This window comes from Vitis vinifera, chromosome 13 (assembly GCF_030704535.1).
Source record: "Vitis vinifera cultivar Pinot Noir 40024 chromosome 13, ASM3070453v1".
Classification (NCBI taxonomy): Eukaryota; Viridiplantae; Streptophyta; class Magnoliopsida; order Vitales; family Vitaceae; genus Vitis; species Vitis vinifera.
The window spans coordinates 6223162-6295250 of record NC_081817.1 but is presented as its reverse complement, the minus strand read 5'-3'; the positions used below and the strand labels follow the sequence as shown (position 1 = coordinate 6295250).

Sequence of the window (72089 nt, the reverse complement as noted above, 5' to 3'; positions counted from 1 at the left end):
GGGAGGAATTTTAATGGTAAATTAGCAAGGTATGTCGGGAGTGGAGGAGTCAAATCATTAAACACATAATGTGAATTTAAAATACATCTATAAGCTTTATTCCTTATTGGAAATGACAAATATCTTTTCTCGCGTGTGAGTGAAAAAATCAATCAAAGTTTGGTGGGAGGGGGGGAGAGGAATTTTAATGGTAAATTAGGAAGGTATGCCCGGGAGTGGAGGAGTCAAATCATTAAACACACAATGTGAGTCTACTTAAACGGTGGATTGAATTCAATTTTTCCATCAATATTTTTTGGGTCAAATCAATTTCCTCGAACATATTAGAACATGGACTTAACTTGCCAGCTGGGTTTATTTTTATTCTGAGTCAAATCACACTCATTGCAAGGGTAATCATTTTTTTTTTGTCCTTCTTTCTTATGCCTAAAAGAGGTACTTGATACCACTTTTATCTTTTAACCCAAACTTTATAATATTTTAAAAAAGATTTAAATAAGTTTAAATTTTAAATACAACTGTATTTTTAGTTAAATAATGTCCGGTTTTATTTGCTTGAATAATAAATATTTAGATTATGGGCTTCACTTCTAAATATCATCCATTAATAATTTAATAAAATTAAAAATATTATTTTTTTTTTATAATAATTTATTATTATTATTGAATCATGTGGATTGAAAAACTCATTGTCCTTAATCACCATTTTTTTAAATTATATTTCCCAATATCTATAAATGTCTTATTTAGATACTGCTTGTAACTATTTTTATAATTCGATTCTTATTTGGTGCATAGGAATAAAGAATGGAAATATATATGGTTATTCGATTAAAATGATTATTGAAAACCCAATTTTAGACATCTAATTATTTGTTTTTTATTTATTTATCATATTTTGATTAAAATGCCCTTATTCTTTTCTTATAAAAATAGTCTTTTCTTTTAAAACCTACATATAAATACTAAAAATAATTAGATGTATTTATGTCAAAAATTGGTTACTCTTTAAGAAAAAAACACTAAAGAAATTGAAATCACAAATATAGAGATTATTTCATCCATTTTAACCAATTAATTCAAATATATATTTCATTCATTTCTCTGTCCATTATCATATTTGGATATATCAAGCGATGGTGAGAATGAAATATGAAATATTTCGATTCTTTGGTGAGATATTTTAAAAGATATTTTTTAAAAAAAAAATAAAAAAAATTGCTTGGATTAGTTGATTTATTTTATTAAAAATAAATAACAATAATTTAAAAATAATAATTACTAATACCATTTTATTTTAAATGAATTTAAAAACAATAAAGTTTAACTTTTTATTATATAAATGAGCTAAGTTTTTCAATACATATAGGCTATGTTTGATCCCTGAAAATAAAAAGTGAAGAAAAAATATAAAAAATTAAAAGTCAATAAAATATTTTTGTTTGTTATTTCAAACTTATTTCACTTATTTTGAGTCATGGATATAAAAATTAAATAATTTAAAAATATATAAATTTCTAACTAATTTTAATTATACTTGATTTTTGTTAGTATTTTTTATAGGACAACCAAATATGAGAAAATCATTTTCCTTTACATTTTTTTCTTTCCTTAATATTTTCCCATAACCAAACATAACCATGTAGATTTAGTAATCAATTCCAAGTAGAGTATGTACGCACAAATTTCGTAAAAGTCCTGCGCAATTAGCAAAACAATAGCAAAAAAAAAATATTTTTTGATCACAAATTGGAAGACGACAATGATGTTTTCTTGATTTCAATTATCGACTTATTCCCGAATGAACTTGTTGAATAGTGAAAAATACGTGTAACGGTTCCGTCGTTTACCAAACTTGCAGGGAAATTTGATGAAGCTTTTTTTTTTTTTTTTTTAATGAAGTTATTATTATTATTATTATTGAAAAACCTCTTTTCAAGTGGCCTTTGGATTTTCTACTTAGGATTTTCTTTTTTGGATTTTTGAATTTCTCTTCTCTTTCTTGAAAGAAGTCACCTTAGGTGAAGGTATAGAATTCAAAATTTTGCCTTTATGTCTACAAAGTATTTTAAAATTTTTTATTTAGTATATAATTAATTAACTAATTTTTAAATTCCAAATTATTCAAAGCATTAAGCATGTCTCACTTAATTTAAAATTTATTTACCTAGTTGGAAAATTCAGAAAAAATAGTTGTGTGTGTATATTAAGAAATAGTAAAGTCAAGACTCATGAATTAGTTTTGGTCTATTAATTTTTGTCGTGATTACATATGTTTTTTTGGGTTTCAAATAATTTTAAAAATTATTAAACTTATTAATTAATTCAATATATTATGTTATACTTTATTTACTTCTTATATCGATATTGGGTGATGGAAAAAGAATGAAAGAAGAAAGATATCATGTTCTACTTATTTATTTATTTATTTTCTTATTTCTCTATATTTTCCTTAAAAAAAAACCGATGGAAACAACATCTACTTGTTTTCTAAAAAACACTCTATTTTAAAAGTAAAAATTGTTATTAGATAACAACATCAAACATGCAATAATTTATTTTTATTTTTTAAAAAAAATAGAACATTGTTTTTAAACCACATTGTCAAACAATATTTTATCATTTATCAAAAAAAAAAAAAAAAACTCTAAATATGTTTTTAAATAAAAATTATATTTTAAACTATATGTAATTCAAAAGTTTTTTAAAATGAAAATAAAAAATTATTTTAAACCATATGTATGAATACTATTGTCAATTTATTTACTATTTTTCATTGTTTCTAACATTGAAATGAAAACAAATAATCATTCCAACCATATATTTCTAGGTGCATCCAAATATAATGTGAAGGAAAGCTAATTTAATTAAGGGAAACACCCAAGTTGAGGAGGTAAATTGGGTGATCAAAACTTTTTCAAAAGCTACTTAAACAAAACAACAATTTAATACAATAAATGTAAATACAAGGAAAAAACGATGCAAACTCGTTTTTATAGTGGTTCAACAAATTTACCTATGTTCACTCTCCTCAGACACCTTTTCAAATGAGGGTTCCACTAGTTCAAATCTTTCAATACAAGCCTTCAAGCATTGCATTTGAATTTAATGGCTTCAATGGACTCTACAAACTTTTTGAAGTCTAATGCCAACTTGAAGCCTCACACACTCAAACTTTCACAAATTATGAATGTTTAATCCCACTCAACCTAGCTCAATAAAGGCTCAAATACAATAGAAGATAGAATGAAAGCAAGTAGGTGCACTAAGACAGATTTACAAGCAAATAAGTAAATACGCTAGAGTTTGAGAGCTTTAAACAAGAGAAATGAGTAAGTAGACAAATTAATACAAGTGTTTTATTATTAACTAATGCATAGGAGCTCTCAATTTATAGGAAACCAACCTTAGACACCTTTTTTTTTTTTCCAGAGATAGTCATTGATTGGTTGAACTTTAGTTCCACCAATTGAGTTATTGTTAGGCATTAAATGCACTATAGGTGACCATTGGTCCTATTAAGCTAACCCTTAAATGACGCTCAATTGGGAAAGGTAATACCTTTATTGGGAACACAAAGGTTTTGGAATAAAGATATTTTTGGTGTTATAATTAGACCTAAATTTGGAAAGCGTAGCCAATCAAAACCCGATTCCTAATTAGCCAAAACCCGATTCCCAATTGGTTGAAACCTAGTTTCCAATTGGTTGAAACCCAGTTTCCAATTGGTCAAAACTTAATTCCCAATTGGTTGAACTAGTTCTGAGATACCCTTAGTTGGTTAAGCTAAAACTAGCCTAAAAACCTCTTTTTTTTAGCCTAATTTTTCCTAGAAACACATTTATAAATCTTTGTATGTCAAATTGAACCCATTTTGCCTAAGGTTTATGAAGATTAACTCACTTTCAAATATTTTATAAATGTTTAAACTCATTTTTATGAAAACCGAGTATTCATGAAAAATATTTTGATCCTAAGTGCATTCAAAGGATTCATCTTACATGATTATCCTAAACTTGACAAGTTTTCAAGCATATAAGTCTTCCTTGACACCCATTAAAACTAACTTGAGTTTCCTTTTTATTTTCACATTAAAGCTTGAAACTTTACTTGATTTAAAATCATTAGTTCACTTAACCATGTTTTTTATCATCAAAACTTACTTAGGAGAACCCTTGGGTTAACATATAAGAATTAGAATCACCAAATTCATTTATACTGAAGGAAAAATAAGAATTGAAACAAAATGTTTGTTCTCATTCCCCATTCCCATGTACCAAACGTGCTCTTAGAGTCTCTGATTAGCCATCTTGAAGCAAATTTATTACCTACCTTAATCCATCAAATCCATTAAAATTTGGTTTAAATCTTCCTTTGATCAAAGGAATCCATCAAATTCATTTTTCAACTACTTAAGCCCTTCATTTTGAATAAAGGAATCAATCACATATTTCTAAAGATTTTAAACTTTTAGGGTGACTTTCTAAATAATGAAAAAGGAGTTCAAATGATTCTTCCTCAACACTATCTGATTTCTATGAACCCATACATTATATATGATAATGGCAATTTTTCCGTAAGATAGGTGAAAATTTTTCCATTAATGTGGTAGTTTTTGCATACCATTTCAAGCTAAGAGGAAAAAAATCGTCTTCACATGGACAATTGAACTTGGCGCGATCCCAAATTCCTTGGACAAAAATACATTTTCTAAAAATAAGATCAATATTTTCCATACTTTGATTGCATAGATGACACGTATTTGTGATTTCAATTTTCCTAACTATCAAATACTTGTAGGGAGGACATCTCCAATGACCAACTATAAGAAAAATTTTACTTTTAGTATAAGATTTAACTTCCAAATCTAATGCAAAATTTTGAATCTAACACGTGTCGAAAGGCTTTCTCACTATCTATGTTATTGATTTAAGGGTCACTTTACTAGGAGAATCCCAAAAAGAATCCCATCAGAGGTGACCTTACCTCTTTATTTATTTATTTTTGTATATATTAGTTTGTTTTGTTTGCAATTCTTTTTGTATATATTAGTTTTTGTTTCTCATTTTTTGATTGTTGTGTAAATATAGCAATAAACTGTTAGCCCAAGGGTTCTCCTAATCGCGTTTTGGTGATAACAAACCATGGTTAATTAGTTAATTGGTTTAAATTATAAAAAAATTTAGTTGTTAATTTGGAACTTCATCAAATGACCCAATGAATGCAAGATTAAGACATTTGGAAGATCTTTAATCATAGAAAACATATGCAAGATGAATGCATGAATGCACTTAAAATTTTCATATCTTTTCATACATCTTTAAAGACTTGGTTTATGCATTAAAGTTACATTTTCATCAAAACCCGAGTCTTATCAAATGAACCTTAGGCAAATCGTTTCAAAATTGACATATTAATTTACCTAAAAACCTTGCCTAAGTGTTAGAAAAGAAAAGAACAAAAAAAAAAAAAAAAAAAAAAAAGGTTTTCGAGTAAAAAATGGTGAACCAATCGAGGCATTGACCAACCGGCTCAACCGACTAGGGTACCAGTCGATCGGTCACACCTTCCCGATTAAGGTCCGATCGAGAGATGCAAAAAATCTTCTCTTTCTTTTAGTAGCCTTGCATTACCGATCGAAGGATATGCCTTCTCGGTTGAGGGCTAACGATCACCTACCATGCATTTATTGCCTAATGGCTAGTCAACCAATCAACCCCCAGCTTGACTAGTCAAGAATGTTTTTTGGCATTTTTGGCTTTCGAGACTAGAAACCTATAAATTGAGTGCTCAATTTCATTTATGAAGAAGAGAACACCTGTATTTATTTGTCTACCTACTTTGCTTGACTCAAAAGTTCTCATTTTTTCCTTCATGTATTAAATCTCCATTTGTATATTCCTTAGTACACCTTTGTAATTCTTCATAACATTTAAGTTGTATTTGAGCCCTTGTTGAGATAGGTTGAGAGATTCAAACTTGTTATTTGAGTGTTAAAACCTTTAAGTGAGTAGAGACTTGAAGATATTGTGTAAGAGTCTATAAGAGTCGGAATCCAAATGCAAAGGTGTTAGAAGCTTGATTGAAAGTTCAAGTATAGTGAAACTCTCACTTAGTTTGGAGCTTTAGGAAAGTGGACGTAGGCAAAAGGTGTCGAACCATTATAAAATTTGAATTTGCTTCCTCTGACCTTATCTTTTTATATTTGCATTTCTTTTGCTTTAATTTGTTGTGTTTGAAAAAGATTTTTTAGAACTTAATTCACCCTTCTCTTGGCAGTTTTCTTTATTTTCTCATAAACAAATAATAATTTTTTTGTTTGTAAGATATGTTAATCAACATTTTTTAAATTTTAATTATTTATTTAATAATAATAATAAAACTTAAACCTTTTCTTAAAGATCTGATTGTTTATAAAAAAAAATTGAATATTTTTTTAAATCCATAGTTATTTTCTTAAATTATAAAATAATTTTTATAATAAATGAACTGAAATCAAGTTCTCCAAAAACAAACAAACTACCAATCTTTACAACAAAAAAAAAACCCGGGAAAATCGTTTTTTTAGTAAAATTGAAAACCTTTTTCTTTGTCATAGTGATTTTTTTTTTTTAAAAAAAAAGAAAACTAAAAGAAAAGAAAAACCCTTTTAAAAAAAAGGAAAAAGAAAAATAAAAAAAAAAATTCCTTTTTTAGAATATGGTATCATGCTTTTAATAAATTTAAAAACTATTTTCAATAATAAGTTTGAAATAAGATTATTTTTTAATAAAATTGGGATAACTTCTTTTAAAATAAATTGCAAATCTTTTCTAAATAAAATTGAAAGTTTTTTTCTTAAATAAAATAAATTAAAATCATTTTTTTCTATAAATCTTTTCTAATTCAAATAGAAATTGCTTTCTGTATAAAAATAAAAAAATAAAAAGCATTGAAAGATTTTAGTAAATAATTAAAAACAAAATCATTTTCAAGTTAAAAATTATTTTGAATTAGAATTGTTTTGTAAATTATATTGAAAAAGTCATTTTTAAATAAGACACAAGCAAAATTCCTTTTAAATAAACTTGTAATTTTTTTTTTTTAAGGAAAAGCAAAATTCTTTTTTTTTTTTCCAAGTAAAATTGTAAAAAGATATATTTTTAATAAAATTAAACAAATTTTTTTTTATATAAATTTGTAAAAAAAAATTCTTTTTATTTATTTTTTAAAAATAAAATTATTTATTCCAAGTAAAATTTATAAAGGATTTATATATATATATAAAATTCTTTTTAGATAAACTTGTAAATAAAGTCTTTTTTTTAAGAAAGACAAAATTATTTTTTTCTAAGTAAAATAGTAAAAGGATTTTTTTTTTAATAGAGGTTGAGTAAAATTCCTTTTTTAGATAAATTTGTAAAAACCTTTTTTGAAAGGGTAAAATTATTTTATTTTAGAAGTAAAATTATAAAAGATTTTTTTTTTAAATAAAGGTTAAGTAAAATTCTTTTTTAAATAAACTTGTAAAAAAAAATATCTTTTCTTTTAAAGATAAGCAAAATTCTTTGTTTTTAAAAAAATAAATTATAAAAAAAAATCTTCTTTTTTTTTTTTTAACAAAAGTATGTCAGGATTCTTAGAATTGTAAATTTTTTTTAAAAGGTAAAATTATTTTTTTCAAGTAAAATTGTAGAAAAAAAAATAAAAGATAAATAAATTTTATTTTTAGATAAAATTATAAAATAAAAAAATGGATTGAAATATCTTTGGTAAATAAATATATAAAAATTTTCTTAACAAGTGCAAAAACAAAATTTTGATTGAAATATCCTTTTATAAGTAAAATTGTAAAAAGATCTTCTTTTAATAAAAGTTAAACAAAAATTCTTCAAAAAAAAGGGTAAAATTCCTTTCCAAGTAAAAGTTGTAAAAAAAAAAAAATTCTTTTAAATAAAATTTATGTAAAACTATTTTTTATATAAGCTTGTAAATTTCATTTATTTATTTATTTTTCAAAAAACCATATTCCTCTTTTAAATAAATTAGAAAAATATATTTTTTTTAATAAAAGTTAACAAAATTTCCTTATTTAAAATAAAATTGTAAAAATCATCTTCTTGAATAAAATTATAAAATACTTTTTTTTAATAAAATTATAAATGGATTATTATTATTTTTTTTTTAATAAAATTGAATTGGGATCTTTTTATAAATAAAATTGTGAAATTCCTTTTATTGGATTGCTTTTGTAAATGAAATTATGAAAACCATTCTTTAACAACATTGCACAAAAAATTATTTTTTATTTTTATTTTGCAAATATAATCAAATTGATTTTTTTTTATAATGAAATTACATTGAATAATTTTTTTTAATGATTAAAAATAACTTTCTTGAAAATAAAATTGACTAAAAATAAATGCAAATCAAATCACTTGTTGTAAATAAATTGAAATAATTAATCCAAAATTATTTTTGATGTAAATAAATTCTTTCAAAACTTCTTAAAATTCCATTGCAACATTTGAATTAATAATTTTTTTTCTAATTAATCTAACAATTAATTTGTGTAATTCCTTTATCATTGTTGTATATTTATTTGTATCATTTTATTATTGATATTCATGATTAATTAATTAATTGTCATAGTTTTATTTACTTGTTTTAAGGTTTAAAGAGATGTTATCTTTATGATACATTTCCAATAAGTAACTTGACACTCCTTTTTCCTAAAAAAGAATAATCATATTAGAGTTTTATTTACTTTTTTGTTTCTCATTTTAAAAATAAATAAAAATAAGTGGCGACTTAAACTTTTCAAAAAATCAAATTTTCATAAATAAAAAGTGAATCTCGCCTTTGAGTGAGGATGCACATGAAAAAATGTGGCTCCACAAAGTGCTAAATTGTGTGTATCAATGTTTATAATTTTAAAAGTTTCTATTGACTCATCTCCTAAATGTTAATCTATAATTGGAATTTACCTTCATTAAAAATTAAACAATATTGTTGCAAGCCTCTAAACTACTTAAACTATTCCCTTAAGGTTATGTTTAGTTTTCGAAAAGTTTGAAGAAAAATGCGAAGAAAGGAAAAGTATAAGGAAAGAAAAATCTAGAAAAAATAAATAAATTTAAAATCAATGCATTATTCTTATATTCCACTTCAAACTCATTTTACTTATTTAACTTATACAAAAATTAAATAATTTAAAAATATATAATTTTCTTATTGTTGGGACTTGACTAAATTATTTATTATTTATTTTTAGGAAAGTCAATATTTATAGAGTTTCTATTTTGATAAATTGCCTTTTTAAGTTTTAACTATGATTAGGAAACTATTGTTTTAGGGTGAACATAGGCTTTAAAAATATGTGGTTTTATATTAGATTGATAGAGAGAGAGAGAAAAAATGTAAGAAAAGTGTGAAGAAAGATAGGTAAAGAATGTGTTGAAAGAGTTTGAAGTGTGTAATCTTAAAAGTTATAATAAATTTAATCTCTATTTCACGTGGACGTAAGTGTTTACATTGAACCACGTAAATAGTTTACGTTCTTTATTTTATTTTATTTTATTTTTCGTATTGCATTTAGGTGTTATGATTTTTCTTAACAAGTGGTATCAAAACTATGTTGTGAAAATCATAGGAAAACTACTTTGAAGATGATGTCAAAGATAAAATATAATATTGAGACTTTTGATGGGAAGAACAATTTTAACATCTAGAAAATTACCGTTAAAGATGTTTTAGTGCAACAAAGACTTCTTAAAACATTACAAAGTAAGAAACCAAAGAGGATGACAGATGAAAAATGAGAAGAATTAGAAGCAATAGCAGTAAGTACTATTCATTTAAGTCTAACTCTTGAAATAATGTATAATATTTTGAATGAGAAATCTCCTTTTAATTTATGAGAGAAGTTAGAAAAAATTATATGTCAAAATCTCTTATAAATAGACTATATTTGAAGAAACAACTATTTGAGTTGAAGATTGTGAAAGAATGAATGTTAGGTATCATATAAATAAATTTAATAATTGTGTAACTCAATTATTAAAAATATAGGTTAAGATTAATAAGGAGGATCAAGACATTATTTTATTGACATCTCTACCAAAATCATATGAGATAGTGGTGACTAAGCTTTTAGTTGGAAAGATAAAGTTGATAGTAGATGAGGTGTCAACTGCTCTTTTACAAATTGAAAATATTAAGCAGTCAAATAGTTTGTCTCATACTCCACTAAAATGGACATGTCAGAAGGTACTATGAAGAAGTAATAAAGTATTTAGAAGTAAGAAAAAATCTTGAATCCCAAATACTTCTTAGAAGCAAGAAAAAATTTTGAATCCCAAAATACTCCATTGATATTGTTGATGACAAGTTTGCTAAGGAAAGTGATGTTTTTTTAGTTATAGTTGATGAAAATTTTGCCGACTCTTGGATTTTGGATTCTACATATTCCTTTCACATGTGCCCATATAAGAAGTGTTTGATACCTATAAGGAATTTGTTGCTATTGCTATTTGAATAGGCAATGACCCTTGGATTTTGGATTCTATATATTCCTTTCACATGTGCCCATATAAAAAGTGTTTGATACCTATAAGGAATCTGTTGCTAGTACTATTTGAATAGGCAATGATTCAAGCTTTAAAGTAGTTGGAATTGATTCTATAAATTACCTTTTAAGTTCGTGTTTTGGTAAATTACCTTTTTAAGTTTTACTAGGATTAGAAAACTATTGTTTTAGGAGCTTTATAAATATGTAGTTTTATATTATATTGATAGAGAGAAAAAAAAACAAAAAAATATGAAAGAAAAAGAGAGTAAAAACAGTGTGATGAGTGATAGGTAAATGGTGTATTGGGTTTTAGGTGGAGAAAGGTTCAAATACTTTGAAGTGTGTAGTCTTAAAGGGTTAATAAATTTGATACACTTTCTTATTGAAAAAAAAACTTTATTTATGGAGAGTAAAGGATCCATAAGAAGCAATTATCTTCTTACTTGAATAAATAAGTTATTTAATCCCATAAAAAAAAAAAAAAGACATGTTATATTTCATTTGATAGTGAGAATTGAGATTCTTCACACCACCATAAGTACATTTACCACAAGTGCAAACTGGTCTATAATTGTTCAACTCCCATATAGTCGTCAATTTAGTAAAATATACACTAACAGAGTTTTGATCTTGAACCAAATTCATTAGTTCACATCTTAATTGAAAGATTTTAGGTTCATTCCTCTGTTGAAAGCAATCTTTAAGATCAAGCCAAATCTCTCTCATCGAATAAGCAAATATCACACTAGCAAAAATATCCTTAGAAACAGAGTTCAAGATCCAACAAATAACCATATCGTTATTCCTAATCTAAGAATGAAGAAGATCTAAATCAATACCTTTAGGTTTGACGATCAATCCATCAATGAATCCTAGTTTGTTATTCACAGACGAAGCAGTCAACATCGCTCTACTCCAGGAGGCATGGTTATCTCTAATGAAAGGTTGCGAAACAAGAGCAAGTCCTGGACTATTCGAATAATGAAAAAAATAAGGACTAAAAGATTCATCAATGGTAAATTTGTTTAAAGATGATCTAGAATAACTCAAACCATATAAATAATTTTATTTTATTTTTTCTATTGTTTTGTGTTTAAGTATTGTGATTTTTTCCAACACTCATTAATTTCAATTTTATTTGACTCTTTTTTTTTTCATATATTTCCTTAATAAAATTAAATATTTAACTTTTTGTTTTCTTTTCTAAGTGGTTGTTGGAAACCAAAGATGCCCTAATAGTTTTTGCAAACCAAATGCAAGTAAATAAAACAAAAGGGTTTGGCCCAAAAAGGAAAAATGGGGAAAAAAAAATTCCCTATGGGCTTTAAAAGAAAAGTTGAAATGTATATACAGATGACGGTGGTATTGGTTAGATATCATGTCTAAGTGAAGAGAGCATTGAGTGATAGGTGTAGCTCAACTTTAGGGGTTTGCCCCCAGGAATCTTGTGCTCTGGTGAGTAAGCAATTGGGTCCACCCCTCCTCTTGCATGTTTTGGTGTAGCAAATATTATTTAATTATATAACTAAAAGAAAAAGCTTATTAAAAATTAATTAAATTTCTTATTTACAAAACTTTAGGGTAAGGATGAATAAAAGGCATAGAATATGGGTTTATCGATGTGGGAGAAATGGGGAAGATGATTAGGACAGCCGACCAAGCATCGGAAATTGAAATTACCATTTAAAAAATAAAATAAAATAGATTTGAGGGCAGCTGCATGGATCTGGTCAAATGTTGAAGCACCTGGGAAGATTGACTGCTCAGAAGTCTGAACCCGTTATGTATAGTTCACATAAATTACATCACGCCCCCCAGTTACTTAGTAAATTTATTCTCTCTGTTTTTATTTTTTTTTTTGGAAAGGGAAAATTTCTTGAATGCAGGAAACCTGTCGGATACAGGGTACAATGCCCACCGGAAACTTCCACACCGTTTCAACCCTTGTGGCTTTTGCTAATGTTAGGCTCCTTGTGGTGAGGTTTTTATTTTTTTTATTTATAATGAATTAAAGCTGGTTTCACCGGACGACATGACCACGATGTTTGGTTGTTAAAAAAATTGAGAAATAATATAAAAGAAAGAAAATAAAAATAGATGTAAAGTCATTCAATTATTTTTATATCTTTTTTTAAACTCATTTCATTTATTCTCCCTTGTTCTATAAACATTAGATAATTTTAAAATACATAAATTTTAATTATATTTTACTTTTTTTTATATTTTTTTATAATAAAATCAAATAGAAAAAATTATTTTTCTTATATTTTTTTTCTTTTCTTAATATTTTTCGAAAACCAAACATAGTTGATATGTTCTATGATCATGGTCTGTTGTTCTTTAATTGATAACTTAGTTTGGGTGTTGTGGAGTTGAAAGCATGTTTTTGAGGTTATGTTTGGTTATCGGAAAATATTAAGGAAGTAAAAAAAAAAATTAAAGAAAATGGTTTTTTTTTATATTTGATTTTATTATGAAAAATAAAAAATAAATAAATAAATATATATATATATATATATATATATATATAATTAAAATTATTTAAAATTTTATATATTTTAAAATGATTTAATATCTATATCATAAAGAAAAATAAGTTAAATTATTGACTCTAAATCTATTTTTGTTTTTTCTTTCCTTTAATTTTTAATAATAAAATTTTTTAAGTAATTGAAAAACTAAAAACATTTCAAAAAAATCATTAATAAAAGTAGTCTTAATTTGAGTTGTACCCAATGCTACCATATGAAAACGTGCTGTTGAGTGCATGATGTGGAGAAGTCGTTTTAGTTCACAAGCTTTTAGCTTTCCAAACGGTGGGGTTTGTGAGAAACATGAGGATCATTTGAGAGAGTGACTTGCAAGAGAGCTTGATACTGGCTGCCATGGTGATGGTTTTGAGTGGTGTCTAGATTCGATGAAGAAGACTTGGATGGTCGATTAGGTAGCCGTGGAGATCAACACACAGGCCCTGCTTTCTCCCAAAACCATGGGCTTTAATGGTAAGAGTGGTTCGGTGAATTATGGGCTAAGTAGGCCAATATTTGAACTGCTGGTATGTCCAAATCAATCAAACCAGAAGATGAGCCAAATAAAATTCAAGGAATCTGAATTTAAACTTTAGGAAAGGCCCAAAAGGGTTTCAAAAGTTGCACCCTTTTTTTACATATATGGTCCACTGATCCATAATCCATACGGTGGGGCAGAAAGTTATTAAAGCAGAGGGCCTCTATCATTCAGTGAATTGAGATGGATTGCTAAACTAGCTCAAGCACCATGTTTCTTTTAGTAGTGATTTTAAAAGTGCTTTCAATTTAAAAAATGTTTTTCAAAAAAAGTAAGCGGGTGTTTGATAAATCAATTTAATAACTTAAAGTGACTTAATAACTTAATTTAAGTCATTATGTAGATTAAATCTGTTTGGTAAAATAACTTAATAGTATATATGACTTCAAGTCAAAAACAACTTTAAATAATAAATAAAAATAGATAACTTATTTTTAAGTTTATATCTTTATTTTACTTTTTTATCCTCATTTGTCTTAATTATCTTTATGATCTCTTTTGTTATTCCATAATATTAATTATTACTCAATATTTTTTGTCCTAGTTATAATTTATGAAGATATATATGTCAATTTAATAATTTAAAATAAATTTTAAGTTAATTTTATCAAAGAACTTTAATATTTAAAAGTAAGAATTTAGTAATAAGCTTTAAATCAATAACTGAAGTATAATTTAACTTAAAGTCAACTTAAGTCATTAAGTAATAAGTATTAAGTTTTACCAAATATCCCCTAAGTATCTTACAAAATTTTAAAAATACTCGTAAAAATCTGAAAAATCATTTATAATATTGAAAAATCACTTATAGTTTTACACGAAGAAACACTTACAATGCATTTGGTGGTGATTTTAGAAAACGTTTATAACATTTCTAACACTTGAATGATAAGAATTTTTAAGTATTAAAAATGTTATAAACATTTTCTAAAATCACTACAAAACAGACTCTTAATTGACTATTTTCCTAAAAAACACTTTCTCTAAAAACAATTTAAGCAAAAACAATACAAACCACACTCCAGATCTAACTACCCTTGTGGTATCTACTACTCATTAATTAATCAATCTTTAATGGAAAAAGCTAAATTTCAAGGTCAATTCCAAGTTAGTTGGATAATGTTTGAACACATATAAAATAAACAAAATGGCCTCACTGCAGTGCCGAATTGATTCAACCACTAATCACAATGTAGCATATATCATAATATATCGTATATTTGTACTTTTATCAAACAGTTTAGATTTTATTATGCACTTTTAATAATCAAAATTGCAAGATTTATAAGTTCTGAATTGATATTGTAAAATTTGTTTTCACATAAAAGATTAAAAACCCCTGTGGATCAATATTTTTAGTGAGTAATGCTAATTAAAAAAAATGAGTATGTTGAAGAAGTTGGTAGAATTAGTCACTGATATCGTTCACGAGTTTGGTAAGCTTCTTAAATTTGGACTAGGCCAAACAAAACAAATTACTAGAATTATGAATTGCCCCATGTCTTAGGTCTTGTATATGATGACTTCTTGTTTTGGCTATGTTTTTTTAGGAGGTGCACTCAAAACTAAAGTCATAGTTTTGAAGAAATAATTTAGACATTATAAATATGTACTTAACATTATCTTTGCTTTCTTATTAAGTTGTTTTAATTCAAAAAAAGAGCTTTTGACTTTTGACTTTAAGAAACCAATCAAAAACATGGGCCCAAATAGGGTTCATAGGTGGTCTTGTATATTTTACTTTATCACAATTTGATTAAGCTCAATTTTAGTATATATTCCGAAGTTGTTTTAATTAGGCTTTCAGGCCCATGAGGCTTGCAGACTCTGACTTGCCATGACTCCTAGTCTTAATTTCCTCAGACGTACCATGATAGGAAGCTGAAACAACAGAAGAATAAGAAAGAAGAAACTAAAGCTTACAAATAAATAAGCACAAGTCTTACTATAATTGAATATCATTAAGTCACAAATACAAGAAGTAAAAAGAAAGAAACACACACTGTCCTATTACAATTGAGGTAACTTGGATTTCTTGTCTACGTGATTGAAGGCTTACATCTCCATTCACCATTCACTGCAACCCACAATCCCACAGAACAACCCTTCAATATTTGAACTTATATATAGATAACACAGAGCTTTTAATTAATTCATTCATATCCCAATAGTGGCGCAAGCGTGTTGTTCATGGTTGATTCATGTGTTTGCCTGTGGAACACACCGTGGAGCCAAGTACATGATAATTCACGTATCGGCTTGGAGCAGACGATCTTCGAAACCCTTTGGGCAAGCAGCCCTCAACATTTCCATTTTGAGGGCCATGTTGTCCAGGACTCAAGAATTTAGGCTTTAAAGTCACGTACTCTTGAGCCTTCGAGCCCAAGGGTCTCGTTGCGACTGCAACTTTGAAAATAGGAAGTGTTCGAATTGCGAAGACAGGGGGAGATAGAAGGAGGAGACAGAGAAAAGGCATGAAAAGGAGAGTGTTGGACATTTTGAAGATAGTGTGGAACTTCGATATTTTTTTTTTGTTGTATGGGAGATTGGAGAGGGAGAAAAAAGGCTTTAAATAGGGTCATGAGAAAGAGAAGATGAGGATAGAGCCAGCTAAGAGGTAGCCAAGAAGTAGTACAAGTAGATAGTTGTGGGGTGAGTTGGATTTAGCTTTTGATGATGCAAGGGGAGGATGCTCGTGCATTCCATTATTATTCTTCCTAAGTTTCCTTTGTCAAAGTCAATTACTCTATTTTTAGGTATCTTTGATGCCATCCGTGTATGACAATCTCAAGTCATTGGTTTTCCTAGCTACTAAATTAATCACTCAAATCCATGCTCATTAAACACAAGTGTGAGATGGTATTATTTAATTTCATAATTATCATATTTAGAGTGTAATTTTGAAAAGTGTTTTTAATATTTTTTATTTTTTTAAATATTACAAATACTAACACTTGATTGTCAAATGTACTTTTATATGATTTTTTTTTAACATGAAAATTTGATAAGTAAGGAGTTTTAGAGCGTTTTTGGTAATGTCTTCTTTTCAAAGGTTTTTAGTATAAGTGTTTACTTTGAAAATGTTTTTAGGAGAATCATCTATTAAGTGTATATTTAATAGTAAATTTAAGAAGTGTTTCTAGCATTTTAATACTTTAAATATTTATCTTTCAAGAATTAGGAAAGTTAAAAACATTTTCTACGATTATTATCAAACGTATTTTAGGAATACGTTTGACAGTGATTTTGAAAAGTGTTTTTAACATTTCTAACATTTAAATTTTTTTTATTTTTTAAGTATTAAAAATTATATAAATACTTTTCAAAATTATTACCAAATATACTCTAAGTGTTTTTCAAAAAAATTCTACAAATGATTTTTTTTTTAACTTATTAAAAGTGTTTTCTAAATTATATCAAACATCTATTTTTTTAATTCAAAAACACCTTTTTAAGACTAAAAGTATTTTTAAAAAGGGTTATTTGATTAAAAGGATTGATAAAAATCTAATTTTTGAAATTTAACATTTTAATATTTTTTTATCTCATTTGGACAAAAATACCTTTATTATTTTCTTGTAAAAATAATATTTTTTTCTTTGAAAACCTAAATATAAATGTTTAAAATTATAAATGACATTTACGTAAAAAAAAAAAAAAAGGGCTATTTTTAAGTAAAAATATGGGAAATATTACATTCACAATTTGGGAATTATCTCATCTCTTATAAGAAAATATTTCTTAAAAAAATATTATTAAATAGAGTCTTATTATAAAACCTCATATTCTAATATCCTTTTAACTCTAGGATCCTTTTAACTTGGTATTTTATGTGAAGGATGATTTGCATCCTTTTACGTTAAATTGATTTTTTTTTTTTATTATATTTATTTCCTAAATTTTTTTGTTTGGTCATTTCTCACATAGACCCCTTTTAAGAAATAATTTTTTTAAAAAATAAAGATATACTTAAAAGGTTATAACTTATAACTATATGCATGAATCAGTTTAAATTATTTTGTAATGAGTCCATAAAATAATCAAAATGTTGCCAAAAATTTGGAGGAAAAACATTTTGGGAGAAGCATAGAAAGTGATGGGCAGAGAGTCAACTTTGTAAAGTCAACCCTGGAAATCACACCCAAGATAGTCCCTGGAAGGATGTGATTGGGCCACGTGGGAGTAGTAGGCCACCAGTATGGCCAACCTAGGAGGACTCATAGGCCTTTACACGTCATCATAAGCTGTGTAACTTCATTTCATTTCATGCCTTGTGCTGCCATTAATCATTCAACTTTCCAGTGCTAGAGGATCTCAACAACTACTCATAAATCTCTGATAGAAGCTTCCCCTACTTGCCACGTGTCCATCTTCCTTAACTAATTAGGTCAACAAATTTGAGATTGAAAGCAAGATTTTCCTGTATGGCTTTTTCCACGTATTCGATGACAAACTTCTAAGACAAACAAAATTAAATTATTATTTATTTTATATTAAAAAAAACTTAATGAAATAATTCAATACCCATCAAACCACCATCAAACACAAAAAAAAAAAAAAAAGTGTGTTTGATAATGATTTTAAAAAGTATTTCTAATATTTTTAATATTCGAAAAATAAAAATTTCTAAGTATTAGACATGGTAAAATACACTCTAAATAAAACAAAAATAACGGTGGTTTTGTCACTTTTGTGTTAGTTCCAATTTAGGCCGAAATCCAAGCTTTGGGGCTAAGTTTGCACACTAGGTTGCATCCATAGAATAAGATTAAGCCTAAAATTATCATGAGGCCCATAATCTTTGTATCCTAGAAATTATACATTCCGTAAGTGGCATGGGCCGGCTGTTGCCTTGGCCTAAAAAGCACTGTTCAGCCCACCCAAAGACATTAGTTCTGGACTCCCAACAACAATCTATACGAAGTGCCCAAAGCCCATCATGAATCAGCCCAGGCCCATAATGCCAAAAATGAAGTTTAGTTAGCAAAGGCCCAAAGTCACCAAGCCCTCTTACAAGGTCCAGCATGCCAAAAATTTGATGCTTTAGAATTACATTGGTTAATTTCAATTTTTTCTTTAATAAAAAAGAGATAAATTTACATAAACTTAATATGTTCATTAGTTTCAGAAGATGGTCTTAAGTATAAATCGTAGCATTGGTCTATAGTATTGGAACTTGAAAAATGTACTAAGAAAAAAAATAATAATAATTCCAAATGTTGTACTCGGATGCTCTCTAGGCAACTATTAATTTATAAAGCTCGTCACCTAAGCACTAGATCAAGTGGTATTGTTGAGCTTTAAACAGCCCATGGTTTTAAAGGAGACAACCTTAACAAAAACAAACATTTCTCACCTAGGAGGGAATATTAGCTTGTCTTGTTCCAAAAAGGTTTAAGTCCTATAATGTAATTAATCAAAACAAGTACTTAAATAAGTTGTAATAATGAACATCCCCTAATCAAGCTCTTTAGATTTAATTTAGATTCACATATAGTTGGGTCATGTCTGACATATAATTCAATTGCAACAACCATCATCATCAACGGCTTTGACGTTATTGTTGTTGGATTAACTGTCTATTAGCGATCTACCATTATGTGAAATTTATCACATTTGGCTTATTCTTAAGCTTGTCATTTAGTATGGGTTGATTGGTAAGGATTGAAGGTTTGAGGTTTTCAAGTGAACAAAAAAAAAAAAAAACCAATGGGCCTATTGGGCCCTAAGGTGGGATCCAATGGGCTGTGGCATGACTTTGGGCCCATCTTCAAGCCCCACTATGATTTATGGTCAAACTAATTTAACAGTGATTTCCGGAAGTGTTTTTAATATTTAAAATTTTTTATTTTTTAAGTATTAGAAATGTTAGAAATACTTTTCAAAATTATTATCAATTCTACAAATGATTTTTTTTATTTATTCAAAAACACCTTTTTAAGACTAAAAGTATTTTTAAAAAGGGTCAATTGATTAAAAGGTCTATGAAAACTTAATTTTTGAAATTTAATATTTTTTTATTTTTTATCTCATTTGGACAAAAATACATTTATTATTTTCTTGTAAAAATAATTTTTTTTTAAAAAAACTAAATATAAATGTTTGAAATTATAAATGACATTTACTTCAAAAATGAGTTATTTTTAAGTAAAAATATGAGAAATATTACATTCACAATTTGAGAATTATCTCATATCTTTTAAGAAAATATTGCTTAAAAAAATACTATTAGATAGACTCATTATCTCATCTCTTTTAAGAAAATATTTCTTAAAAAAATACTATTAAACAAACTCTTGTTATAAAACCTCATATTCTAATATCCTTTTAACTCTAGGATCCTTTTAACTTGGTATTTTATGTGAAGGATGATTTGCATCCTTTTACGTTAAATTGATATTTCTTATTATATTTATTTCCTAAATTTTTTGTTTGGTCATTTCTCACATAGACCCTTTTTAAGAAATAATTTTTTTAAAAAAAATAAAGATATACTTAAAAGGTTATAATTATATGCATGAATCAGTTTAAATTATTATGTAATGAGTCCATAAAATAATCAAAATGTTGCCAAAAATTTGGAGGAAAAACATTTGGGGAGAAGCATGGAAAGTGATGGGGAGAGAGTCAACTTTATAAAGTCAACCCTGGAAATCACACCCAAGATAGTCCCTGGAAGGATGTGATTGGGCCACGTGGGAGTAGTAGGCCACCAGTATGGCCAACCTAGGAGGACTCATAGGCCTTTACACGTCATCATAAGCTGTGTAACTTCATTTCATTTCATGCCATGTGCTACCATTAATCATTCAACTTTCCAGTGCTAGAGGATCTCAACAACTACTCATAAATCTCTGATAGAAGCTTCCCCTACTTGCCATGTGTCCATCTTCCTTAACTAATTAGGTCAACAAATTTGAGATTCAAAGCAAGATTTTCCTCCTTTTAATGGCTTTTCTCACACTTCTAAGACAAACAAAATTAAATTATTATTTATTTTATATTAAAAAAAAATAACGAAACAATTCGATAGTAGTCAAACTCCCATCAAACATAAAAAAAAAAATAAGACTAAAGTATTAAGTTTGATAGTTATTTTAAGAAGTGTTTCTAATTTTTCTAATACTTGAAAAAAAATTTTCAAGCATTAAATATAGTAAAAATACTTTCTAAAATTATTATCAAATACATTCTAAATAAAACAAAAATAATGGTGGTTTTGTCACTTTTGTATCTGTCCCAATTTGGGCCGAGATCCAAGCTTTGCGGCCCTAAGTTTGCACACTAGGTTGCATCCATAGAATAAGATTAAGCCTTAAATTATCATGAGGCCCATAATCTTTGTACTCTACAAATTATACATTCCGCAAGTGGCATGGCCCGGCTGTTGCCTTGGCCTAAAAAACACTGTTCAGACCACCCAAAAGACATTAGTTCTGGACTCCCGACAACAATCTATACGAAGTGCCCAAGCCCATCATGAATCAGCCCAGGCCCATAATGCCAAAAATGAAGTTTAGTTAGCAACGGCCCAAAGTCACCAAGCCCTCTTACAAGGTCCAGCATGCCAAAAATTTGATGCTTTAGAATTACATTGGTTTATTTCAATATTTTTTTTTTAATAAAAAAGAGATAAATTTACATAAACTTAATATGTTCATTAGTTTCAGAAGATGGTCTATGTATAAATCGTAGCATTGGTCTATAGTACTGGAACTTGAAAAATGTACTAAGGAAAAAAAAAAAACAAATTCCAAATGTTGTATTTGGATGCTCTCTTGGCAAATATTTATTTATTAAGCTCTTGTCACCTAAGCACTAGATCAAGTGGTATTGTAAAGCTTTAAACCGCCCATGGTTTTAAAGGAGACAACCTTAACAAAAACAAACATTTCTCACATAGGAGGGAATATTAACTTGTCTTGTTCCAAAAAGGTTTAAGTCCTATAATGTAATTAATCAAAACAAGTACTTAAATAAGTTGTAATAATGAACATCCTCTAATCAAGCTCTTTAGATTTAATTTAGATTCGCATATAGTTGGGTCATGTCTGACATATAATTCAATTGCAACAACCGTCATCATCAACGACTTTGACGTTATTGTTGTTGGATTAATTGTCTATTAGCAATCTACTATCATGTGAAATTTATCACATTTGGCTTATTCTTAAGCTTGTCATTTAGTATGGATTGATTGGTAAGGATTGAAGGGTTGAGGTTTTCAAGGGAACAAAAAAAAAAAAAAAAAAACCAATGGGCCTATTGGGCCCTAAGGTGGGATCCAATGGGCTGTGGCATGACTTTGGGCCCATCTTCAGGCCTCACTATGATTTGTGGTCAAACTAATTTTATAGGAAAACAATAGCCACGCCTTTTGTATTCATGGTAACTTCCAACCAATTTACTAAAATATATGATTTCCCTCTCTCTCTCTTTTCCCTTATTCATGTGTATTTTTCGATGAGCTGCCTGTGAGAATGGGCAAGAGTAAGTGTTAAGTATGCACATGGTACTAAACAAAGCAACACTAGGAGAGACAAGGTGTATGGGATTTGGAATTAGTCTTCAATTTCGAAAAAATTTAAGCTTAATTAAGTAAAAGAAGCACTTAAACCTAAGTGATTATTTCAAAATTAAGATTCCTTAATCAATTCCCCCAAGGTTAAGTCATGATAGTTAATTAGCTCACATCTCGGCAATTTATCAATTATCATTAAGTCCAACCAATGATCATTATTCGAGTCATGGCCGACAAAGTCATTGATCCAGATTATATTCGACAAGAGAATCAGAGTTCATGTAAATTAATCATAACCATACAAATAGATCATGTGAATTAGTGATGATTGAACTCAATGCTTATTCTGCTAAAAAATAAAAGAAGTAAATTAAAAAGAAAAATAATAAAAAAAATATGGACCTCAATTTAAAACACAGAAATTTCTATATATTTTACTTTAGTTGTACACATGTATTTCACAAAACCATAGTGCTTAATTAATGTCAAATTTTCATTATAATATAGTAAATTTACAAGAACGAATTTATGGTACTTCATTAATTATGTAGAACTTATGCTAATTGTAAACTTAGGTTACAAACTTACATGTTTGATCTGTCCATTAGGGCAAGAAAACCCATGACCAAAAGATGAAAAAAAAAAAAGGAAAAAAAAATAGCAAAAATCTTTGGAAAAGATGGATTTATTATGGAGGTGATGGCAGGGAAATCCAAAGTGGTACTAGGTTGTTGGCCATGAGTAGGGCACGTAGCCCACCCTCTCAAGTCTCAACCCCCATTATTTAAAGCTAAAGATACCGGCCATACCAGATTGATTGATTATGCCAATTTAATCTTCAACACAATGACATTACAACCCTACTCTTGATGTTGAGTTTGTACACGTGGCTTTTTAACATCTGGCACCTTTTTACTGGAGAAGTACTATGATGACCTGGATGGCAATCTTCTCCAGGGCACTAGGGCCAGCCAGTGTCAAAAATAATGGAAACCCAGATCATAAAAGGAAACCTTTTGATTGGAAGCAAATTTATTTATTTATTTGTCTCAAATCTTGTGCCACTTTTGAGTAACATGAATAGTAGAAATCATGGCATCCAGAAGACCTCATTCCTCATTAGATCATTTAGATCTTGTTTCCATCACTGGTCTTCTCACCTTTTCAGGTGAATGTATGAAACCAAAAAAGTTTATCATATATGCAGATATAGAGGACCCCAAGAAAATATAAAGTTACACAAAAAGAAAAGTTGATTTTACTGCTATGTTTCGAGATTGATGGATTGTGTTTCTTCACTGCTGTCTAATATCTTGGTGAAGGAATCTTTATATAGTTTCATGATATCATACATGCAACTACCCAAGTACCATTGCTGATCTTTTGATGGATGTTTTAGAGGGTTTAGGATCAATGCAAATCAAATATATGATTTAGACATGTTTTCAAATTTTTGTTTAAATTAGTTCTAGAATATGTTTCCGTTATTTTTAACATACAGTTGCAGTACCAATTCTTATTTATCATTTGAATAACCTGTTAATTCAACTTCTTTTGGCATATTTTTAACATCATTCAACTCTTGATTTATATTATCGGTATCTATCTTATACATGTTAGACAAATCTTCCCTTATAGTATAATCATCCTTTAACTATTTTATTTAGATTTATTTTTTAAATATCTGTATATTGTCTTGTCCTAATCTTTCTGCATATTTAGTATTTATTTGTTTACTTTGATACTAATTTACCTTGTATATACCTTGTATACTTTAGTTTCAAAATACTGTTCGAATATAAATTTATAAATCGTAATTTTAAAATAAGGTTTCACTGTAGAATCCGTTTCGATTTCTAAATTTGTATAACAAGTTGAAACTATAGTTTTAAAATTTATATTGAAACTATAATTCCAAAAAATTATTTTTTTTCTTTTAAAAAAAAGATTGATTTGAGCAATAATTTGACAAAAAAAAGAGGCTAAAAAGCCCAAGATTCATATATATACATGGGTTTGGGTTCTTGAAGTAGGGAACAAATCAACGTAATGATAATCATAGATGCAAAGCTCATTTTGTTTCGTTTTTCTCATTTGACTAGTGAGTATGATGAGGAAGGATTAAATAAAGAAATAAACAAAAGATACAGATAAAGATATCCTTCCTTATGTGGCTGAGGAGTCACTATCCAATTGTAATAAATTTTATGGCAAAAGAGAAGCGCAAGTGGCATGGCATTGATTGTTTGGGGTTTCGCTTTCGAATCTTCTCTTTTTTCCATTCTCCAACAAAAGCTTCCAAAATTCCAACTGCCAAACATACCTTAATTATTGTTTAAAGATGCAAGTAGAAGTGTTAGATTCTCCTCTAATCGAACTTTTTTGTTTAATTTACTTAACTATATGTCTATAGTGCATGGGCATTCAACTCCGCCGAAAGAAATTTTGTTCTTCATTTTGGAGGCAGTTGTCTCCTTAGGTGGTCCTCCATTACCCCCTTACCCCTCCTTATTTCTATTTTTAATTCTATAGCCCATCAAATATTTCTATATATGCATCTTCGCTTTTAGTACTTTTGCACTTGCTCTTTTGCTTTAATATTCACCTCATTTTGGCATATTCCCTTATCCCATCTACCATATTCAATTATTTTTTCTTCCTCTTGGAGCCTCATTCATGTACATTGTTTAATTTCTAGCTAATCTACTATGCTTGTCAATTTCTCTTTAAGTCACTTTTTCTATTAAACACTCACAATGTGAAATGAGTTTTGATGGTATTCCCCTTTACTTGATATGATCTTCATATTTGTTCTCTATTAGAGTATAGAGCCGACTATTCTTAGATAGAGATCATATGGCCATGTAAAGACACATGATTAGATAAATTAAAGTAAAAAAAATTACATAACTCTACACCATGATTATGATATTCGAAATTGATGGAACCGTGATAATCCAGATCACATGTAAGACAAATCATTAGATAAGTTCAAATGTCTAAATGGAAATAAGACACTTTTTAAAATTGATTTTAAGTTAATGTCATTTGACTAGAATGTAGGATCTCTTGGAGCACCTACAATTGTTGCAAAAGGGGATTTGGGCATAAAGGCCATAATGGGCAAGAGTAAATCCTTTAAAATAGTGGGTGATTAGGGTTTTCAAGTAAGCATATATTCGGGTTTTGATAGAACTTTATTCCATGTTATGAACTTGATTATGGTTAAATATTCTAATAGTAGATTGGTTTAGTTAACTCTAGATCAAGATTTACGATTATAATTGTCTTATTTGTGTTTAGGAATTACCTAGTTAACTTTCTCGTTATGAATTAGGATTTTTTTTTCTCTAAAAAAATCGTCTCAAATTTACTTCCTTTAAACGTAAAAATCAATCATCTAAATAGTTTATCTCTCTTGAGCATTATCTATAGTTTGCTTTTAGAATTAAGGATAAAAGATTTACGATATGAGTTAAAATACCGTATATAATTAAAGTTTCAAGGTCACACTCCTTTGTCTAAATGCTTAGGTGTCGCATGAATTTTTAAAGATAATTTATCTTTCTCACGCTAAAATCATTTCAAATTATTTAATGTATGCCACTTTCAAATGGACAAAAGAAAACAATAGAAAGAATATTCACCCATCACATATAAGCAGGGCAAGTGTATTAAAAAAGCTAATTAAAACACATCATTTATGGTATAAATTATTTAGGCAAAAACTTTAGCACTAACAATCTCTCACCAAGGGTCATTTTCTTTATGTCAATGCCCTTGCCCCACCTCGTCTCCATCCATGTGAATTAAACAATTTCCTTGCCTCTTAATAAAAGAAGTGACATACCCACGTCAGATTGTACGGAATGTGGCCTAGCTCAGGTGGGCGGCTTGACACGAGGAATATTCCATTTGCATTTTAACAATATTTTATTTTCTAAAAAATTCTACGGTGCTCACTCCCTATCTATTCATTCTTAACATAGATAATATTAAAATACAAATAAATAAAATAAAACTACAAAATATTAAATTAATAAAAATATATATAAGATATAATATAATAAAATTAGAATACGATATACTAAAATTATACAATATGTGAGACCAGTATATTTATGATGACATTTGATATCGTTTGATTATTTATATATATATATTCTTTAGACCATTAAGAGGGAAGGATAGCAAATCTGTGGACTAAATAGAATCGAGAACATTAGCTTTAGTAATGCAAACATTGATTAGAATCGGATGTCCCAAAATTCTAATGATTTCTTTGCAAGGTTCATCATAAAAGGGTAAGTGAAGGTTTAATATAAGATCGAAAGGCATAATTGATGGGCAATAAATGAATATTCTTATGCAAGCCCTTCTTGGTCTCTAGGAATGCTACTTGATAAAAGAAAAAAAATAAAAACTAACAAACAAAACATAGTAAGTACAGAGTACAAGGATGCTGCTTTGGAGACCAAACTCAGAATGATCTTCATGGACAAACATTTTAGAGAATACTTTGATGTGATAATATTACCAACCAATTCTCTGAATTAATTCTCTCTCTCTCTCTCTCTCTCTCTCTCTCTCTCTCTCTCTCGCCAGTATGTGTACAAGAAAACCATTGTCTGCTCAGAAATGGTATGAAAAATAACCCAATATTTTTTCTTCAGGATATCCCATTAAGAGAGATCATGGCTTTTTTTTGGGGTGGGTCTATGTGCAAAGCAAGAAAATTGAATAGGAGAGAAGACACTTTCCACCTAAAAAAATAAAAGGGAAAAAATCTAATACTTTTGCAGAGATTCTGAAATTTGCTTGCGTGGCTCAAGAATACATTTCCAATTCATGGCTCCTACCTATCATCACATGCTTATGAAGTGATGAAATTTCTCTGTATGACAAAAGAAAGCCACAGGGAAAGAAAAAGAAGGTCAAAAAGCAGAAGATTTCAAAGAAAACAAACTGAGGGCCAGACAGGTGGCACTCTTCACAAAACTAAATCCACTCAATAAATTAGTATAATATTAAACATATCATTATGGTTTGTAGCTGCTTCCTTTCATCCATTGATTGTCAATCAGTGCAGTGTTGCTATGCTTACCTTATCTTTGGGAAGAAAGAATTTTTTATTTTATTTTAAAAATGATTTTTCTTTTCTATATTTAATTGCACTATAAAAAATGTTAAAGAAAATAAAATATGATTAAAAATTTATATATTTTTAAATTAATTAATTTTTATATTCAAGAGTTAAAAGTAGGGAAGGCGATAGGATGGACTTTGTTAGGTACTTATTTAGACCCGCCTCTAATGGGATGAGTTTGAGAGTTTTTTTAAAACTCGGGATGGATTCAGAATGGATTCAGGTATTACCTTGTTTTGCCACATCCTGATAATATATAAAATTAATTTAATTTAATTTTTATTTTCTTATTTTTAATAATGATAATAATGATAATAATAAAATATTCATTAATAAAATAAGTTATAAAAAATTATAATATTTAATTATTTATAAAAAATTTATATTTTAATGTAATTAAAATAATTTCTTGTTAAAAAAAATTTAAGAACTTTAAAAAATAAGTTATGTACACATCAAATATGTATACGACCCGTGTCATTTAATTTTTTTAATGAAGTGGGGATGAAAATAATTTTGAATAAACAAGACAATGTTGGGATAGGGTATCCTATCCCCAACCTATCTCATTGCCTCCTTGGTTAAAATATGTATAATTAGTTTTAAGAAATATATGTAAATAATTTATTAATTTTAAATTTAGTTTCCTTATATTTTATCTTAGATTTTCTTAGAACAAAAATAGTCTTAAAATTTGTTTTATAGTGATTTTAGGAAACATTTATACCATTTTCATAATTAAAAACAATTCTTTTAATAAAAAAGTTTAAATCATAAAATATTTAAAAAATACTCCCAAAATGAATTTATAATGTATTCAAATTAATTAGAGTGGGTGGAATCTCCTTCTCGATGATCCCATGTGTGCCTCCAAGACGCGAGAACTGGCAGTCTCTTCTGAATGGTAGTTTTGGTGAGACTTTTATGTACACAGAGAAGGGCTGTTCAGATTGAGTAGATGGACGGGGACGAAAAGGCTCAGAAATTACCATAATAAAATTCTCCCTCTTGTCACGGAAGAAATGGTGGAAAGGTGCAGGCGTTGGAGATTGGTTGGTTTTTCCAGTGTGGTAGATATCAGGATTGTCAATCTTGCATCATAAAATTGTACGGTGAGAAGTATGATGATGGGTGGGACACTTGTTCGATGGTAAGCAAAGGTTCTGGTCATGACGTTTGATGGTGATTGTGATGAAGAAAATTACGTGTAATGATGTGACGACAAGGATGAACATTCGAGAGATTTCTAGTCTTGTTGGTGCCTTGGTCGTGGCCGCTTCTTTTCTACAAATGCCATCATATTATCATTGGCTTCGTAGAGTCATAATCCCAACAGTGTTTCACACCATATTATCGTATTAATGTGATACAAATTAACCAAGTGAGGTAGGAAAAATAAAAAGGTAAAAAAAAATTTTATGTATATTTTTAATTTTTCTTTTCCATTATTTTTTTTTTCTATTTTCTTTTTCTTGTGTATTTTTTTTATTTTAAAAAATCAAACATAGCCTTAAGGATCAAATATTTCAATGTATCACATGAATTATCGACTAGCTAATTCAAATGCATGCATATGAAAGAAATCAATCTTGTTTAACATGAAAATTATGAATAGATATATGTAAAATTTAAAAGATTAATACCGAACATCCATGACTTAAAATGACTTTTTGGATGAGTTTTAATGAATATTTTTTTTAGCGATTTAGTTGAGGATTGAAGTACTAAATTTTTTCTCGAGCTTGATATATACAAACGAATTTGGTGCCACTGGTTAATTACCTTTGTTAATATTTGTTTGTGTCGATGATCGTATTTAGTCATGAGCCTAAATCATTTCTCTTTGTTGGTAAGTGGAACACGGTAGGAGCTTCAATATTAATTCAATCTTTTGATCATAACTGAACTTCTATATCCTCAAGAAACTTTCTATTAGCTGAACTTCCAATGTCAAAACTCTAATGATTATTTGGTATTTTTCCTGGCTCTCAATTTTCTTTTGCTATAACATTCCCAACTTAATAAAACTCACTCTTCATTTATTATCTCTACCCTCCAAAATAAAAATAAAAATATTTCAATAAAATAAACTTACTAGAGCTAATCAAACTTTCACCTACTCAAATGATAAAATGTTCAAAGAAATGAACTACTTTTCTACAAAATGTTCAATTAAAGCAGGTGGAACTTTATTGGAATGACCTGAACTCAATCTAATGTTAAACGAGCTTGAATAATCGTTTTTAATACTCAAGTTGAACTTAAGTTTTTTTGACTTGAACTAAATTTAGTTTGAACTTATACTAAGGTTTAAAAATCTTGAACTTCAATTGAACCCACTTTAATACTTTTATAATATATATTATTTTATATAATGATATTTATTTTCTTTTTAAATTTTTAATAAAAAAATCAAACTATAATTATATCATATTCTTTTTTATTTTTTAGAAATATATGTAAATTTATTTGTACTTTTTTTATTATTATTTTGAAATTTTGTTTAATTTATTACTTAAATTTTATATATATATATATAATTTTAAAAAATATTGTGAATGGATATTGACTCATGTAACCCGAACATAATCAAACAATTCCAAACTCAACTCGACTTTAAAAGAATTGAGAATGAGCTGGGCTTGAATTAAATATTTTGGGTTAGAGATTGAGTTGGACTAGCTAAATTCAGGTTGATTATTTATTAATTCGAGTTGAGCTCAAATTAACCATCAACCCGATCAAATCACCCAAATTAAAACTTATAATTGAATATCGACGTGCAAGTGTTTCTGATTAATTTCAAAAAATATCACAATAATCTAGAAGAAAGCACATCTAGTTTGAAAGTTGTTCCCAATAGCACATATTTTTCTTTAAGCAACCACATTGATCTTTCGTTGAAAGTAGTTACCCATACAAATTATAAATCAACAAGCATGCTCGTTTAATAGTCTTCAAATTTAAATTAATCAAATCATACCTGTCAAAGGAAAGTTACGGGGATGATGGACTAATTCTTGGTAGAATCACATGCTTATAATAAAGACCGACACTAGCTTTCGATGGGGCTGCATGATTACATTTTTCATTAGGGCGGCTAGTGATTAATAAATAAGATCACGCAGATGGACAGCTTCTTCCAACTCTTACACCCCTTCAAAAACAAGTTGAGTTCAAACTTAAGTTTCAAGCTAGAAGAAATTCGTATGACCTTAAGACTTGTCCTCACTCAGGATTGCGAAAAGTCTTCAAGGAAAATTCAGCACGCCTTCTTTTCCTAATCTAGAAGAAAAGTAAACAAATAATACAAAGAAAGTTTCGGGTTAGTCAAAGAATTGGGTAGATAGTGGCTGCTAAACAAGAATTACCGTTTGTTCCAAACAATAGAACCTCGCATGAGTCTCATGAATAAGTTTAATATTTTATGGAGAAAATGATAAGATATTGAATTGGTATGTATTGATTCTTGAATTAGGGTCATTGGTCATGTACTCTAAAATTTGAGTGATAAAATTAAAGTAGAAATTTATGTAGGTGGTATTTGTTTTTATTATTTAATTTAATTTTAAAGAAAACTTAAAATTAAATAGAGCTTCATAGTATCAAAAAGTAAGTTATTTCTTTTAAATATTTTACTTTTATTAAGTATTAAGAAATAAATAAAAACCATCACGCTTCTTTTAATTAACATTTAGAAAAAATTAAGGTGGTGTTTGTTTTTTTAATTAATTCTAAATAAAATTTAAAACTAAATAATATTTAATAATATAAAATATTAAGTTGTTTGTTTTTGTAATATTTTATTTATATTAAGCATTGAAAAAAAAATAAAAAACCAATATATTACTTTTTTCATTTAAAAAAAATTAAATATTTTGATTTTTTATATTCAATAAAAAAATTATAATAAATTATGAAAAGATAAAAAAATAAATAATCTAAAATCTGAAAATAAATTACTTATGATAAAAATCTAAAAAACAAACACTTTTAATATTTTGATTTTTTTTATTTAACCAAAGAATTTAAGAAAAATAATAATAAGTTAACAAAAAGTAAACAATAATAATAATAATAATAATTTAAAATATGAAAGTAAGTTACTTTCAACAAAAAAAACAAAATAAGAAAGTTAAAAAACAAACACGACCATGATCAAACAAAAACAAATGAAATGAAGGCTAAATATAATATAAGGTTGTCATGACATAATTGGTGGAATCTTTTGGATAAATAGGTACAAAGTACACATGCATTGTACAGTGTAGAGTGTAGTATATTTATAAATCTATGAATGAATACCAGATTTGAAAACCTTAACTCTAACGAAAACCAGATTTACATGAAAAGTACTATTAACATCTCACCTACCTCCTTTTCTTAGTTAGAGGGAGAACTGTTTCCTTGATGACTTAGTCTTCAATTACCCATATTTTCTCTACGATGGGCCTTCAGTTGAATGGAAACTGTTAGTCCTTTATGACCAGTCTTCACTTACCCATGTTCAGTTGTTCTCTCTTTTACTGCAGCCCTGAATGTCCATTAAGATTTTTAATCCCTCATGTATATATATTTCTTTAATTTTAAATAAAAATAGAAATAGTTGAAAACACAGAAGTTCCATGCACCCACCAGTCATCAAAGAAACCCATGAATGGAATTGTGTGTGTGTATATATATATACCTCAACCAAACCCTTCCGCCACCTACTTTTCCTCTCTCTTCCTGAAGCCCGGATGGATATAGCCGGGAACTATTCCTTTTCCACTATTTTTACAGTTTGTCCTTGCAGGGTTTGGTTCTTTTCAGCTTCTTGGGGTTCTCTTTTTGGGATTTTTCTCTTCTTCCTTTTCCGTTTTTTTTTATTCATCTCCTGATAGATTAGGTTGTTTGCCGGAATCTGATCACGGGTTCTATCCAGATGGTGGTTATTTCATCAGAAATATCTGAACCACAAGCCCAGAGTCCAGAAGAAAAATTGTTGAACTCGTTCTTACTCTTGAATTTCTTGTTCCTAGTTGGAAATAGAAATTAGGGGGAAAAAAGTGTTTTTTTTTTTTTTTTTTAACTCATCCATTTTTTTTGGGTCACGAATTTATGTTCTGCAGTACTGTATATTCCCTGATTAGGGTTTCTACCTGTGGCTATTTTAACCATTCGTATGATGCCACGTCATCCCATGCTGGTTGCCGTCGTGGCCATGGGTTGAAGACGTACATAAATCTCAGTGTTGGCCCTCTTCTCACCTTTTTCGTTTTAACCCTTCACCGTTCTTTTTTTGGGGAATTAAATCTTGAGTTCTTTAAATTACATTTTTCCTTTAAATTTGTTCTGCAACAAGTGTAGACCTTGGTATCATGCATGGATGAATTAAGAGTTGTTGTTTGCAGGTGTAGCATCATCAAGATTCACATGCGAAAGCCCGGCGCGGCAGCGATGCCATCTTCGCTGCCTCAAGTTTTGGGGTTGAGAATCTTGATGATGCTGCATCGGCAATAGATGACTATACTGAAACCCAGAAACTCACTAGTTTTTGAAGCTTATGAGCATTTGAATTGATGAGGTGAACTCCTTTCAATCTTCAACCTTTTTCTTTTTCTTTTTCTTATGCTTCACTTTAAATCTTCGATTGGTTGTTGTTTTTATTCTTCATTTGCAGGAAATTGAACAGGTTATGGTATGAGGAGAAAGATGCCGAGGCCCCAAGATCAATGAATTGAGAAGAAAGGTGAGAGGATCTGAGCTAGCTTTTATGTTTTATGCTATGTTGTGAGCATGTGATAGATGAGCATATTTTTATTGTAGCTGTGTCTGGTAGCTGGCTAGGGTTTCTAAATTTAAGCTCATGGGGTTAGTGAGAAGTGTAGGGCTTTGTTTGTCTTGATAGGGAGGAGCTTGTCATTGATGGAATAGTTTATAATTTTGGGAATTATTCCAAGTGTTTTGTCTGGATTTTTGAAACTTGGAGCTTCTCTAGGAACTTGAATGAGAATCATACAAAGGGAGATGATGTCATATAATGTAATGCCATTATCACTTGCCACCCATTTCCCAGCTTGATGGAGCCCTAAACTGCATCTTGAGTATTTGTCCCCTACCTCTCTCACACAACCCAACCCAATCTTACAAATAAGGCCATTTTTTTATCCATGATTGCCAACATACTCATTGGTTTTATTTGAAATTTGAAATGTGGGATTCCATAAACCTGTGATATATTATATAATTCAGCCATATATTCAAGCTATTCATTCTTGAAGCATTTGGGTTTTACTATGGCATGTGAAATCCTTCCTCATGAATCCATGAAGGTGCTTTTGTATAGGCCTCCTTTACCTTTCTTCCTTTTAACATCTCTGATCACCCACATTTTAATTCCCTTATGAATCATAATCTTAGCTGAAGATTCATTGTATAAAATTTTCATGCAACCTGTGAGTTATATTGACATGTTGATTCCCCCATAAACATATTCAAGTGGTTTGCACATTTTCTTGTCTTAGGGGGGTTGATTACTTGCAGTGACTTCTAATGGAGGCTACACTTACCCTTTGAAGGAACTTCTGAGAAACAATCCCCTTTCAGAGAGTGTGTGCATGTAATATTAGTGTTGATATTCATCAACTATATAGGAAAATGATGAGTTGTTTGTACATTTCTGCATTTGTATGGATGTATACAATATGTTTTATATTGAGTCTGAGAAAATATCTACTTACATTCTGAGTTTAGTTTATACCTCTATACATTGACTATGACTGGTTCAGGACATAGTTCTAGTCAGAATAAACAGGCTAGAATCACCCACATGTAGAACGAGTACAAGAAAAATACAAAAGAATGAAGCTAATAATAACTGTAACCAGCAAGTGAAAGTCGCCCTTCCAGCTTACATGCATTATGTTTTGATACAACACTTGATAGGGACAAGGTTTTGAGGTACATTATTTGGGGGGAGACTGTTATAGCTGGGAACCAACTTTAGGAATGATCACTTCTACCTGCACCCTTTTTTTCTTTTAATCTAAAGCCCCATAAATGATGATTTACAACCCTTCCTACTGCTGGAAGTTTCAATGAACATTCTGGGCAGAAAGTTAAGTTAATTCTCAGGTGGTTCACTTACAATCATTCTGGTAATTGGGGAATGGGTTATATATATATATAGAGTACCATGATTCTAAAACCATACTTTTTTCTCTTTTACAGCAATGGAATCAAAGAAGAAATGCCCCAAGCCATGACATGTGGGGTGGTGGGGTGGCTACAGACAAAAGCTGCATGTTAAGTCATTTGACAAATGAATGAAGAGCGACGGATCTTGCCTTCTGAAGGTCCACAAGTACATCTACTGTTGGAAGAAAAAAAAAACAATGTGAAAAGCAAGCATTGAGATCATAGAAAATTAGCCTTACTACAGAAATTTACAAACCTCTCAATTTTTTTTTTTGTAGGCATATATGCAAATAATGCATCCATCTCTGTGTATATATCTACACACTTCATCCTTCAAATCTCTATTCATGCCTTGTGATAGATGTTGAGCTCCTCACTATTTGTGACCTAAACCTAATTCCACATTCTCATTCTCAAACATTTATGCAAAAATTGCACTTAGAGCCCATTTGAATGTAATTATAAGGTGCCTTTGTAACTTTTTTGACACTTAAAATATTTTATCATTTGAGTGTTGAAAAGTCTAAAAACGTTTTCTAAAATTAGTATCAGACGCACTCTTATTTTCATTTGAGTTTATTTTCTTCTATATTAAAAACCTTAAAATGCTAATCCTAAATCTCCACTCGAGTCTGAGGGCTTGGGAAATGAGATCAGGACTTGTTAATTTGCAGAATTTGCCGACTAAAGATTACCAAAGAAAGTTCACTCCTTTCCTCAATAGATACCCTCAAAAATATTTAACTATTTGTCCCCAGTTTGTAAATTTTTTATTTTTTATTTTTTTGGGTATGAAAATTATGAAATCATATGGAATTTACTGGCCATTACCTTAGAGAATTTAACTTGCAATGAATACAAGTAGGAAAAACAACAATTTGGAGGACAGTTGGCTCCTCATAATGTCTGATCTCTCCGGCACTTCCACCTTCCGCAATTATGCTTCCCATTATTAATGCACCTAGTCATTCATTACCATGGAGCCTTTGTCTGTACATACAAAGATCATGAAAAATAAACCTTTGGGTAATAATAAGTTTGTGGCCATGGCAGCCCACCTATCTGTATATGTTTCAACGTTGAAGCTTGAAGCTGAAGCACACCCACCCAAGATTTGAAAATTTTCAGATTTCTTCTAAGTAAATTTAAAAAGAAAATGCCCCTGAAAATATGTGACGAATATACATGAATGATAAGCAATGTTGTGTGTGTGTGTGTGAGAGAGAGAGAGAAAGATATAAGGTTGATGTAGGATGCACGTAGCTGCTCATCGTCCACCGATAAACTTAATGCATGGACAAATTATGGTTGGCTTATTGGTACAACCAATTTATTGATTTGTACTATGTCTATCAAATTGATACATCTATATCAATCTCCCTATCAAAACCTTTGCCCTTTGCTTCGCTATGGTTATACCCTCTCTTTTTTGGTCAAATTTAAGGGTTCCCACCTCCATGGTCCCCATCCGAACCCCCCTCATTAACCTGCCAAGCTGCATTCCCTATCAAACCACCACCCGTGCAACTTTTCAAACAAGCCCCTCTAGGGTTTGGCACCACTGGCATTCAAAAGATTTCGACAGGCTTCATGGTTACGTGCATGATATGCAGCCAGATTCGTGCCGCAACCACTAAATAATGTTGTGTCATAGTGCTATCCATTACGGGCCACCCCCCCATTTCCCCTCAGAATGAAATTTCATGGTCCCCCAACCTAGGAACCATAAGTATAGGAGTACTACACATTGGTATGACATGGATTCCACATGGAATGGGCAGAACTGTCATTTCACATGTCACGCATCAGGGAAGATCGATAGATATCATGACATGGGATTGAAATGATGCCTGAAATATTTTAGTGATCATAGAGATCACAATAGGGACCACATTGCTGTGACAGCTTGTACAATGTTTGGATTTTTACTCATGAAGCATAGGTTCTGAGATGTCAATTTGAAGAAAATGGCATTGCCAGGATCAGTGTTTGGCTGCAGAAGCTATATCATATGCTGGACTGTGTTTGCCTCAACGCATTCTGCGCTATGTGTTCATGTAATATCATGAGTTTGCAGCTTTGAATTATAGATCCATCTGAGAAGCTGTTTGCCACGAGATGTTAGTTGAGTTCAGTGCAGGGCGTTGTTTGGCAAGTGGGAAAAAATTTTCCCGACAAGGGACTGTATTCCTCTACTGTCAATGGACAGAATCATTGCATGCTGACTCCATCTCAGTCCTGAATGTGCAGCATCAAGTTTGGCCTACGGCTACCTAAAACAATATCTCAATTGGAAGCTGGGCCTGGGCTGGATTTTGGGCTGAGGCCATCTCAGCAGAGAGGCAATGATTCCATCCCCATTCCCATGTTGACTAGGTTTAAAATGGGATTCACACTGGACCAGGCCCATCCGAGGCCCAGATCCTTAGAGACGGTGCAAATTTTACATTAAAGCCCGAACTTGAAGACTAGCCCGATCTCAATCCAGGCCACAGGCACAAATAGGCCCAAGTGGACTCAAGGGCTGGTGGAACCCAAAATATAACTAGGGTAGTGGGCTTGGTTACTCTTTCTATCTTCAGGGCCCATCCAAAGCCTCGGCCAGTTGAAGTAAAGCCCACCCAAAAGCCCGTGGTTAGGCTACTCCGGCCCAAGGATTTTAATAAAATTTATCCCAATTACTACCGTTCATTTTAAAGGACATCCATTCATTTTTTTTTTTTTTGAAAATGTGATTTTTTTGAAATTTATTTTTCAAAATTAATTTTAAATAAAAGAATAAAAGAAAAGTTCTTTTGGTATCTCTTAGAAACACAAGTGTTTGACAACTTGTATTTTCAAAAAATAATTTTCAAAGATCAAAAAAAAAAAAAAAATGTGTGGATAGATAAATTTTCGTTATTTTAAAAATAATTTTTAAATTTTGATTTTGTAAAATATTTTTAAATTTAATGTATATAAATAAGCTTTATTTATCCCTATTAAATTATTTTAAATCATTGTTCTTCAAAAGCCCAATATTCATTACTCGTTTTAAAAAAAGCCTCGGAAAATCAGGCCAGCCCAGCTTGCGGCCCAACTATCAGCAGCCCATAAACTGGACTTCTACATTCTCCACATCCGAATAACTTCTTCTCCGGCGAAGAAAACTGCAAATTTTCTCGACTTTTCCCAGGAAGTCAAAACCACTCAGATCCATTTTCACCCATGAAGGACAAGAGATTCCTCTCAATTCCTATTTTCTCTGTTTTTCTATTGCTGGGTTTCGTATATTACGTCACAGTCTTCGTTTTCATAGAGGATTGGGTGGGGTTGCAGACCTCGCCGGGTTTTTTGAACGCTTTGATCTTCACTTTCTTGGCTTTTCTCTCTCTTTTCTCTTTATTCGTATGCGTTTCCTCCGACCCAGGGCGTGTTCCACCAAGCTATGTTCCTGACGATGAAGAGAGTAACGTTTCAGATCAAGAAACCAAGAGAAATGTAAGTTTTTGTGTGTTTCTTTAATTTGTTTTTGTTGATTTTATTTCGATGCTGGGAAAATGTGGGAAAAGAGGAGAAGATGAAATTTTTGAATTGAAATGGAAGGCCCAACTCTGACGTGCTAAGTAGTTGTCTTGGGGTTTCTTGGGTGCCTAATAAGGTTCTGAATTTTAATGAATTTCATTTCCCATATTTTCTTGGCCACCAAACGGAGTTTTAATTGCGATCATGAGACTGGAGTTTTAGAAATATTATTTTGCAGTGGTGTTGGAAATCAATTGGATTCTGTGATGTCTTGGCAAATGTATGATGGGTTTGTGAAAAGATTTATGTTAGAGGATGATGCAGAATCACAGTGCTGTAGTTGTTAGCAGAGAAGCACAGAATAGACGTTAGAAAAGAGATAATTGGTAAAATACCATAGTGACAGAACTGAACAAAGCTTAATCACAATTGCCAACTGCTACAATTCGGTTATATCTAAAGCCATAAATTTCATGTCTGTTTTTTACCCCACTTGACCTTGTAATCATAACCAACTGAGGTAGTGTCCTTTTTCATGGTTAAAGAGGCGGGCAAAACTCTTGACATGTTAGGGGGGTGACTATGATGGTCTGTAGGCTTAATCTTGTATCTTCTAATCTTAGTCACAGGCCATTGGTTGTTGCGCTAATTGTTGGAACTACAATTCTCTCCCTTAAGCACAAGGACCTATATGAGAATCATCTGAAACACCCATTGAGTGTCTGATAGAAAGGCTTTTGTGGCTAAAAGTCACATTGTCATGCCTAGTACTTACACCAAGCTTGATCTAATCGTAGTCCTCTATTTTAGAAGTAAACCAGTAACTCTGCTTAACAGTTTAAAATAAATAAATAATTAAATATCCATGCTTATTGTATGTGTATAACAATATATCTCTGCCAATCAAAAAATATATCTTTGCCAATCAAGAGGTTACAATGATGCTTTCTTTATGCATGAAGAGTTGGGCTGACCATTGCCTCTTGGAAGCATTAAGCTTTAGGAGTGGAAGTGTTAATGAGTTTATGTGTATTTCTGTTCATGTGTATTTCATTTTATGCTCAAAATATTAATAGGAATTCTGGAAAAAATACATCTATAGTTAACCTTATCAATAAAAAGTAATATTTCATTTTTCTGCTGTTTTATCTCCTTGAAAACTAAACCAAGAAGTATTATTAGCTTATTTCTTAAAACTTTGTTACAGCTGTTTTACAATTAGAAACTTTTTTTTTTTTTTCATTTTCATCTAGAAACTAGCTGTTCTTTACATGAAAATTTTGCCTTCATCGAGGTTTGAATTTGACGGTTTTGACCATCAGTAGCCTAAAGTTCTATCAAGAAAGAACCTGGTTGTAGCTTAGAAAATCGGGATTCTAAAGTTCCAAATTAGGCCTCTTGTACTAACATTTTAAAATACATTCCTTTGATTATCATTCAGCTTAGTTGGCTTGCGGTATGTACACCTTTAGGGTTGCGTCAACATTGAGATGAGCCTAGATGAGCTTGAGGAGATATAATTCTTATATGGTCTTTGCTGTTCTTTTTGTACAAATCTCCTTGTAAAGTGGGGTTTTTTTTGGTGTTTTGATCAGGGTTGTGTTTTTATGAGGAGGATTTCTCATCCTTCTCATGACCTCTTTATAGTAATTAATAAATCTTTTGTTTCTAATAAAAAAAAATTAGGAGTCACACAATTGCAATCAGAGAGCGAGAGCATTGCCTGCTCCTAGAACTAAGATTCACTCATTTCCACGAGATTCACTTGTTTCCTCAATCCTAACCAATGTAGCCATACAATCTTAGCTTGGGTAGGATTTTTTTACCACATCCAAGTTGTACAAAAATTAACCAAAGTTTATTGCTTGTTGGGTTCAGTTCAACCACCCAAGTTTTGGCTTGAATTTATTTGGATGGTTCCACTCTTGCTCCTTTAGTTAGGATTTGTAATGATACTTGATTCGTTTTTTATTTATCATCATTTATATTATGAATATAATGGGTTTTGAACCAACAGAGGGTTAGGATATGCAGTTAGATGGACTTTTGTGCTTTTATTTATTTATTTATTTATTGAAGTAACAAACTAATAAAGCATTATATAAGAGAATTCTTTAGTGTTAATTATATTTGTCTTAGGCCCTTAGATTCTTTTGGGAACTTCTATGCTTGCTTGGATTAGCAACCTGCATGAGGTTTGTCAGTACTTTTTATTTCAGAAACTTAGGGCCTATTTGGCAACACTTTTGTAAATAGTTCTTAAAACAATTTCTGTATTTCCTTTTAAGAACAAAATTTTGTTTGAAAACTCAAATATGAAAAATAGTTTATTATTCTCCGTATTTCCAATTGTTTCTCAAAACACCTTACAAAAAACATCTGAAAATGTCTTAAATTTGTTCTAAAAAATTACTTTATTTTCAAAACAAACTTTCAAAATGTTGTTTTCTGTTTAAATTTTCCAAACGTGTTTTTGAGAACAAAAAATCATGAAATCCATTTGATTATCAATTGTTCCCAAAACAGGTTTTTCATTTTTTTTTAAATAAGACATTTTTAGAACATATTTTAATTGTTTTCAGTTATTTTCTAACGATTGTTTTAAAAAATAAAGTACTACATATAAAATTTATTTTAAAAAAAATATTTGGAAACATAAAAAATAAGTTGAGAACACTTCAAATTCACAAACATAATTTTTTTTCTAAGAAACATCAAAGAACTATTTTAAAAACTATTTTAAAAAATTATGTTTTCAGAACTGTTTTCGAAAATATTCCCAAACAATTTTTTATTCAGGACAAAAAATTATTTTTAAGAATAATTTTTAAACAAGCTCTTATTTTGAGGGTGCCCTATGTTGCTCTTCCATATGTAAGTTTGTAGTGTAATATGGAGACATCACCATAATTACTTGAAAATGATAGGTATGAGGTCACTTACTGAAAGCCATGAATGCCTTGATTTTAAGGATGTAGCAAATGTTAGGACAAAAAGATGATGAAGAAGGTCTAGCTTAGCTTCCTTGGTCTAGCTTAGCTAAGCAAACTTTTCTAAGTAAAGCCTTTTCAATAGTTCAAATTTCTAACATAGATTCCAAGAAATGGGCCGAATGTACATATTTGGCATCTTTTATCTATAAGTATCTAATATTTATCATGGACTATCATTAGCCTTTTTGTCCATAAAAAAATGAAAATCTTTATATTCATCTCTTCTCCAAACCAAGGATAATCCCCAATGACCAATCTCTTTATCTTTCAAACGGACGGTTTGTTGATATGTTATTTTTATAATGGATTACTGCTATTTTGTAGTGACACAAAAGAAATTTTGTGTAAATAATTTTTAGTGAATCCATAAGGGCATCAATTATATCTTACATGAGAAGTTAATGTGTCTTCTTGGCTACCTAATGTACAGGGTGGACAATTAAGGCATTGTGACAAATGTTGTATCTACAAGCCTCCCAGGGCTCATCATTGCCGTGTTTGTAGAAGGTGTGTTTTAAGGATGGTATGTGTGCTAGAATGAATTGATTTATGATCTTCAGTTATGACCATAATTGAATTTTTAATTGATGCTTTCTTCTCACACTAAAATCAATGCAGGATCACCACTGTTTGTGGATAAACAATTGTGTTGGTTATTGGAACTATAAGGCCTTTGTGATGCTTGTCTTATATGCAACTATTGGAAGCATCCACTCTACGGTATGTTTGATTTGGTTCTTTCCCCTTGTTTTAATATTATCTAGTTGTCTCCAATTATGACAGTAGCTTTTCTACCTACATAGGTCATAATTGTAACCTGTGCACTGCAAAGGGATTGGGATTTTAGTGGAAGGGTTCCTGTCAAGATCTTTTATGTAAGTTGGCAATTGATTATCTATAATTGTTCTGTTAGTTGTGTTCATGAAGGAAAATGCATGAGTAGCTTAATAGAATTTAAGTTGAGAGTTCTACTACTAATTTCATCAGAATTCATTTTGATGGAAAATTTTATAGAAAGAGAATTTCTATTTTTTGTATTTCTTTGTGGGAAATAGGTTCATTTTTGTATGAGAAACGTATCAGGATGATTTATATATTCATAGATCATGAAGGCAAAAGTCATGGGATACAGATAGGTTTATAGAAGCTAGATTGAAGATGCAGAGATGTGAAGGAGAGATGTTTGACGCGCAATGAACTTCAACTAGGTGTAGATATTGACAATTACCAAAAAAAAAAAAAAAAAGGGTTGGGTGTAGATATTGGGATTTTTTTTGAAACTTAGGTTTTGTATTTGGGTTCTTTTTCCTCTATAATCTTTTTATGGCATAGTGGATTAGTTCTCTTTAATTCATGGATATAGTCATGGTTGATAGAACGATGTTAGATCCCATGTCTCTTTGTGTGTAGATCATTTGATCTTTACTTTTCAGCAGAAAATAGGTTAAAACTTCCATTTTCATACAAATTTATCCAAGAAGTGAAAAAGGAGGAGATAGATCTTCAACCAAGGAGGCAATCTGAAGGAAGGGATTGAGGCAATCCAGAGTAAAGGATGACATTTTAATAAAAGTCAGGTCATTCCTTGAAATATTTGGGTACTTCTCCACCAATATATATATATATATAATATCTTCAAAAATTTATATTATCCCTCTCTTATTATTGGAGCTTATTTGCTAACCTGCCATTAAATCAAGGATGGTACAAGGTATGATCCAACAAGGGAAAAAATAAATGATCTAACAACCTGCCACCTCCTCACCAAGTGCACCTATTCAGTCCTATTCCAACTAATCAAATGGTCATCCATATTTTTATTGTGAATCAGTTTTGTTTCTGATCCAAGAAAGTAAAATAAATAAAAAAATTAAAGAAAAGAATCCATCATCACTATCCACATTAGGAAAATACTTTTGATGGACAAAGGAACCTGCACCTTTGCCAGAAAATCTTTCCGCTATCAATAACCAACACTTCAAAGTAAGAATTTACCAAAAATAATCCATTGTTGCCCCTATGCCAAACCTCCCAATGGACCACTTCCCTCCCCCCCGCACACACACACACACACACACAAATCCTCCCTCAATTAAAATTTATTGTGTAAGCTTTTTAAAAGCTAGCACATTTGCTGACTCCTAATCACCAGTGTCGGTCCTATCTACTAAGCTCGTCTAATTTTTCATCTGATTTCTATTTTAACTTGATTTATTTCTCATGATTGAAATTTCTTGAAGTTTCTAACTGCAGTATTATTTCAGTTTACCTTTGGTGCTATGATGGTTGCCTTAAGCTTGACATTGGGAACTTTCTTAGGTTGGCACATCTACCTTCTCACTCATAATATGACAACTATAGAGGTAGGCTTGTGAATTTTCAACATGGGATGCACATGGATGTTTCTTGTGTAGTTATCAATGAACATATAGGAATGGGTCTTTTTTTCCAGTATTATGAAGGAATTCGGGCAGCATGGCTGGCAAAGAAATCTGGGCAGAGCTATCGTCATCCATTCAACGTTGGTGTTTACAAAAATATTACCTTGGTATCCCTCTCTCTCAGTTGGATCATTAAGTCAATTTTCATGTCTTTAAATATTGATCTAGTTATGTGTCAGTGTTCTAATTCTTCTTCCTTCTGTTCAGGTATTAGGTCCAAACATGCTCAAGTGGCTATGTCCCTCATCAGTAGGCCATTTAAAAAATGGAATTAGCTTCCCTGTATCACGTGATAATTCATAAATGTTTACTTCCTCCACTCAGCTTTCAGAAATAGTGGCATCTTGTGCTTGATAATTCTAGTGTAAAAGATCACAATTTATTTGGTTTATCCTTTGATTCTCAAGACAAGATCAAGTTTGAAGAGGGGAAATTGGCTGGAAGCTGCCACAATTCATTCTGAATGACCTTGGACAAATTCTCAGCTTCAAGTAAGCGAATTCTAATTTGCAAACACAAATATCATGGTGGGGCATGTTAGTGAAGTCAGGTAAACAATTGACTGTTTTTAATAGCTGAAACACTGGGTTGTGATGTTCTTCACACGTGAATGATGTTGGAAATTGTACATTTTGTTGTGTAAAAGGAATTTTTTTTTTTTTTTTGTCAAGTTGTTGGTGTTTTGCAACTTGCAATTTTTGTCTTTGCTTTGCAAACAGTAGCCAAAACCTAGACATTTTGTATCTTCATGTCATTAGGTGCATTTTTGTGTATATTGTTCATAGAGGCCTTCAAGTTGATAATTTTATGCATTTAATGAGAACCACTTTGTCCAAAATATTGTCTGTTATTGTGCCAGTTTATTTTGATCAGTATTGTGCCAGTTTATTATTAAGAAATAAAGTTTGCATTCATGCCTAATGTAGTATTCTGATCTTAAAGACATATTTGAATTCTAGATTAATATATAAATGAACTTCTACTTTGTCATCGTGGATATCCTTTTTGCTTGTTTTTGACTTAGGTCTTCAATTTCCTTACTTCATACCCTTACTATGGGGTAGAAGGAAGAAAAATTCAATGTTGATGTGTTAAAAAAAATACAGGAATATAGATGGAGATGCTAATGTTGAAAAAAGAAGCTAAAAATGTGCAGAATTGGTTATATGAAAATTATCCATATATATTTATGAAATGCTAAAAAAAGATAATGCCCATGAGGTGGAGTTGGGGTGACGATGTGGGATGATGTGGGAGGTTCTCAGTTCCCTTCCTAGAGGGGAAAAAATGTTGCATATAAAAAAATGCTAGAAGGAGATAATAATTAACAACCTAGGATCAATGATATTGTGGGCATAGTGCCTATTTAACAAACGTGTGATGTATCACAAGAGGGTATGAGGCATGCACACAAGTATCCACCAGTAGCATATCATTCATATACTAATTCGAACATCCAAATACCGTAGAGAGAAAGGAAACATAGAGAAGAATAGATAACAAATAGAGAATGAGTGGGGCAAACTGGGGACAATTCCTCCATTATGTAGCAAAAATCAAGAAGGGACCAAAATACCCTCACAAAGGTATGGTGGTCACACGCTTTAAGTGACACCAGTGACCTGAGCAAGGGCATAGATATCCAGTGTGCTAGCTTGCTTACACATGCTTTGATGAAAACAATTTTTAGCCAATTTTAGCATAAGATGTGGTTCCATCTGTCTTCATTATCTTGCTTCCCACAAAATGATAATCTACTAAATATGCTGTGGTGTGAGTCTATGTCATTGTGATTTTGATTTGGGAGAAACTAAGTTTTAACCATTTGGACTTTGGAGAAGATGTCTTTGCAAATTTGGAAGCATCAAAACCTTATGATTGTACAAAGTTTTAGCAATTGAAATGCATTGTATATGTACATGTCTAGAGATGCATCTAGAATCCCTATAGCCCAAAGCTGGAGACTCATTCTTGAGAATTGATGGTCTGTACTTTATACGGCATGAGACTTTGTTTCCCAACACCTCTACATTAAAATCAGTGTGAAAATATATATTTTGAGAATCGCCAATAGAATCTGCTACTATAGCTGGCCTTGAGAATTGAAGGTCTTCAGTTCAATTTTGCATGAAAATCTTGCCTCTTTCCTGAATTCTATATAGGCAAATTATAAGCAGCGTTCTTGAATACGTATTTAGGGAACAGAAGGTCAGTATGTAAACATACAGCAAAAATTCTACCATCTGGAGCTACCAAAAATGATTAATGTGATGAAGAGAATGAACAGAAAGATTGGATGCTATGTATTTTATTAACTGGAAGAAGCTTGTAATCGAGAGAGAGATTTTATGTGTCAAAAAACTAATTGAGGTGGAGATCTATATTTTGAGAGCTTGAACTGGCAAAGTCTGTGAAAGTCACTTGGTTAAAATGGCTTGGTAGCACCACAGCCACAGGTGAAGTCTTGGTATCAAACCCCAGGAACTGCATGAGTTGTGGATTTGGAGGTTGATGTGTAAGCCATTGTCCACTACAGGAGCTGCATGAGAGAGAGTGCATGCTAGATATGGACTATATAGCATCTTTTTTGTGTGCATTTCTGGCTGTTTGTGATAAACTTAGAGTACAATAATGCAATAATTCTGGCTGTTTCTTCCCCCTTCACTGCAAGACACAGGAGAGTTGAACCCCATGCTTTTTCAGAATGGTACTAGGCATGATGTTTTGAACAGGATGTCTTCATCCAAATGAGAGAGTTAAGAAGTATCACTATGTCCACAATAAAGGGGCAAAAATATTTTTACTAAGTTCTCTGCATTATCCAGATTGGATTTATTCTTTCTAGGAGTGTAACCTCCTGTTGAGAACCCCATGAGTTTGTTCTTCATGGATATTTTTTGGTGCTATCATCTGTAGTATCTACTCTATCATATCTATGAGGCTATTGAGATGATTGAGGGATATAATCCTAGATAGAACCAGTCAAAAAAGATTTGATGACTGATCCTAAGTGTGGGTAAGTAAGTGTTTGTGTGTATTATATATGCATATGCTTTTGAATTAAACCGCACCAGTGAAGCATGATTTTACAGCTCTAAATCCTTATTTGAACACATCAATGTGATTATTGTGATGTACTCATAGAATGCATTATACATACACATTGAGAGGCTAGCAACAGCATTAGTCTGTACAGCTTGGTTGATGAGGGTTGAAGATTTACTGTTCAATTCTGCATAGGGACCTTGTCGGTTAGAACACCCCTTATATTTAGCGAACTACTAAGAGCATCCGTGTGAACAGCACACTGGCGTAAGCATCAAGTTTCAAAACTGAAGATCCATACATCTATTCTGCATGGGGACCTTGTCTTTTTGTAACCTTTTTTTCCAAGTGTTACACACACACACACATATAAATGAATCATAATGGGAGTCCTTGATACATATTTGAAGGGCTGAGGTCTATAATTTGGAGCCACGATAGATTGATAATCATTAAGAACAAGAAATATTAGGATTGCACAACTTTATTGAAGTGCTACATGCTTGGCAATGCAGAGAAAATCCCTCTAGGTAATGATACACCATTTTTGACAGCTTGAAATAGTTTGATACAGTAACTTCCAAATATAATAATGCATTACATGAGAAAGTTTCCTGTCCAATGTAAAACAATAGAACCCTAGATATACCCAGTTGGAATCATCCTAGAGATTGTGTTTCAATGTTAGGGCTAGTTAGTAGTCACTGGTTACTTTTCCTATGCAACTTTTCCCCTCTCCAGTTGGGAAGGAAGTGTAGACATGGTTGCAGGTTGCAAATTGCAAAATCTTTTGTAGTCCAAACTCTTCTTTTTCTTGTCCAAGTATATATATCGCCTTTATGAACCCTTTAATACTGTTCTCCATGCATTATGGTGCTACCATTGTTTAATTGTGTTGGCAACCATCATTTTGAATTGGAATCTTCTAACTTTTTTAGTGTCCGGACTTTGGAAAAATTTCTCTCCATGCACTAAGAACATGGGAGTGTAAATGAGTGCGATGTACACATGGAATGCATTATATACATATAATTATAGAGATTCATCTCCAGTAAAAGTCTATGGTATCAACAAATGATCTCTTGTGCTTTTTCATTTTTTATAGTCATACTATGTCATCGTGTCTGGTTTGATGACTTAAGCCTTTGCAAAATACTTGGAGTGCAGATTTTACTAATCAGAACTTTTACACATCCTCCCTCTTTCCTCTCCTGTGAATGGTTCTTTTGGTAGAATTGATTGGAGGCTTTCCTCTTTATCCATCCAGTTCCAACTTGCTTTGGAGTTTTCTGTACATAGTCAAGATTGACATGATGAACATCCCCACAGAGGGTATGCCCTTCTAGTTTACTCAAACATATTAGAAAATACATATATAAATACAATATACCCTCTTGCTCTTTTCAGGTCTTAATTACATACTTATTAATCTAAATATTGACAGATGATATTCATGGGCCCAAAAAGATAATAATGATCTAACATAACTATGTGAAGTGAAGTTCATTATCTTATTCTTATCTGCTTAGTCTTCTGATACATATCTCTTATCAATAATGTATTTTTCTTCCTGAATTTTATGATAATTAGGCTCAAATCAATGTTCTTCATCCATATTTTCTGAGCCACGTTTTAGGGTTTTGCTTGATTGATGATGTGATTTTGAATATGGACAGTGCTGTCCATTTCAAAGGAACAAACACATGGCCTACGCTGCTTCAATTAAGAGCTCTAATGATTTCCTCCTTCGACTCTAGGGTAGGTGATTGAAAAACTTCTCCATATGCCTCCCATCATCTACCCTCCATCTCTCCCCCTACTCTCTTTTTGGTAGTATGTCTAGATCCCTTCAAAACATTTGGAACCTGGAATCAGACAGAAATACAAGGCATTGTATTTGGGCTAGAGCTCTGAGATCCCTGTGTCCCAACAATAATTTCCATCTGCATCCACTATTAGAAATTGCCAAGAAGCTGGAAAGGAGGTAACTACAGCCACATTTTGGTAATTTGATGAGTGATGATCATTTTGAATATGAAGAATAAACAAGGGTAGTGTCCATTTCAGTGGGGATAATCCTATAACTTTCTTCTTGTCCAAACCAGGTGATTGATAAACTTCCTTTCCTGTCATCCATCAACAAACTGTTCATCTCACCAATCAATCTTCTGTGTGGTTGACAAACCTTAAAAGGGCAGGCAAAGAGAAGGAAAGCACAACAATATTGGGAAAAACCCCAAGGATAATGACAATTCTATATGATCTAATGAAGTGGCCATCTTTTCTGAGAATTTGTCATGAGGAATTTTGGATAAGTTGGAGAAAAGTTTAGATGTTGAGCAATCAAACAACCCAAGCTCAAGCTTTTAACCTTAGAGCCATTGTTTCATGAAATAACTCAAAGAAACAGCTTTTGGGCTGAGGTGATTATTTTAGAGTAGGCCATCATAGACCCAAATAATTAGACTGTCTAAATTTTCAAATATATATCACAGATGAGGCAATTGAGATTTGTAAGCACTTTTTTAGGTTCAGTTTGGTTCTCAGAAATACTAAGAAAGTGAAAATAATAATAATAATAATAATAATATAGAAAATTATTTTTCGTATATTTGATTTATCATGGAAAAAAAAGAAAGAAATAATTAAAATTAGTTGAACTTTAAGTATTTTTAAATTATTTAATAAATAAGTAAAATAAATTTTAAAAAGCTCATAAAAATAATTTATTAACTCCTATTTTTCTTTTTATTTTATTTCTCTTGAATTTTTTCTCAAATTTTCAATAATGGAACACAAAGTTAATATTTGTAAACACTTTCATATAGAAATTAGAATTTTGATAAAATTTTAGAAATTATTATTAAAAATGTGAATTCTTAATTGAGATGATTCTTACATTAATACTTGATAAATGTTTTTTTTCCAATTTTTTTAAATATTATAAAAGTAATTTTTATTTATATCTAAATACAAACCCTTTCCCTTCAAAAACTTTTCTATTAGAAATATAATAGACAAATACATGAGAAACAAAAATATATACAATGCTTTTCTTAGATTATATTCCAAATGGGGCTTTAAAAATCATTTTTCTACCAATATACTTAACCCCATTTATATCGAGAATGTGTTCTTTTTAAAGTGTGTTTGATAGTACTTTTATTCAAAGTTTTTTGAGTTAAAGCATTTTTTTCTAAAAATGTTTTTTCTAAAAACGTTTTTAACATAATCATTTATCAAGCATTTTTTTTCAGAAAATATTATAAATGATTTTTTATATTTTTAAAAATATTTTCTAATTTTTATCAAATATCTAATTTAAATATATATATTTTTTAAACAAAAACGCTTTCTAGAATCATTGCCAACCCAATTATTATATTTTTAATAGATTCCATTTAATTTTTAATGAAGGTGGCCTTGATGTTTATGTTGACAATTATTCATTTGTTTTAATAAAAGCATGTACTATAAAACACGTTGGGTGGAAAGCATGTTCCCTCACATAATTATGAATGCTCCTCCAAAGTTTGAGATTTTTCCCTTTTTCTCATACTTTATCCAAATAAATTGAATAAAAATATTGCAGAATGCATATCCGGAATATTCATACCCATTTTTTTAAACCCTGGAGATGCATGTGACGTGAGGAATCCAAAGATTGGGATGTGCTGAAGAAAAAATGAAGAAAGAGACGAAAACCTACCATATTCACTTGAAGCCATTGGCAAGAGCTTGTCGATGTGGGACTCGCATTACACTAAGTTCAACGCTGCAATTGGTTTGGTGAGTGAGGCCGGGTGTAGTGGATAATTGGGCCCATAAATATATGGGTGTCTACATCATGGGTGGTGAGGTGGAGATAAGCATTTCATTTTTATATAAGCTATATTGATCCATGATGAGACCACAACTTTCTAAAATTTTATTGGGGCTTTAAAAAAAAAAAAAAAAAAAAGTATACAAGAGGGTGGGGGAGGATACACGCCCTCCTTCCCATGTTAATGGAAAATTTAAATTAATAATTTTGGGTTTATTTCATAATTATCTTCTAAAACAGTTCTAAACAATCGTTTTTGAAAACTATTTCTTATTGATTTTTTAGAATAATAATATGTTTGAGAACTTAAAATACTTTTAACTTGTTTTTAATATTTTTAAATATATTTAAGAAATAATTTTTACATATAATATTTTATTTTTAATAATTGTATATGTTTTTATAATTATTCTCAAAACAATTTCATAAAACAAGTGAAAACCATAAAAATAATTAAAAGATGTTTTTTAAAAAAACTTTATTTTATGTTCTTAGTTTTTTGTTCTAGAGAATAAAAAAGTATTCTAACAAAAAAATTATCAAACATGTCCTTAGTTTTATATTGATTTATTGATTTTATTATTAAAATAAATTAAATTAAAATTACTATTTTTTTTCTCTTTAATTTCTTGTTCTCTTTATATTTTCCTTCAAAATTTTTTATAGTGCAATATAACCTAAAATTTTCATATTTTTCTTTACCACTTTTATTATTAGTTGTCATTATTGAGACATGATATAATTACCTTTACATATAAAAATCAATTATTTTTATATATTAATTTAAACTCATTTTATTTATTATGATTTTTTTATATAAAAATTAAATAATTTTGAAATAAATAATTTTAAAACTAATTTTATTTTATTTTATTTTTTATTTTTAATAGTAATATTTGACATGAGCGCTACACTTAATCCTAATTCATTCACTCAATTTCAAGATACCCTAAAATTGGAATTCAACATTCATACACATGAAATAAATTTCAAATTTTACATTTTTTAAAATTGGATTTGAGTAAGAATTCCATCCATTAAAAACTATAAAGAAACCAAAGCAACACATGCTTATTTTCAATATAAATAAGCAAGCCTATTGGGCTATCACAATAGAAGACTGCTCTTTATTTACATGCATTTAATCTAGGTTGTTCCTCATCACATGCTCCACCTAATTTTTATTTCGTCACTTTAAAATAAGATAAGAGTTTGTTTTTTCGTATAATTTAAAAACAGTTTTCTATTTTTAAAAATAAAAAATTGTTTTTAAAATTTTCTAACACGTTATGTGGAAATAATTTTTGAATATTTACATTTAAAAAAAAATTGGATTTGAATAAAAATCTTTCCATTAAAAATTATTTTCAAAAGAAAGCAACACATGCTCATCTACAATATAAATAAGAAAACCTATTGGGCTATAAGATTGTTCTTTATTCACATGCATTTAATCTAGGTTGATACTCATCACATGCTCCACCTAATTTTTCTATTTTTATGATGTAAATAACCATTTCTGATTCCACCCTTCTTCATCACTTTAAACTAAGATAAGAGTTTGTTTTGTCATATAATTTAAAAACAATTTTCTATTTTTAAAAATAAAAAATTGTTTTTAAAATTTTCTAACATGTTGTTATATGGAAATAATTTTTGAATATTTACATTTTTAAAAAATTGGATTTGAATAAAAATCTTTCCATTAAAAATTAATTTCAAAAGAAAGCAACACATGCTCATTTACAATATAAATAAGAAACCTATTGGGCTACAATAAGATTGGACTCCACTTGATTTAAATGTGCTTTGAAAATGATAAAATAAGAATTTAAGTTTTTGAAATCCAAACTTCTAATAACTATTTAAAAGTAATTAGGATTTTATTCACTATCTTGTAATAATATAGGTGTTACTTTTTACTATTCCATATAATACCTTTAACTAATGAATGCATAAATCTTGAATTATTTTTAGTGATTTCGATTATTTTTACATGTGGGAACACACTTTTCCCTTTAATCTAGGCTACCAATCTCCATCTAATTTTTATATTTTTGTGATGTAAATACCACATCTTTATAAGATTTCATCTTATTTTCCATGTGAAAACAACTCATATTAATTTGGATATATTTTCTATTTTATAATTTAAAAATAACAATAATTTTTATGTCAGATAGAAAGAGTTTATTTGAGAATTATTTTATAGAACAATTTTTTATTCTTAAAAACAAGAAAAATAGAAAAATATATTTGACAACCAAAAATTGTTTTCTATTTTATGTTTTTAAAAAGACATCTTTTAATTGTTTTATGTTGTTTTTTTTATCATTTTTTAAAAAATAATTATACAAAAAAAATAGAATGATTAAAAATAAAATACTGAATATAAAAATTATTTTTAAAGCATATTTAAAAATATTAAAAATAGATTAAAAATATTTTAGGTTTCCAAATAAACATTTGTTCTATAAAATATCATAGAACAATTTTTGAAATCTGTTCTCAATAATTGTTTTTCAAAACTGTTTTCGAAAATAGTTACTAAACAAGTTCAAAATTTTTTGAAGAATTAAATTTAAAAAGTTTCCTACTTTTAAAATTAAAAAATAAAAGTACGTTTTAGAGACTTATATTGAAAACTTTTTTTGGTTTTTCAAATAGAAAATAATATTAATTTTTATATAAGATACAAAACAGTATGATTTTAAAAACTGTTTAAAAAATTTGAGCACTTCAAATTTCAATATTTTAAATGATTTTTACAAAAAAATAAAAAAGGAATTTATATATATATAAAATTATATTATTTATATTTGGAGATCATTTTTATTATTATTATTATTAGTATTTTTATAGTTGGAGGTTATCTTTTTTTTTTTTTAAATTTCTTTTAGTAATTTTTATAAAATAAAAAATATTTTAATTTTATATTTATTTAAGAAAATTCATTTAAAAGAGGCTGTTTTTATGGTATGGAATTAGTAAAAAGCTTATAACTGAACAAGCATGCATGGAGCTGTGAGATGCGGAGAATGGAGAAGATCATTCACATTCTCCAACACGACATTTAATCAAAGAGAACATTCCCATATTTTAAAAAGTTGGGCAGCTTTAACAAACATTCCAAATCTGAATCTGTCTTCTAGCATTCTGTATTTTATGAGGCAGCACATGGGTTGTTTTGTTTCACAAGATGTTCTTTGTCTTCGATCCTTGCTGGATTGACGTAAGTTTGTAATAGAAATGGATGGATGTTGCTTCTTTTCCTAACTCTTATGACCATGTTGTTGAGATCCAAACTGGTGATTGAAGAAAAGAAAGAATAATGTGTCTTAGGATACTCCGTATTAAGACCCTAATTTCCATCCATCTTTGAGGGTGCCCACTTGATGGGTGCCACGTGTATAAGATATACCCATGGTTGGTTCAACATTTCTTTGATCATACAAAGAAACCATCCCAATGATATAATTACAGATATTTTCTTCACTTCGTTATAAGAAATCACTTCAAAGTGTTGCGTCAAGCCTTGGCATGTACCAAGTGTATGAAGTTGTGATACTATAACATTTTGGATATTGAAGAAACATTTATACTTATCCATAATATGAAATTTGGTTCAAAGGCAAAAGAGGGCTTTGAAAGATTTATACGCAAAAGTCAAAATAGCTCACCACTTTTCTTTACCTATTTATTAGAAAGAAATGACAATGACGAGTTGAGGTCTTCAATCTCACGATTCAATGACACTTCAAGAAATATTGGAAGACGTCAAAGTTCTATGGATAAAAGAATTACCAACGATTCATTAGGCACATTTGACCAACATTTAATTACCAATGATGCATCAAACATATTTGACCATCATTTGAACACACCTTAGAGGAGCCCTACCTTTCTCCCTAGTATAGATTTATCATCCCTCCAAACTCGCTTTTATAAACAAAGGGACTACTAAATATAGTCTTCCGAATGCCTTTAAATATTATTTTTAATTAAAAATAATGTTTTATATGGTTAACACTATTAAATATGGTCTTTCAAATCTCTCTAAATATTAATTTTAATTGAGGAATAGTATTTCTAAAGAAAAAAAAAACTATCCAAATATGATGTTTTTAATCCTCATAAATAAGGTTAATTCCAAAACTTTCAACACACTAACATGCATGAGGAAACTTTCACACTAAAGAAGACTTGAGGAAACCTTGCCTAATGAATTCAAAAAGTTTTTCAAAGCCTTCAAAATTCAAAGATCAAGTTCGAAGATTTAAAGAACAAGTTTAAAGATTTAAAGATCAAACATTTGTGTCTTTGATAGACGTCATCTAAGCCAAAGTCCAAGCCTAAGAAGATATGTCGGGGTCCAAACCAAGCTAAGGCCTAATTCAAGTTCCTTAATAGAAGAATTAGAGGATCAAATAGAGACTGTAGCACATTCCTTAAATTAATTAAATTTCAATTTGGCCATATATGTTTCATCAAGAGAAATTCATGTGTACAAACAACGTATGGAAAAGATGAATCAAAATGGTAATGGATGTGCTTGATTATCAAGGTTGATTGATCCATCTATAATGAAAAATTGGGCAATCAAGCCAAGTGAACTAAACCATCAAGTAACAATGGTTGTTTAATTATAGTGGTAGCAATAGGAACAATATTAGAAGAGATATTGCATTGCTTTCTTCCATGGAGTAAAAAGATGACCAAAAATGAGAATAACACTAAAGGAACTTACACTTCCTTGGAGTAAAAACATGATAAAAATCAAGAATAATACTAAAGGAACCTAGGGAAACAAAAGAATCTTTCACATAAGGATTGACTCAACACTAGAATCATGTAATTCCTCATAAAATAGGACATCTTGACCATTACATAAAACATCCCCTTCTTGTTTCTCCCATATCTTAACATCACTAGAAAAATAAGAGGGTGTTATGGATTTTCAAAGAACCTTCATGTGGGTCACCTTCCAAAGAGATATTAGTTAGGGATGAAGGGGAAAGGATTTCTTTTATCTCATCAATCCATAAGAAAAGTGGGTCACCCATCCTCCTGACCATCTTTACCAAAGTGTAATAAATGATAGCAACAATGCAAGCTAGCAAACCCACCAATATTAGAGGTAGAAATTTAGGATTTACCTTTTGAAGGGTTTATTTAATTGAGGTGTACTTTATTTTCCTCTTTAATCTTTTAATAGTAAAAAAAAAACACACACACAAACACAAAAACAAGAAAGGGTAGCACATACCTTTTTTTAGATATGATAGAAACCCCTTCATGGGTAAAAGAAACACTAAACACTAGGGAAATAAAATCCAAGGTTACAAATGTTGTGAACAATTTATAGAACATAAGAAGAATACCTTATCTTTTAACTAATTATTAACTTCAAACGATCACTTGGTCTTGACCTTCCTCTCCCTATCCAAGGAAGGTAACTTAAGTGGTTTTAAAGTTGAAATTGAATAGCTAAAAAAAAGTTAGAAACTTTGAAACAAAGGGCAAACAAGTAAAACACCAACATGGAGCCAAAAGTACTAAGAAAGCCATAGTAGCAAGGAACATTAGGCTTCCTTAAGACTCGAAAACATTAACTCTCTATATATTGGCTACCAAACACTAATCTAAATCCTCATTTGTTAACAAAGCATTTGAAAGGAAACCTCTCATCCCTATAAGGACAAGAAGTACTGATTATGTTTGATTCAAGAGTATTTCACATTGTAAATATAAAAGATATTGTTCACTAACATATCCAATGCATTGTAGTTCAAAATTGCCAAATACATAAGTCATGATAGAGTTTAACCAATAGGTAAGCAAGCAAAAGATTTCACTAATAAACCACATCTCTAAACAGGGGCGATGGGGGTTGCTATGAGGAGCTCAACTCCGCTTCAAAAAACCCTTTATACATGTGCAAAATCTTCATGATGGAACTTCCTATCTCCAAATCCACCTTATCCTTACTTGTCATGACCTAAACATTAATAAATCTTCTATAATAGTGGTTTTAACTAGTGAGTCCACAATTTGAGGGTAAAGAGGTAATAAGTCTTGCCTTAATTCATTTAGAATTTAAGGATATGGTAACTTATGAACATGAAAGCTTTTTTAAAATTAGGTGCTGCTAAATATATCATATAAAATTATTATATCATATTTTATAAGCCAAAAGTTGTTTTACAATATATATCCTATGTGCATGGTCCGCATCAGGTGACCAAAGTTATAAATTACAAAACATATTAAATTCCACATCCAAAATATCTTAGTCATCCCTTTACTATCAAGACAAAAGCCCAAAAAGGGAAAATCTATGTTCATTTCATGTATATCCACAAGAAAGTCGATCAAACTAAGGAAAGCATGTAGTAACATGCATTTTAATTTTTGTATTAATCATTGTCTAACACATAATAATCTCAAACATGAACAAAAGTAGTGGGTGGTCTAATCTCTTGTTTGCCTCATCCATTCTTTCACACACAATAACCTAAGAACTCTCACCAACAAAAATACCATATATCAATGTTCTAACATGATACTTTATAAGAAAGATTGGATGTTTTCAGACTATCACCTAAGATGTGATAGCCTATCAAATATGGGGGAAAGTTCTTAACATTATAATTGTATAAACTCTTCTTAACCATGTAGACACCTTAAAGTCTTGAGAGGCCCTTAAACTTATAGCAGATAATATCTACATGACAAAGAGTAGGTTATTACAAATGATATCAAAATCAATTTACAACCTTGATGTAGACCTTTGTCTCTCTAACCCCATAAAAAGTATTTGTTTGTTTGGTTTCATAACCTTGTAGGACATGACAAAAAATCATGTTTGCATAAGGGTGGTTGTTATATCCCACATTGGATAGGGAAAAAAATTACTAATATTATATGTGTATAAGCTCTTCTTAACTATATAGACGTTTTTTAAAGTCATGAGAGCTAATTAGGCTTAAAGTAAATTAACAATATCTACATGGAAAAGTAAAGGTCATTATATAAGGATAAGTCATATCTTATGACTTTTAGGACCATACCCAAGAGCAGGACCAACATCATGTCTTACGAAACTACAACCTAAGGATATGACTAACCTTATATCTTTAAGGATTAAAAGGATCTAAGAGCAACTCAACTTTATACAACCACATCAAATTGTCTTCCTTGAAGGGTTTTGGGATTTCCATCCAAGGACCCCTAATGCCACAAAACATATAAAACTAAATACAATCCTACAACTACTCACATATAACTCTCCACATTAATTTATCCTTCATATATTATCTATCCTATGTTAAATATCATACCATTTCTTCCATGTAAACATACAATGAATCACCTCCACAGAATTAAAGTCATGATACCTCAATGTTATATCCAAACAACAACCCATCATGATAAACTAATGGTGCATATAAATATTACACAAGATCATGTATGATATATAAATTCTTAATAGGAAAAGAAAACCAAGTTACGCATACAATGAGATAAAACTTCCTACCCTACTCTCACCTCCCTCACTTCCCTTTTGTGATTTAATTATGTAAATCTACCACTCTTAATTATCATAATAAATTGTGGAACACAAATAATATGTTTGAGCTTTCTACTTACACAAATTTTGATTCAATTTATTACTACAATCTTCCCCTAATTAATTTAAATATTCTAATATATCTCTATTAATTTAACATGTGTTTAATCATTACTTATGTCTAAAATAAAACATCTTAAAATCTCAATTTATACATAGTATATACAACATATTTAAATGCACAAATCATCAACCATTTATCACATTTTCAAAACCGATCTCTAAACTATAAAAATTAAATTGAACTAGACAAAGCAAAAACATTGATCCTTCCTTTAAAGGTGGCTTAATAAATTTTTTTAGTATAACTATCCTAATAAAGTCTAATGGAATTTAATTAAGGAAAAAACATAATTCTAACATCTTGGATTGACCAATTATTCCCTTCAAAAAACCATTTGGAATTCAAATCTAACAAAAAGTCTGTCATTCTCTCTCTCTACCTTGATTTCTCCACTTTCTCTCCACCATTTCTAGCAAGTTTTGTGAGGCGCAAATGAACCCAAACAATCTCTTATGTGATATATAAAGAAATTATGAGATGACATGTTCTAATAGTATTGTATTACAGTTTTCTATTCTTATATTTATGATAAGACATTAGATATTTTGTTCATCTTAATCTTAATAAAACCAAAAATACAAAACAAAATATAATAGGAAAATAAAGCAAAGCAAATAAAAGAGAGGAAGAAAGAGAAAATGTTTACGCAAGATGATGGTTGATCAAGACAAATAAAGCAAAGCAAACAAAGGAGGAGAAGAAAGAGAAAATGTTTACTTAGCACAACTATTAATCCTCTTAAATAATAAGCCAAAATCTTTATGCACAAGAGACATAAAGAGAACCATTAGTAAATAACACCAAAGTGACCACATGGTCGCATCATAGCATAATAGTTACACCAATCCGAAGAAAAGGAAATTACTTTTCGTTCTCATAAGAATCTTTGAGGAGGTGAAGGCTAGGTAGAATTTTTTATTACAAATAATTTAAGCTTCCACATGAAACGCAAAGCACCCTTGAAGTCAAACTCTATGCTTGAAGTAATTATGAATCCACACTTTCCATGACAACACTATAAGTGAGACCTCTACTCACCATGAAAAAATCATGGGTATTGACTATTACCCACACCAATACAAAAATTACCATGCGTTAATGCAATTGAAGGCCTTGCATTAATAAAGTTGTATAGCTCCATAGAATGCAGAAAGGACATAAGTCCCCGGACATACTCATAACAAATACATTATATCCGCCGCTAATTAGAAGGGTCAAACTTTACTCATCACGATTTCAAAGGCAAAAATTAATATGCATAACCTAAAATCTATGTGTACATTTGGTATGATCAAATTAATCATATTCATAGGTGGCAACCCATCCACACCTGTACAAATAAATTGCTAATAAAATATCCATTTTAGGTATTATTAAATATAGGAATAATTGTGTTTTGGACCCAGAGTCCAAAAATTAAGTTTTGGTCCATATAAGTTTCATAATTGATAGATACGATATAAAATATGAAGAAACCAATATACCATTTAAAACCATTTTCTACCATAATGTTTAACAAACTTTTTTATTTTAATTTTTTTAATAATTATTTTGAAAATTTATTATTTTTTTAAAAATATATTCTAAAAATATATAATTTAAAAAAAAAAAATTTGACATATTTTTAGTTATTTTTTATATACAAAATTTTAAAAATATATATTTTCTAAGATGTTTGATTTTTAAATAATAATAATAATTTATTTTTATTTTTTTGAAAAATGGTGTATTTTTTTTTCAAATCAATAAATTATATTAAATTTTATTAAGGTTTACAAAATGAATCAAATTTAAATTAATGTTTTCTACTTTTTTTTTTTTTCATAGTGAGCAAAGATCATTTATGAAAAGATGAAAAATTCATATCCTTATTCTCAATTTTCACACTTACTCCATATCTTGAGTTGAACTTATATGGACCAAAACTTAATTTTTGGGTCCAACTGAGTTTAAAACACAATTATCCCTTAAATATATATGCATATTTTCTCCTCAAAAATTGGAAATATAGATAGAAAAAATGAGTATATTAAAATCTTAAATGTCCAAAACTTTTTATTTTTTTCATATAAAAATCTAAAATGAATTAATATAATTAAAATTATTTTTATATACACTAAAAAAATAAGCAAAACCAATTTTTAAAAATATATAATAATAATTTATTAATGTTAAATTTATTTTTTGAATTTTTTTTCTTTTTATTTCTTCTCTATTTTTTTTTCTCATAATTTTTCTCAAAATATACCAGAATGAAAATACATCAGGAGGTAAAGGTATGGGAAGCGTATGGATTAAAAAGTAAAATCAGCAAGAAAATTAAGGTTTCCAGCAACGACCGCGCTGGACTTTGACGTAGCGGCGTTTGTAGCACGTTAAGACCCAGTCGCGCGCGTATGATATTCACTGTCGTCGTCGTCGTCATCTTCACTTTCGATACGAATGAGACTAGTATTATAAATAGATGACGCCACCGCAGGAAGAAACTGCAACGGAAAACACTCTCTGCTTCTTCTCCTTCTTCTTCTCCTTCTCCTTCCTCTCTCTCAGATTTGGTTCTCCATAAACCATAACTGTATCTCTCATTTTTCATTCGCTTTCAGAGCTCTGATTGCACGTATGTATGATATCGTCGTTTCATTGTTTGCTATTTGAAAAATGAATTCGTAGAAGTTGAGAAGTTCAGTTTTATAGCTTGCGGAGCAAGAATGAATTCGTATACCAGGGAGGGAGTAGGTGTTTGAGGAAGTGTGCGGAATTGATTTGCAGAGGATTTGAACCGTAAAATATAACATGCCTTTTTCATCTATATCTATATATAGTGACGATGTCTCTGTTCTTTGAATAAATCTAAGCTCATTTTGGAGAATTCAAACTTGCGGTATAAAATTTGTGAAAATCCTTGTTTTTTGAATTCCATTTTTGTCCTTATTTATTGATTAAGGATCATTTTAGCATGTAATTTTTATTTTTATTTTGGAATTGTTTGGATTTTTGAATTTTTTTTCTTTCTTTGTTGCGTGATTTCTGGAATGATTATGCGTTTTACTAGAATTTGGTGTTCATTTTGGCAGGTAATCTCTTGTAAAGTAAGCTTCCAAATTTTGAGGTGGTTCGGCAGTCCTATATATTGAAGGTATGCAAATTTAAAGGATCAGTTTATATTTTTTCTTTGCTTTTGTGTGTTTTCATTTTAAACCCTAGATCCAGTTATTAGTTGGATTTATTGAAAATGTAAGAATGCATAGCTAAAGGTTTTGGTCATTCTTTGAGTGATCTACCTTTTTATTTTCTTATCTAAGAGAGGTGGAATTTCAGAGTAGTAAGGTTTGTGGGCCTTTCTTTGCAGAAACAAGGCGTTCTGAAGTGAAAGATCAGAAACAAAATGAATAATTCAGTCTCGGATCACAGCTTCTACATTGAGAGTGATGAAGAGGATGAAGAGAACATGTCCAACAGAGGCAATAATGATGGACATGATTCGGATTCCTCCCATTCTTCCACTGAAATTGAGCAGCAGAACAAACCCAGTTCTTACAATACTTCATGGCCTCAAAGTTACAGGTATACTCTCTCTTTTCTCGTTCCGTTATCCTCGATTTTCATGAATTTATTAGATGCTTAATTTTTGAGGCTTCCTTTCTTCCAGTAGGAAAATTTCTCAGCATATGGATAATTTTTCTGGTAGCTTGAATTTGGCAGGTTCTCTTTGTAAGCTTCCTAAAAAGAACATTTGTGTTGTATATATAATTTATCATATCTGTTAAATTTGCTTTCGAATATGCTTTTATTGAGGCAGATATCCTGAAAGCAATGTGCTTTTTGAGCTTGGTTTTTGCTGAAAAGCATGAATGTTCCGGGAGGCATATAATTTGTCCTAAAACTACACTGGATGTTGTCGAAATCTTTTTACAAAATCAATTGTTGAATATTTTTACAAAATCTTTGTTGCTTTCTCAAAAGTTTGCAATTATTATGCAAATTATTGAATTATAGGTCATGAGTTCTTGATAAAATCCCAATGTAATGGTTATATTAAAATTTTCAATGCGAATCTACAAATCCTCATTGTTTTTTCTACTTACATTTCAGGCAATCTATTGATCTGTACAGTAGTGTACCGTCTCCAAGTATTGGGTTTTTGGGCACTCCGTCCCTGTCAAGATTAGGCAGTTCATTTCTTTCCTCATCACTAACAAGGAGACACACACCTGAAGTATTGTCTTCTTTGGTAAAACCTCTGCTGCCATCAGTAGCAGATGAGCAACAGGAGCAACAAAGGCGTAGTTCTCATTCGTTGCTTCCCCCAATTCCATCAAGAAGGTCTTATATAAAAAAGGCAGGTCTAGATCAAAAACCCCACAAGGTCTCACATGAAGTTCCAATTTCACGCCAGAGCTCATATGGACAGGCTGTGCTAAATGGTATGATACTCATGCTTATTCCTTATCTTTCAGGATCAAATAGGGTAGAATCATTTAATAGAGATCAATCAAAAGTCGACACACTGCATCTGCCTTAAAGATACGTTGTTGTTCACGACTCTTGATCTATTTTAATTTTTACTTCAACTCCAGGACAAGAAAATTTGAACGTTTTTATAATATGCCTAAAGATGAGGATCTACCTCATCCCTGACGAGAAAACTCCAATACTCAATCGACAGTTGACTTTATTTGGCTCTCCCACCTCTTAAATTTTGCAACATCAAAAGACGAATGAATCTTCACTCGTATTTTATTTATAATTATCAATGATGAATGAATCTAGTGAATTCCTAACATTGATTGTTTTGTATCGATTGCATCTAAATTATTGATCTGTAGCTTTAAACAGTATGTAGGACAAATTTACCCATGATAATTGTGAAGTAGACTCCTAGGCATAACAGAACATAAGAAGAAATCCATTTAAACCACAAATGGGAGTGGTTTTAGTTGTTGGTATGGAAAAGATGTTGATTGAGATACACAGTTCATGTGTGCGAGTGTAAGAAATTTTAGATTACCCTCGACGTCCAACTTGCCATCTAAGGGTTCCTACAACCGGTTAGAATAAAATTTTCTGGTGGGCCTTCAACTGCACGGACATGAAAGCCAGTCAAATAGTGTTGAATATACTGGCCCATCCCTGCAGATGAACTTGAATAGCTGGTTCTGGGGCCACCTGTCTCTCCCCTCTCTCTCCAATTAGTGGCTAAAGATAGGGTTGATGATGTCACTAGTATACCGTCTACTCAATTCTCTACAGTTCAGCTTGCTACTCTTTAAAAACCGAGATCTTGAATAGTTGAATGTCTTCTAGTGCCATCTCCAATACTACAGACAAAATGTCTTAATTTTCGGCTAATTTTAATTCTGTGCTTCCAACTTTCTGCATCTCATTTTTTACTAATTGGCGCCTAATTTCTGTATACAACAAACATATACCTTCAGATCTGATGGATTAATTTGATTTGTTATATCAATATAACAATAAACAAAAGGGGAAAAAATAAAAATAAAAATAAATAATTCTGCCTCCTCTCTGAGCTTATACTATAGGAAGTATCTTTATGAGCTTTATTTATTTGCTTCTAAAAGAAACCTACCCAATACCTCTTGTAAACTAAGGTGTGGTAAACAAGGCTAGGATTGCACATGGTTCACATGAAAAATCAACTTACAGACAAAAAACCGGCTAGCTGTCAGCAAGTTGATTCACCGTGTCTTTCAGTGTGAGAGACATGAACAATTTGCCCATGCCTTTTTGTTGATGAAACTTGCAAATGGGAAAGAAAACAGTACTGAGACTTCTAGGAAAGAAGAAATGTATTGCCACATACGATTTGATTGCTTCTCATAGTGTCCATGTGTACCCTGAAAGCAACAATGATGACATGGGTCTCTGCAGTCGTCAAGAAATAACAGATGCGGGTATATTTCCTGTAATGATCATATGAAATCTTGCACTAAAACGTTTACATTGGCAATGTGCAGGGATGAATATATTGTGTGGAGTCGGAATTCTTTCTACTCCATATGCGGTGAAAGAAGGGGGATGGGTTGGACTATCAATACTGCTTATATTCGCATTGCTGTCATTCTACACTGGGATTCTCTTGCGTTACTGCTTGGATAGTGCTCCAGGGCTTGAAACTTACCCAGACATTGGCCAAGCTGCATTTGGTACTACAGGCCGATTTGCCATCTCGGTGAGTCTCCTTATTCTATCCTTTTTATCTCCCCTTGTCATCAACTTTTTGAGTAACAAAGAATACTACACAGCAAGTATGGAAAACAATTAATTAGGTTAGTGTCGGTTGGATATTTTTTATTTTCAAAATAAAAATAATAATAATAACTTCTATATAAACTACAGAAAATCTTATAAACATACAATAAAAACAAAAAGGAGAATGACTTTAAAATTTGTTTAAAAATTTCAGGATAATGAAATCTTATAAATGATACTTATGAAAGGAAATCCAAATAAAAAAATAACAAATGAAAATAATAAAAAAATATCTAATAAATTTTAAATTAATGAAGATTATGCACATTTAATCAAAACTTAGATACTTGTGAATTTAACCGAATTAAAAATTCTATATATTTTTTTTAATTGGTTTAGCAATATTTGGTATTTATCTTTTTTATGATTGCTTTTTCTAGGTAAACAAGGGTAAAGGAAGGGGGAGTTTGTATTTTTAATTGAATAAAAAAAACATTTTAACTTTTTTATTCAATTAAAAATAATATATTAATTGATATCAATAGATTATTTTAATTAAATAAAAAAAATCAAATACCTTGATTTTTTTTCTATTCAATAAAAAAAAAACATTATCAAGATTTTATTATATTAAAGCTTGAAAAAATAAGGTCACATATCAAGAATTAGTAAAGTTCAAATCTAACACAAATAAATAAATAAATAAAAATGTAAAATATTTTTTTTTTAATTTTTCTAATTTATTTCAACTTTTCAAAGTATTTTCAGAAAAAAGAAAACTTCACCATGCAAGTTAAATAGCAATTTCCTTAAATTAAGCTCCGTACCTTACAAACATGACTGGCTTCTCACGCTCTTTCGCTTGTTTACTTGTGGCTGCAGATAATACTATACGTGGAACTCTATGTAAGTGCAGCCGCTTGACTTTCTAAATTATACCCTCGAATTTGATGCTCACATCAAATCACATCACTTTTTAATTTTGCATCAAATTCATAGTGCTTACAAATTTTGATGCATTCTGCTCAATAAATTAAGCATATCAAAATTAATTTAGAAAAATATAGAATACAATTTTAAAAGGAAATTTTCATTGTTCGTTATAATGGAAGTGGATTTTTTATTTTTTACTTGTAGTTCTATTATTGTACTTTCTCTATTTTTTTATCATTTATTTTAGTATTTCTTTGTGAATTGAAGAACACATGAAAACAAGGAAAAATTAAGCAAATATAAATATTTTTGGAGGTTTTGTCACGTCAATGGAATGGGTAAAGGGATGTGAAAGGGAGCTAGAAAGTGAGCCGGCATATATATATTATAATAATTCGGTTGAATTGGGCCTACACATTTGTCGTCGAGTCCACAGTTTAGACGTGACGACTCGTGAAAAAAAATCCGTCAGAAGATTATGGGTGGTACAATTTTTTCAGATTCTTGCGATACAGATATCTATCTTGATCTATAATGATATTATGGCAATTTTATCATTTTATAGTTTCAAAATTATCCAAAAGTAAAGCAAAAAAAAAAAAAAAAAACAACGAGTCAACGACAACAATAATCATAATAATAATAATAATTTTTATTATTATAATTATTAGCATAATAAAAAGGTGTTAATATTTAATTAGGAAAGTTGATTTATTGCACAGTAGAGGAAATTTGGAGAACGTCTATTGATGGGTAGACTTAGTGGCAGTTAATGAGTACCTTATAAGATGGGTCTCTTGTAGGAAAATCAAACATAAAGATTTTAGTTTGATTGAAGAAATGGATTTTTAACGTCTAATTTTGGGGTCCTCCCCTCAAAACATTCTTGGAATATTTCTGTGTGTTCAATGACTGCCATTAAAATTATATGGCTGGCATCATCAAAATTCAGAGCAGGATGATATTTGGAACACTTGGTAACTTGACATTTATTAAATGTGAAAGGACTGTTCTCATATAAGGAAATTGGTGGCTTTTCTTGAGGTGGTTCGTATCCTTCGTTTTTTTTCAGTTTTGTTCTCATCAAATTTTGTTTCTGAATCATGTGCTCAGTATGATGTTCATTTAGAGCATAGGTGCAAGGTATTGATGATCACCATCTTCTTTCCTGCAGGCTTGTTGTGTTGAATATATAATTCTGGAGAGTGATAATTTATCATCACTCTTTCCAAATGCCCATTTAAACTTCGGAGTCTTTCACTTAGGTTCACACCATCTATTCGCATTGATGACCGCCCTGGCTGTTCTTCCTACTGTCTGGCTCCGAGATCTCAGTGTTCTTAGTTACATCTCTGGTAAGTATTGGATCGTGTAGATGTAGACGTAGCTATGTCTTATGGATTTTGAATATTTTTTTTTATGAAGCTTGGTATATACATAGTCACATTATACGTAAATTGCAAGTGTATATGGACTGAATTATCATATCCGAGGCTTGATTTCTTTGGTAATTCTTAGTTTGGGCTTCTTTCTTTTTTTCTTTTTCTTTTTTCAGCTGGGGGAGTTGTTGCTTCGATATTGGTGGTCCTCTGCTTGTTTTGGGTTGGCCTAGTAGATCAGGTTGGCTTTCAAAGTGAAGGGACTGTACTGAACCTCACCAATCTTCCTGTTGCTATTGGTCTCTATGGCTACTGTTATTCAGGGCATGCTGTTTTCCCAAACATCTATACTTCAATGGCAAAACCAAGCCAATACCCATCAGTACTCTTAATTAGGTATTTGAAGATGATGAACTATCTTACTTACAATTGGGTTTTTTTTTTTATTTTTTTATTTGTCACTAGACCTTAGTATCAGGGTATGTGTTTAATTTTTTACCTTTTGCTTTGTTTAAAAATTCAAGATGTTCCTAGGCCATTTATAACCTGCAAGTTTGCTTTACCAAATGCCAGCCTAGTGTTGTTGATTTTAAACCAGTCATACCAAGACCTGCCACTATTTCTGCACCATATGTTATATATAAGTTAGGAGAGGGCCATTAATTAAACATTCCAAAGTCTCCACCTTCTAAATTAAAAATAACTTGTAATTTTAAAGTTCCTCTAATTTTCTTTGCACTCAACAGTCAACATCCATTCTTAATGCAGCTTTGCTATTTGTACTCTCTTATATGCTGGAGTTGCTGTGTTGGGATACCAAATGTTTGGAGAATCAACATTATCACAATTCACTCTTAACATGCCCCAAGATTTGGTTGCCTCTAAGATTGCAGTGTGGACAACGGTATGCTCATGAAAGTTTTCATTATAGAGTTCAGAGTCTCTAATTTGTTCTTTGTTACATGATCCCTAGACTAACCATTATTCTCTTAGAGGAATGTAAGGGAATATTAGTCGAGTTATCACCATAAACATGGCATTGTACACTTCTTTTTTAAACATCTTGTCTTGGTACATCATAGGAAAAAACCTTGTTAACACTGAACCAGCTGTCACGACATGGAAATGAGGCTGGTCTGGTTCTAATTTCGTCAACTGGCATGTTAATGTAGTTAAATGGCTTAACTGATAAGTTCATCTAAGAAACAATCAAATGACAAAGATTTTAATCTGCTCCTGCCCTTTGTCAGCTTTGTTTCTGCTTAATTTGAATTTCGTTCAACTCTAGTCACTGCAGGGACAAGTTCCCCGGTGAATGACTAAAACATGCCAATCTGGGTTGGGTTTTAACTCAATTTTGTCACCTTCAGCATGATTTTTCGATATGCAGATGCAACAAAATTATTGCTACCTATGTTGTAAATCACTTCTTCCACTATAATATTGCAGTTTCTTTGATCTATATATCCTGTTTGTTCTTTTGCAGGTAGTTAACCCTTTTACCAAATATCCTTTTTCTAATATAATTAGATTTTCAGGTGATGAAAAATAGAGCTTATGCAAAGAAGGATCACTCCTTTTGCTTTATTAGAACCCTCTGGAAGTATTGATGCAGAGATAAGAAATGATTTTTAAATTCCCCTTTCCCCCTTCTAGTTAGAGCCCTTAAGGAAAAATTGTAGCAAAGAAAGGAAATAAAGTGGAGGTGGAGAGTAGGTATTGCAGTTTGGCACTCTCCCTCAGTGGAGATAACTATAATGGATTGAAGAAAGCGTAAAAATTAATTCTTATGTCATCATTTTGCCCCTCTTTTTATGGTTTAGAAAATGATAGTAGCCATATTTCCTCCCTTTATTTCCTTTATGAAAACATATGAAAGAAGTTTATACTGTTTCTCTTATGGCCAAATCCCAATTCCAGATGAAGAGTAAAGCATTTGAGCTCTTTCATTTTTTTCTTTTTTTCTTTTTTTACTTTTTTTAAAGAAGAAGAACAGAAAATTTTTCCTTAATTAGAGCCACATATGCATTAACCATGTCTCCAGTAGCAATGAGTCTGGAAGAGTTGATCCCTTCAAACCAATCCAAATCTCACATGTATGCAATCCTCATTAGAACAGCCCTGGTGATCTCTACATTGCTTGTGGGCCTCACCGTTCCCTTCTTTGGTAAGTTCTCTCATTCTATTTTGATTGTGATGATGCTTGGTCCATTATTTCCCTTTGTCTCCTCAGCAACCATAGAGAGCATATTGAACCAAATAAATCAAGTAGAAGTAAAAGCAACTTATCAAATATACTTAAATTTTGATTTTAAACTTAAATCTGGTGGAACCCATTTGGATCTTCCGTACCATTTCTTCATAACCCTCGGATTATTTAAGCCTTTGATCTTTTGCTGCTCCTTTATTCCACTATGTCATCATTATCCTTTTATCTGGTTGCAGGTTTGGTGATGGCATTGATTGGATCTTTGCTCACAATGCTTGTAGTAAGTTTTCTTGTGCTGTTTTTATCATTTAGCTTTTCCAGCAATTTTACCTTCCCATTTGTTTTCAAATGGGAAACATATACTTCCATGCTAATAGATATCTATTTTTTTTGCAGACTTTAATACTTCCATGTGCTTGTTTCCTAAGCATCTTGAGGGGAAAAATCACACGTTTTCAGGTATGAGCAATGAATATCTGTTTAAGCATTGGTAAAAATGATAAGAACATTTTTTTAAAGGCAAATAAGAATATATATATATAGAGAGAGAGATAGATAGATAGATAGATGGGAAAGAAAAGTTTCAATTTGAAGTGACAAATACAATGCTCCGGAAATATACATGTGAGACAAAAGCTTCAAACTACAGCAGCCTGCAACGACCCTACTTTTGGACTTAGGGCACAACTATTCTATTAGCAATGAAGGAGTCCTTAAGATATTGGATAGTGCTTTGCTCCCCTTCAAAGATTCTTCAGTTTCGTTCCTTGCAAATTGGTCAAAAAAAAGTAAAGAGGAGCGATTCTCTAAGCCTTCCTTCTCTTCTTGCCCAAACAAGCTCCCATTTGAACCCATGAATAGGTCCTTCACCAAAAATGGAAGAATCCACGAGATGCCAAAAAATGGAAAATAGAAAGTGTCATAACTCTCTAGCTTTCCCACATCAGATGAGGAGATGATTTACTGATTCTTCTAAATTTTTGCACATATAACAATAACCCAACAGAACTCACTTTTTTTTTTTAAATTGGTCCATAGTTAAAATCATTCTCTAAGTTGTTTCCTAAGCTAAAAAACTTACCTTGCTAGAAGCTCAAACAACAAGATTAATATTTAAATGTATTAACCTTATATTTTGCCTCTTCTTTTTGGCTTCTCTTCAAGACTAGTAATTTATTAGGCATAATAGGCTTGGAAACACCTCTTACTAAAGGTTGTTGGTGGTCATTAGTAGGGTTGTAATTTGGGTTGTTGGGTCATGTTCATGTCATGTCAAAACTCTAGTACTCAAACTAAATAGGCCTCCAAATATGACACTTAGTGTTAAAAACATGAACCTCATTACCATCTAATTACAAGTAATATGTCATGTAACTCATTTAATAATCATGTCGAGTAAGGTCTTGTTTAAGTCAATATGATTAATCTCAAAACATGACATATTTATAATCCAATTGACTTATTTATTCAAAATCAAATTTTAAATGAGTTAAATATGGATTCAATAGGTTATAGTTCTAATTAGACTAATCAACATGATTATAAAATAGGTTGTTTGCGGTCAATTTTGTATTATGCACATTGACCCAAAAATAACTTGGTTATCAAATGGGTTATGTGGATTCACACGAACTTGATCTAAACACGACCATACTCAATCCAAACTTATGAAAAACATATTAGATTTGGATTGTCTTGATGAATTGTATGAAGCTTTACCATCATTAGTAATTCATGGGATTCAACTGTTCCACAACACAATCCATTCCCATCTAAGTTCCATCTAAGGAGGGCTATGATTATGATACCCTTGTTTTAACTTTCCATCATACACTAGGTTTCAAAAATTGAATATACCGGTTATCCTGTTTTGTGAGTAGGCAGGCTCATGAAATTTTTTCCTAGAAGTGTCCTCTATATAAGGTGCTGATACAGTTCATGAGGCCACATCACATCAACCTATTTGTTCCAGGGCTCAATGCATCATTGACATTTACCTAAATTCTTGAAGCAGACTGTTCCAGTTCCTTTTGTTGACATGTTTGCTTGCTATATCGTGTAGGGATCACTCTGTATTCTGATTATTGCAGTGGGCGTTGTGTCTTCAGCCTTTGGAACTTACTCTGCCCTTGCCAAAATTATTGAGAAGTTGAGCTGAAGTTGTTTTGAAAATTTTCCCTCCATTCCCTTGCTTTTGAGTAGATGTTGGATGTTGTTTTTCATGCATCTCGTGATGTTTAATTTTATCTGTATCTGTTAAGGGTACTGATGAGCAATAAATAAAAGCCAAGCACCATTTGTAGCCTTTTTCAAGTAGTAGTTTCTTCTCAGCAATCACCTTCACTCAAATGTGAGCATTTGAAAATAAGGTTTATCAAATACCCTCTCAATATGTAGTGTTTTATATTTGATTTTAAGTTAAATTATATTTAAATTGTTTGACTTGAAACTTACTAAGAGTGCATTTGAGAGTGATTTTAGAAAACATTTTTTTAATAATAAAAAATTTTAAGTATTAAAAATATTAAAAGTGCTTCCTAAAATCACTACCAAATGAGTTCTGAATGTGTTTGATAGTGATTTTAGAAAGTGTTTTTAACCTTTTTAATACTTGAAAGATAAAAAATTTCAAGTGTTAAAAATGTTAGAAACGTTTTCTAGAATCACTGTCAAACGCACTTTTTAAGAGTCCGTTTAATAATGTTTTTTGTCGAATTGTTTTTATAGGAAGCGTTTTCTTTTGTAGCACTTCTGTGAAAAAGGCTTTTACGAAAATCTAGAAAAATGATTATAATAGTGTTTTTAACAATGTTTTTAGAATCGAATCGGTCATTAAATTAGAAAAGTTACCGATTTATGGTTCATTGATCGAATCGGTAATGTTATAAATATATATTTTATATATTATTAAAATTAAAATTAATTTTAAAAATAAAAATGATAAATTATAAGTAACACAATTTTTCATAAATTTCTTTAAAATCATAATATTTTCATTAATTTGAATTAAAATTATAATTTTAGAAACCATAAAGTTAAAAAGATTACAATTGTAAAATTAAAATAACTAATAATGGAAATAAAATAATAAAATAAAAATATATATAAAGAAAATATGAAAATGTGAGTGAAAGACTCATAATCTCGTGTTTTTATATTTAAATATTATTTTTTGACATTTTTATTTTATAATTCATATTTAACCACACATATGAAATGTTAGGATTGAAATATTGATATGTTATTGAATCATTAATTTACCATTTATTTATTTTTTGAAAATTTAATTATGATACCAAAAAATAATTTTTTTTCTATCATATATCTTGTTTTCAACCAATGACAAAATTCTATATATATAATTGGTATTTTCAACCAATAACAGATTTATATG

General features: G+C 30.2%; 2 protein-coding genes, 1 long non-coding RNA gene and 1 other non-coding gene across 7 annotated transcripts; 3 read left to right on the top strand and 1 right to left on the bottom strand.

Moving 5' to 3' along the window:
• Positions 1–31989: 31989 nt before the first annotated feature.
• On the top strand, positions 31990–34853 carry LOC104881110 (uncharacterized). The gene is made up of 2 exons (XR_787124.3): positions 31990–33013; positions 34495–34853. It is a non-coding gene; the product is annotated as an uncharacterized LOC104881110 (long non-coding RNA).
• MIR172B (microRNA MIR172b) lies at positions 32666–32783 on the bottom strand. The gene has a single exon (NR_127791.1). It is a non-coding gene; the product is annotated as a microRNA MIR172b (primary transcript).
• Positions 34854–37576: 2723 nt separating the features above from the next.
• Positions 37577–44237, top strand: LOC100254742 (probable protein S-acyltransferase 15). Its single transcript, XM_002270769.5, has 7 exons — positions 37577–37941; positions 41389–41481; positions 41577–41678; positions 41762–41833; positions 43223–43321; positions 43411–43506; positions 43607–44237. The coding sequence occupies exons 1-7, from the start codon at positions 37669–37671 to the stop codon at positions 43700–43702; spliced, it is 831 nt and encodes a 276-aa protein (XP_002270805.1). The 5' UTR covers positions 37577–37668; the 3' UTR covers positions 43703–44237.
• A 16043-nt stretch (positions 44238–60280) lies between these two features.
• On the top strand, positions 60281–71008 carry LOC100249618 (amino acid transporter AVT1C). Of its 4 annotated transcripts, none has more exons than XM_059742217.1 (14): positions 60281–60578; positions 61036–61097; positions 61311–61525; positions 62054–62385; positions 63940–64154; positions 65057–65080; positions 66282–66462; positions 66663–66882; positions 67255–67390; positions 67973–67996; positions 68512–68653; positions 68932–68975; positions 69092–69154; positions 70758–71008. In XM_059742217.1, the coding sequence occupies exons 3-14, from the start codon at positions 61347–61349 to the stop codon at positions 70851–70853; spliced, it is 1656 nt and encodes a 551-aa protein (XP_059598200.1). In that variant the 5' UTR covers positions 60281–60578; positions 61036–61097; positions 61311–61346; the 3' UTR covers positions 70854–71008. The 4 variants fall into 4 exon arrangements, with proteins under 4 accessions (XP_059598200.1, XP_059598201.1, XP_059598197.1 ...); XM_059742218.1 differs by having other exon boundaries at positions 60281–60582; XM_059742214.1 differs by having other exon boundaries at positions 60281–60742.
• The last annotated feature ends 1081 nt before the right edge of the window (positions 71009–72089 follow it).

Excerpts from the sequence above, each read along its gene's own strand:
- LOC100254742 (XM_002270769.5), top strand. The coding sequence starts at position 37,669 with ATGAAGGACAAGAGATTCCTCTCAATTCCTATTTTCTCTGTTTTTCTA. Across the intron at positions 37,942-41,388 it reads ATCAAGAAACCAAGAGAAAT|GGTGGACAATTAAGGCATTG; the intron begins GTAAGTTTTTGT and ends CCTAATGTACAG. Across the intron at positions 41,679-41,761 it reads TTGGAAGCATCCACTCTACG|GTCATAATTGTAACCTGTGC; the intron begins GTATGTTTGATT and ends CTACCTACATAG.
- LOC100249618 (XM_059742217.1), top strand. The coding sequence starts at position 61,347 with ATGAATAATTCAGTCTCGGATCACAGCTTCTACATTGAGAGTGATGAA. Across the intron at positions 62,386-63,939 it reads TGGACAGGCTGTGCTAAATG|GGATGAATATATTGTGTGGA; the intron begins GTATGATACTCA and ends GGCAATGTGCAG. Across the intron at positions 65,081-66,281 it reads TACTATACGTGGAACTCTAT|GCTTGTTGTGTTGAATATAT; the intron begins GTAAGTGCAGCC and ends TCTTTCCTGCAG.